The sequence below is a fragment of the Hemiscyllium ocellatum genome, chromosome 21 (assembly GCF_020745735.1).
Source record: "Hemiscyllium ocellatum isolate sHemOce1 chromosome 21, sHemOce1.pat.X.cur, whole genome shotgun sequence".
In the NCBI taxonomy this organism is placed as follows: Eukaryota; Metazoa; Chordata; class Chondrichthyes; order Orectolobiformes; family Hemiscylliidae; genus Hemiscyllium; species Hemiscyllium ocellatum.
The window spans coordinates 16,275,993-16,348,081 of NC_083421.1; positions in this window are offsets into that span (position 1 = coordinate 16,275,993).

Below are 72,089 nucleotides of genomic sequence, written 5' to 3' on the forward strand. Positions count from 1 at the left end.
TCCATCTGTATTGTTACCTTCTCAAAGAACTCGAAAAGGTTAGTGAGACACAACCTGCCCTTCACAAAACTGGGTCGACTATCCCTAATCAAATTATTCCTTTGCAGATGATTATAAATAATATCTCTTATAACCTTTTCCAACACCTTAACCCACAGCCGAAGTAAGGTTCACTGGTCAATAATTGCAGTAGCTTTTTTTTATCAGGACAACAGGTTTTACATTTAACCAATCAATTTAAATCAGATCCGCAGCTAGAAATAATCTTATTAAACTAAACTGTAATTGTTTTGACAACATAGGAAGAATCTTGCTTTGAGAAATTGATATGTCATCATGGGTCTAAAAGAAGGTGGAATTGGGATAGAACCCCAGAACAAACTACATCTACAAGAGGTAACAGCTGTCAGCTCTTAGAGAAAGCACCATGCATTTCTTAACATTATTACGCCACTCCTAGCACAGATTTCTGTCGAAAGAATTCACAGAGAAGGCATTCCTGACAGAAGAGTTGAAAAAGAAGGCACAGAACATTTTGGAAGGCACATAACCTAGCTGTCATTTCAAGAGAATAATTTATATGTTTTTTTTGTTTTTTGAGTAGTATTTATTTGAATGGCATAACATTAGAATTTTGTTATTTTTGGGAATGTTCAAGCCAGAAGTAGTTTATTCAGGTTTGTAATAGTTTACTTAATTTGTCCACTGTTAGCGTTAGATAAATAAATTATTTATTGACTTAAAGTAAGTGGAAGGGATTCATTTTTATGTAACGACTAGAAGCTGTTAAGAAGGTGTTCACGCCACTTTTTAACAGTCTTTTTACAGATTATAGGGCGAGGTGTTCCTCTTTGGTTACAGGTTTTAGGTCTCGCAGAGGGTGAACTTCTGCTTTGTAACAATATGCAATTTGAAAGCACCTGCGCCTAATTAGAACAATGAATGTTATATTTACAGGTGCTGAGTCAAACATTTTCATAGCAATTATACCTGCACTAAACTTAATATAAATGCTATATAGACCACAACGAATATAAAGGCAAATGACCTAAACAAGTCTTCATTAAAAATAATCATGATGAACTGGTCCTATGTACCAAGAAGTTAACCTAATGCATTTGACTTGTCTGCAATGATGACGCAGTGTGTAGATTAAAACTTAAGTGAATAGTCTGAGAGAGATTTGAGATTATGTTGCACCTGTACTCATCACCTGACTGAATAAGAAGCCAACTAAAAACTTGGCTGCGTTTTCTTTGGAATGTTTGAATTTATCATTGTGGCCAGTCATGAACTCAGTTGCAAACTCCTGACACAATAGCAAGGCAGTTATATTTCCAAGGAGAAATGTAACTGGGATAAATCTCCAGTGTTTGATACTTCAGATGAGGAAAAAAAATTCAGCAATGAGAAACAACTCATTGGCAGTCGCCAAATTAGTTTATTGCAACAATAATAAGAAGCAACTAATTAGCTCCCTGAAGAGTGAGTCATGCATAAGTACCCATTTGTTCAATACCTTACAGAACCCGTTTAGTGAATCCAACAGAAATGCATGAAATGCCTACAGGGCCAGTGTTGGCCATTTACTATCCCATCATTGCAACAATTGGAGTTCCAGGTAAAGTGCTGCAGAATGAAAAGAGCTGCATGAATCTCTGTCTGTTCTGCATTTTCAAGTCACAAGTCTTCATATTACAAGTAACATTTCCACTAATTGATTAGGTAGAATTTTCCTTCTCACTGGGCTGATGTATTTTGCCTAAATGGTATACATTTTAATTGGTGGTAATGTGTTTTTTGTAAATGTATTAATTATAATAATATGAATTTTTAAATGAAATTATTGTCACAATTTTGCACCATTTATAGCATAGGTTATATTATGTCAACCTTATAAATTTCACAGCTTGATTGGCATTTTCTCATTATACTTCCTGTCTATTATATCAGATTTGACAGTACTCCATTGTCCTAAGACAGGTAATAAATACATGATTTCCTCCATTAATCACTTAGAATTTTTGATGTCAGTCTGGTCTGTTAATTTAGTTTCACTACTTTGCGTTTTGGTGAATTCTTAACCTGTTGTCAGGATTTCCTTGATTATTGACAATTCAAAGAATGAACAAATTTTGATATTTGTCCGTATAGTCCAGTTGTGACTTTAATATTTACCCTGCAAATGAATTATTTTGATATTAACAGGGAGTAAATTAAGTTTTATTATTTCTCCATTTCACTGCTTTATAGACCTTCTTGGCTCTCCTCTTCCTGCTGCTTATGTTTCAGTGATGCTGTCAATGGAGAAAATAATGTCTTTGTTATTCCAGCATATGGCTGGAACAGGGTCAATCTTCCTTGTGATATCCACCGTGAGTGAGGCAATGTGAACGTTAGCAACACACAATTTTAATTCACAAGTTTTGTACATATCAAACAATGCAACAATGTTGATCATCTCACAGTTTTTTTTATGGTAGATGAACTTGCAATTTTTTATTCATGTTTTGTCTTGAGTGCACATTACATTAGTGTTTACACCTCTCTTTCTCAATTGCAGCAAACTTTGCAGCGGTTGTAATCCTGTTCCGAAGAAGATGTGGTCTTTCTAGATCTATCATTAATTACCTAGTGTCCATGGCTGTAACAGACTTTCTGGTTGTAGTCACAGCTGTAATATTAAACCGGATTGTGGGAATTTATTTCCCATACAGTTTCCTGTCCATCACACCAGTATGCAGCTTTCGTTCTGCCTTAATTTATGCAGCACTTGATAGTTCCACCTGGTTAACCGTTGCATTCACATTTGATCGATTTGTTTCCATTTGTTGCCAGAAGATGAAAACAAAATATTGTACTGAGAAGACTGCGACACGGGTTATAGTAATATTATCTGCATTGAGCTGTCTAAAAAATGCTTGGCATCACATTGCTTTAGAACCTCTCTACGTCATTAATAACATATCTTGGTTTTGTAAGGTAAAAGCTATGGTTTATACAGAAACTGCGTGGGCTGTGTTTGATTGGATCAGGTCAATGTTAAACCCCCTTCTGCCCTTCATTCTCATTTTGTTGCTCAATACTCTGGTTGTCAGATATATTTTGGTGGCTAATAGCTCCCGGAGAAGACTCTGTGCCCAGAACAACAGAAAGAACCAAAGTGACCTAGAGATGGAGAAGCGGAGGAAGTCCATTGTTTTACTCTTCACCATTTCAGGGAGTTTCATCCTTTTAAATTCATTACTTTATGCAAAAATACTCTATATACAAATTGCACGTGTTCCTTATCCTACAGATTCTGATTTCAGCAATCCCACATTTCTTCTCCAAGAAACTGGATATATGCTTCATTTTTTGAGTTCCTGCATCAACCCATTTATTTATGCTGGCACTCAGAATAAGTTCAGAGAAGAGTTAAAGAACGGGGTGATGTATCCATTGACCATTTTTATTAAATTGGTTAAAGTTTGAAAACAGCACAATTAAAATGCACTGTATATTTGTATCATGGCATATTCTTCTATGTGTCAAATAGGGTCCCAAATCTGATTCTCCTGCTCCTTGGATGCTGCCTGACCTGCTGCGCTTTTCCAGCAACATATTTTCAGCTCTGATCTCCAGCATCTGCAGTCCTCACTTTCTCCCAAATCTGATATGCACTGTTTACAAAATCATTTTCCAAAATACAAAGAAAGGGGTAGATAAAGAATATTATGTTCCAGATACTTCTACTTTGTTAAATATGCATGCTTCAAAGTTCATTAGAAACAAAAAAAGAATGCCAGAGTTGCTGAAAGAGTTGAGTTCACCCTCATCCTGATTCCTGCCTCTCCATCTTGACTCCTGCCTTTTCTCTCTCTGGTGGACTCCATTTTGCCTAGGCCAGTAAACTGCTTCTCCAAGCTGTGCCTCGCACAAACGGAACCCACCTATCTATTTACAATATGCTTGTGTTTCTTGATAATCACAGACTGAATGTTATTTGTTCCCCTCATCTTCCATGTGGTAGTGACTGCCTCTGTTTCTGTCTCTGCTTTTTTGTTGACTATGAAATTCATCATCTCCCATCCACAGTCAACAACTTTAGTGGACTATCGCTGGTAGTGAGTATGGGAGGAATTATTTGTCAACTGCCTGAAGATATCTGGCTCTTAACTTCAGAGATTGAGGGGTGCTGCACAGATTTGGCATCTGCTCATCTCTGAGTCCTGCAAAATAATGAAAAACTATTGAGAAGAACACGTCATTATTTCTGTAAGGTAGGCTCTATTTAGTGTGGGACACATGCAAACTTTTTTAATGAGACAGGCTCGATTGACTTTGTGATATTGGATTGTGGCATTGAGCAAATTTCAGCACTAGCCTGGTAGATTTATGGGACAAACACATTGTCTCTCACCTCTGATATTGCCTTTTATTCCTGAACAGTAAAACTTCCAGTAGGCTTCTAGTTGTCCAGCAATGCACAAAGAACCTAAGCAAACACACAGAAGACAGCCAAAGTGAATCTTTGCAATATCCTTTCTCTGCCATTTCGAGATCCTGCACTGCTCCATTGATGTTACTCACATTCGCTTATCGTTCCCAACTGGTTCTCCAAACAGTCAGTTTTCATAGAGTCGTACAATTTTACCATATAGAAGGATGCTATTTGATGCATCATGTTTGCATCACATCCGGAAAGAGCTCCCCAGATGGTCCAGTTTTCCATACCCGTCCCTGCGGCCCACTAAAATCAGTTCCTCGTCTCACCCTTGCTTCTGACTGAACACTCAGGAGGGAGGCAGAACTTAGGCAAGAGACAAAAAGTGTGGTGCTGGAAAAGCACAGCTGGTCAGGCAGCATCTGAGGAGCAGGAGAGTTGACATTTTGAGGCAATGGCCTGGTGGTATTATCGCTAGACTGTTAATCTAGAAAGCCAAGTAATGTTCTGGGAACCTGTGTTTGAATCCCACCATGGCACATGATACAATTTGAACTCAGTAAAATCTGGAATGAAGGTTTGAATGATGACTGTGAATCCATTATCAATTGTTGGAAACATCCATCTGTTTCTCTAATGTCCTTTAGGGAAGGCAGCTACCATCCTTACCTAGTCTGGCGTACACGTGACTGTGTATCCACAGCAATGTGGTTACCTCTTAACTGTCCTAAGGGCAAAATAAAGCCAGTGTTCCCCTCATCCCATGAATGAATAAGAAAAATAAATCAAGAATGTTTTTCCAGCACGCAGTGGCCAAGTGGGAAGGCGTTGGTCTCGTAAACCAAGGGTGCTGCTCAGATTTGGCATCCGCCTGCTCATCTCTGAATCCCCACAAGTGTCTAGCAGCGCATTGCTTGTGGTAGCTGTGATGAGGAGCTTGACTCTCCTGCCCCTCGGATGCTGTCTGACCTGCTGTGCTTTTCCAGCACCATACTTTTTGACTCTGATCTCCAGCATCTGCAGTCCTCACTGTCTCCCAGAACTCAGGCAAGTGCAATTTATTCATGCATCAGTCGTTTGGAGCAAGGAGAGAGCCACAGGATCTTCCACGAATCTGACCTCGATGTGAGAAAGCATTTTTCCCGCAATCCTTCCCTGTATTAACGTGATTGCATACAATGTGAGGACAGCCTTTCCCTCCTAATCCATACACCCGATCCGGTAAAACACTTTATCAGTGATGGGCACCCGCTCAGTCAGCCTCGGCATCTCACGACCTTATCGTGTCTCCTCGCCATTATATTCTGTAATCCTTGGGATCTTTCATGCATACTATTCATTCACTTTCCAAAGTGGCTGTCTGTACTCTCTTCGATCTGTGTCAAAGAAAACCTCTTAAGATTTGGAGATGCCGGTGTAGGACTGGTGTGGACAAAGTTAAAAATCACCCAACACCAGGAGTACACAACCACCTGATGAAGGAGCAGCGCCCCGAAAGCTAATGCTTCCAATCAAACCTGTTGGACTGTAACCTGGTGTTGTATGATTTTTAACTTACCTCTGAAGGACAGCTTGAATTCTATTATTCACTCTATTCCATTTAATTCTAACTAATTGCTAAAAAAAAACTTATAACATTGATTTCCATTCTGAAGTTAGTCAAGGTAAGGTACAGCTACTTCTACTCTTAGTACACTGTAATGAACGGCTGGGAACAATCCATATTGTCCAGAGCTAATGAGGGTCCTTCTTAAAATTAATTAAGTTTCACTCATAGCCATAAATGTTTCGGTTATATGCATCATATTTATGTTGGAGAGTAATTAAGAAATAACTGTTTGCCATGAAATAACTAACTGCTGTTCGGACAGCTATTTAGAGAGTTAATTATACTATTACCTTGTTCCTGATGCTAAGTGTAGTGGCATAATCACTCTTTTGTAAGTGAACTGAGGATATTTGCTTATTTGTCTCAGTAGTCATGTTCTTATCATATCTTTCGAGGATGGTTGCTCCTCAAGGCCGCTTTTCCTGGCTTTGGATCAGGTTTGCTAAAAGGAACTATGATTTTCTTTTACGGAATGGCTTGGACAGACTCTTAGTCTCGTTTCTCTCCTTTCAATCAGCTTGTGTTTTATGTTTTGCCGGGCTAGCCTTTTTTGTCGAAAATTTTGCGGGAGTACACATTGGCCATTTTGTTATAACCATTTACAAGTCATTCCACATTTACCCTGTCAAAATTATTCACAATTTTGAACAGCTCATACCTCTTCATAGTCACTGTTTCAAGGAGAAAAAGCCCTTTTTTTTGGCTCTTGCATCTAAACTGCTCGTTTTTGGTTTCATCATCGTGAATCCCTTTAGAGCTCTCCCCAAAATTTAAAAACCTTCCTTAATTAAGGTGGCCAGAACTGAGCACAATATTCCAAATGTGGTCTGGTCAATGATTCGCTGAACTGTAATATCATTTCCTTGCTTTTATGATCCGTGTCTCTAATTTGTAAAAGAAAGAATCATATACACCTTCTTAACCACTGTTTCGATTTGCCTAGTTACCTTCAGAGAACCGTGAGTCCCTAGGTTCGTTTGCCTCTGTACTCCCGTCAAGATTGTACTTTGAAGTCTGTATTGTCTCTCCTCGTTTCTTCACCCAACTTGCTTCCTCTCACATTTCGCTGTGCGCATGTCCAGCAATGAGATTACAAATGTCAATAGTTCTGATTTAGTAGCCACTTCTAAATTATACTAAGTTTTTTTTTCTCACATTGTTTTAGCTGTCACAGGAGGGTTTAAGATGATGTCTTCCAAGGCATTAACCTCGGATTCTTGACTGAGAATCTAATACTCCGACTCCAGCACTTCCCCAAAAGTGCTGGTGTCAGTTTCCTGTCTCTGACTAGTTTGGTCTTTGAAATCCACGAATCACCCTTTCCTAGATATTCTTGTTTTCTCTTTCACAATTGGAAAAAATCATGAACGCAATGATACGGCCAGAGGGGAAAACAGCTATCTGTACTCTCTGTGAATCTATCTGTAAATCCGTTGGGGGACTTCAAAAACATTCCGAGGATTCTTAACATCTTCCATTTTCGGACTGCCCGCGGCCTCAACAACTCGATTTGAGTCCAGCAAAGTATCTGTTATTTTATTCTAAGTAGGAAGATGAGGGAAGTCAAAATAATTAAACACGAAAAGGGGGAATTGTCTGGATTGAATTGAATTGAATTGCTGCTACCGTGGAGTAGCACTGATACATTGGTCGAGTGATCACCTAATTTGCTGTAATTTTACTTGAGTAATAGTAGCAGAGTGGCATATAGGTAAGGTAATAAATGAAAAATTCATTTGAGTCTCCTGGTGCACGTTGGAAACCTTCCAACTACACGGTTTATCTTCCATAATTCGAGCCCAGTGTTTGTCCAATTCATTTTCTCTTGTTTAAGAGTTCTCATATGAGTATTCCTGTTTGAAAAAAAAGTCCAATGGGCCTGTACTACTACAGAAACTGCATTTGTGACTGAAATATCGGGAGTAATGTTTATACCAAAGGAAATGTTGGGAAATAACATCTGTTTCATCCACACAAACATTTCATATTTCAGATTGTCCTGATCGACCACGCAATGGCCTTTCCTCCTTCACTCCCACTCTCTATGGGTACTGACTCTGATGGGAAAGTCAAGGTTAGAGTGGTGCTGGAAAAGCATAGCAGGTCAGGCAGCATCCGAGGAGCAGGAAAATCGACGTTTCGGGCAAACGCCCTTCATCTGATGGGAAAGCTCAACTCTGGGCAAGCCCTTTGCGCCTTGAACGCACAGCAGAAAGAAATTCTCCTTAATTGGATGATTCACCGTAGAAAATAGGCATCATTTCGGAACGGGGAGACAGCTCCACGCACCCCCACCCCTTTGAGAGTACCCAATACCAATCGACATACCAATATCACATTGCAACTCCTCCCAATGGCGTTGCTTTTGCGATGATTTTTGTTTCCTCAGCGCATCTGTTTTGATCAGAGAAATGTTTCTCCTCCAAACAATGTGTTGCGATGGAACAGAACCAGTTACTTTGATCTATGCTGTGACAATACTGTCCTGCATCTCTTGCAGAGGGGTTTTGTCTCGGTGCTGCCAGTCTTTCCTACTGACAGTGTTTTTTAAAGATTAGATTAGATTCCCTACAGTGTGGAAGCAGGCCCTTTGGGCCGGTCCAAGCCGACCTCCGAAGAGCAACCCACCCTAGGCCCGTTTCCCCTCTGACTAATGCTCCCAACACTACGGGCAATTTAGCATAGCCAATTCACCCGACCTGCACACCCTTTGGACTGTGGGAGGAAACCGGAGCACCCGGAGGAAACCCACGCAGACACGGGGAGAACGTGCAAACTCCACACAGTCACCCAAGGTTGGTATCGAACCAGGGACCCTGGTGCACATGGGGTTTTGGTTTCTCCCTCTGTTTTTTCTTTCACAATAAGTCAAAAAAAATCATGAATCGCAGTCAGATTCGCTCAAATCCAAAGGACTTTAGTAGTGCTTTGAGTTTTTTTGTTAGGTAGAGGCTGGAGCAAACAACTTGCTGCCGTGAAAAAGCTGCCAACATCATCAAAGCCCCTTCGTACCCGGTGAAGATTTTCCACAGCCTCTTCCATCAGGTAGAAGACAGGGGAGCATGAATATATGCACCGGTAGGTTCAGGAACGACTTCCTTCCGCCATTATTAGACTACTGAATGGACTCTCGCCTAATCTTACTCACGTGATCTCTCTTTTACGGCCTGTGCAATGCAACTCGTATGCTTCTGTCTCAATCTTTTGTCCTGTACAGCCTTTTATTACTGTTAACTGACAGTACTGCTTGAAAGTAAAGCTTTTTTTACTGTACTTCAGTACACGTGACAATAATATTCAATCAATGTGTTAAAATTCTCTCTGTCGTTATATTGAAAATCTAGATAGTGAGTTTCCCTCTTAAAACCAAAATGGGCTGTTTGTTTACTTCAGTGATCCTTCTCGACTGAAGAGAGTCAAAACTTCAGAACAGTAACTGTTTTGCTGAGTTGCATTTTTGACAAAGTGTGTGTTTGGGGGCGCTGCATAAATTGGAACAGTTGGTAATTTGTGACTAAATTGTTTTGTTAAGTTTGACAATAGAGTAAAGTTATAAAATATAAGGTAAGATCTAGGCTACTGCCACAATATATTTTGAGGAAACCGGCTGGTCTGGTCTCTAATAAATTGGAGGTTCGTCCGGGATCAAAACGTTTCATTACAAGTTGGGTTGACTGTGGGCGGCATGGTGGCACAGTGGTTAGCACCTGAGACCCGGGTTCAATTCCCGACTCAGGCGACTGTGTGGAGTTTGTGCATTCTCCCCGTGTCTGCGTGGGTTTCCTCCCACAGTCCAAAGATGTGCGGGTCAGGTGAATTGGCCATGCTAAATTGCCCGTAGTGTTAGGTAAGGGGTAAATGTAGGGGTATGGGTGGGTTGTGCTTCGGCGGGTCAGTGTGGACTTGTTGGGCCGAAGGGCCTGTTTCCACACTGTAAGTCTAATCTAATCTAATCTAATCTAATCTAATTATTGGATTCAAAGACAGTTAGTCATGATTGCTGATGTTCTCTTTTCAAATGTTGCATTCAGTTTCATTTTGTTGGTTTAAATAGGGTGTGCATTGTGTAATGATGGCTCTTTCAGTGCATAAGATTATCCTGGATATGGAAGAAGTCACGTGGTGCGGCATACAGCAATTGGTTCAGGGAAAACTGGTTTTGAATTGGCAGACCAGCGGAACCTGGTGTTGCCTGCGTATATGAGGCAAGGAGAGAAACTGCATTGACAGCTTAGCGTCCAGAATCAACAGAAACGCATTTGGAATTATTAGAAATGGCTAAAATTCACTTACAAATGAAAGACTTTGAATTATGATGAGGAGCATGTTGAAAACAAAAAAAAAACGAATACCGTCAGCAGAAGAAAGAAAAACAGTTGGACTTTGTGAGTTGAATTTAACAGTCGAAAGTCGACTTAAACTGGCGAAGATAAAGTTAAAAGATTGGAGAAGTGATGAGGACAATGATGAAAAGCAAATGCACCTTGCACAAAGGCCATTGGGAACCTGGATAACTACATGCCAGCAGAACGTTGCCACGCTTCTTGGGCAGGAGGGAGCGAGCTCTTTCTCATTTCATTTGAGAACGCGGTCAAACCAATGAAATGACTACGGACCCTGTAAGCTCACTCCTCTCCCGCTCCTCTCGCTCCCCCATTCTCACTCTCGCTCTCTGTCCTCTCTCAGTCTCCTTGACCCCACCCAGGTCTCTTCCCCTCTACCCATCTCTCTCTCTCACACCCTCTCTTCTGCTCGCTCTCTCCGTCTCCATCTCTCCACTATCTTGGATCAGTCTCCGCATTCTCTCTATTCCACTGTCTCTCCTCCTCACTCTCTCTCTGCCTCTCCTGCTCTCCCTCTCCAGCCCTCTCTCTCTACCTTACTGGATCTTTCCTCATTCTTTCTCTCTCTGTCCCACTTCACCCTTCCTTCCCCCCTCCCCTCTTACTTCACCGTTCTCTATCACCCTATCTCATACCCCAAGCACAGATTTCTCTCCTCTGCACGTCTCACTCCCCTCTCCATCTCTAGCATCCCCCTCTCTGTGTATCCTCTCTGTCCTCCTTTACCCTGTTGTCCCTCTCTCCTTCTCTCTCCCATCACTCACTCTCTGTCACCCCATCCCTAGACTCTCCACACCTGTCTCTCACTTTCCGAGGCTCCATCTCTATCTCTCTCTCTCTCTCTGTCCCTGTCTCCACATCTCTCTCCCCTCCCCTTTCTTTCTCCCCACCTCTCTACCCTTTCTCTCTCTCTCTCTCTCTCTCTCTCTCTCTCTCTCTCTCTGCCCCTCTCCCTAATCCCTTCTCTCTCAACCCACCTCTCTCTCATTCCATCTCTCTCCCTCTCTCTCACCCTCTCACCTCCTACAACCTCTCTGTCTCTTTGTCTCTCTCACCTCTCTCTCACACTACAACCGCTCTCCCCTTCTATCTCCCTCTCTCTACCCTTTCTCTCACAATCTCTCTCCCAACTCCTTTTTATATTTTCTCTCCCATAGCTTTATCTCCACTTCTCTCTCTCTCCCTGAACACTGTTTCCCACTGTCTTTCCCTCTCATTCACTATCTCTCTACCTCTGTCTCTTCCCATTGCTGTCTTCGCCTCTCTATCCCTCTCTCTCTCTCATTACCGCCACCTTTATCTCTTAGCTTCTTCTCCTCTATCCACCCTATGTTTTTCCATTTCTCTCTTCCTGATCTCGTTTTCTCTCTCTGTCTCTCTCTCTCTGTCTCTCCCCCCATCCCTCACTTACCCTCAGTCTGTCTCCCTCTCCCACCTCTCTCTCTACCCAACGTCTCCCCCTCACTCACTTTCTCTCTGACTCGCCATCTCTGTACCCCTTCTAGTTCTTTGTCAGTCTCCCTTTTGCATTCTCACCTTCATTCCATCTCTACCCTCCTCATTCCCTCCCCTTCTCTAAAAAAAACCCTTTCTCTCAGGGTCTTTCTACTTTCAACTATTCTCTCAACCCACCCCCACCTCAGACCCTCCTTGTCTCCATCATACACGTGTTTCCCTCTGCCTCCCTCAATCTCTCACCCCCATTTCTTGATCTCTCTCACCAACTCTCTCATCCTTGCTCACCCTCATCTCATGCTCTAGTGCTCTCTTCCTCCCTTTAAGTCCCTCTCTCCCCACACTTTCCCCAATCTCACCCTTCACCCCTTCCTCTCTCTCTCCCACTCTCACCATTCCTCTTTCTCTATCCCTCTCGTCCTTTATCTCCCCTCTTTTTCTCTTTCTACCCTCCCTCCCACACTCTTTCCCAGTCTCCCTCTCTCTCCCCATTCATTCTCCCTCTTTCTCTCTCTCTGCTCCCCTATATCCCACTTTCTCCACCTACCTTCTCTGCCACCTTGCTCTCTCACCAATTTTCTCTCTCCCCATCCCTCTCTCTCTTTTCTTCTGCACCTCACTTCCCCTTTCTCTTTCTCCTCTCCACTTCTGTCTCTTCTCATTGTTTCCCCTTTCCCTCTCTCCTTTTCTTTTTCACTCCCCCTGTTTCTCTCCCTCTCTCCCACATAATTCTGTTCTGTCTCTTTCCAAATCTGTCTTTTTCACCTCGTCCCCTTCTCTCTTTTTCTCTCTCTCTCTCTTCCACTCTATTTCTCCTTTTCTCATACATATCTCTCCGGCCTCTCTCTCTTTCCCACTCTCCCTTGCCTTCTTTCTCTTTCCCTCTCACTCTTTACATTTCTTTCTCCCCCACTCTTCCTTCAGCACTCTCCTCCTCTTTCTCTTGTCCACTCTTTCCTCTTCCCTTTTCCCTTCTCACTCTCTCTCTACTCCTCTCTTTCGCCCCCTGTGCCATTTCTTTCTCCCCCTTCCTCTCTCTCTTGCACCCCTCCCTTCCCCTGACTCTCGCCTCTCTCGCGCCAACCTCTCTACCCACATCTTTCTTTACCTTTCTCTCTTTCCCTTATCCCGTCTCTCACTCTCCATAGTTCTCTATCATCTCCATCTTTATCTCTCTCCCACCTCTCTCCCTTCTCTCTCTCCCTTTCCCCTTCCCCTCTCTCTGTTGTTCTCTCCTTCACCCACTCTCTCTCTCACCCTCTCCACTCTCTCTCCCTCTCCTAAGTCTCTTGCACTCTCACCAATTTTCTCATTCCCTTAATCAGGGCTTTTGCCTGAAATGTCGATTGTCCTGCTTTTTGGATGCTGCCTGACTTGCTGTGCTTTTCCAGCACCACTCTCATCTCAACTCTTTGTGTGTATGACTGATCCAAGGCAGAGCAGACTGACACCAATGGGTCTGTATCACTGACCCCAGGGAGAGCAGTCTGAAACCACTCTGTGAGTATATCACTCACCCTGAGGAGAGTAAACTGACCCCACAGTATCTCTATCACTGACACTGGAGAGAGCAGACTGATTTCACAGTGTCTCTATCACTGATCTTGTACAGGGCAGACTGACACCACTGTGTCTGAATCACTGACCCTAGGGAGAGCAGACTTAACCCACTATGTTGATAATGCTGACCCCAGGGAGAGCAGCCTGATCACACCATGTCTGTATCACTGACTGTGGGGAGAGCACACTGTGTTTGTATTACTGTCCCTGGGATTTGATTGGTGAATTGATTCACTGTCATGTATACAGAAGTACAATGAAAAGCTTTGCTTACAAGTGGTACAGGCAGATCATAGGAAGCAAGAATATACAGATCAGAGATTGTTAGACAGAGGTATACAGGTTGCATTGTACAGGGTGTGAACTCGGTCAGAGTAACATTAGCAATGTCAATAATATTTATGTCTAGAGAATCTATACATTGGTCCAATAACAGCAGGGAACTGTTGTTGATCCCACTGTGTGTTCTTGAACCTGCTGATGCGTGTGTTCAAGTTTCTGCATTGTTTGCCTGATGAAAGAGATGGTAGAAGTTCATTACAGAAGTGCAATGGGTCCTTACTGACGTTGGCAGCAAGCCTTATAGATGGAGTGCACGGATGGAAGGCTTCTTCCTGTCATGGTCTGGGCTATTCACACAACAATCTGCACTTTCTTGGTCCTGGGAAGGGCGGTTGCCACACCAGACCGTTGTGCAGCCAGACAGTACGTTTTTAATGGTGCTTCTGTGGAAGTTGGTGAGGGTCCTTCTGGACATGTCACGTTTCCGTGGCTGCCTGAGGAAGAAGAAGGTGAGTGTTTCACTGACGCCAAGGAGAGCAGGTAGATGCCACTGTGTGTGTATCACTGACCCCAGGGAGTGCAGTCTGACCCCACTGTGTGTGTATCACTGACCCTGGGGAGAGCAGAGTGACCCCACTGTGTGTATATCACTGACCCCGGGAGAGCAGAGTGACCCCACTGTGTGTACATCACTGATCCCAAAGAGAGCAGGCAGATCCTACTGTGTGTGTATCACTGACTCTGGGGAGAGCAGTCTGACTCCACTGTGTCTGTATCACTGACCCCTGGGAGAGCAGGCAGATCCCACTGTGTGTGTATCACTGACCCGGGGGGAGCAGACTGACTCCAATGTGTGTGTATCACTGACTCTGGGGAGAGCAGTCTGACTCCACTGTGTCTGTATCACTGACCCCTGGGAGAGCAGAGTGACCCCACTGTGTGTGTCTCACTGACCCCAGGGAGCACAGACTGACCCCACTGTGTGTGTATCACTGATCCCGGGGAAGAGCAGACTGACCCACTGTGTGTGTATCACTGACCCTGGGGAGAGCAGACTGACCCCACTGTGTGCATTTCACTAACCCCAGGGAGAGCAGAGTGACCCCACTGTGTGTGTCTCACTGACCCCAGGAAGCACAGACTGACCCCACTGTGTGTGTATCACTGATCCCGGGGAAGAGCAGACTGACCCCACTGTGTGCATTTCACTAACCCCAGGGAGAGTAGACTGACCCCACTGTGTGTGTATTGCTGATCCCAGGGAGTGCAGACTGACCCCACTGTGTCTGTATCACTGACCCCAGAACAGAGCAGAGTGGTGCCACTGTGTCTATATAACTGACTCTGAATACAGCAAACTGACTGGACTATGGGTATATTACTGACTGCAGGGAAAACAGACTGACTCCACTGTGAGTGCATTATTGACCCTTGGGAGAGCAGACTGACCCCACTGTATCTCTGTATCGTTTGCCCTGGAAAGAGCAAACTGACCCACTGTCCCTGATGACTGTCTGCAGGACGTGTGACCCTCTGCAGCTCCTCACAGACTCGGTGGTACGTTTGGAGCGGCATCTGGATGCTCTGAGATCCATGGAGTTTGCAGAGACTGCCGTAGATACTAATTACAAGGAGATGGTCACACCGCAAGTTCAGCCACGCAGATGTGACTGCCAGGAGAGGCCAGTAGGTAGTGCAGGAATCTCGTTTGGCTATTCCCCTCTCTAACAGGTATGCCATTTTGGATACTTTGTGGGGGATACCCTCTCAGGGGAGTCTAACAATAACAGCCAGACCTGTGACACCACTACGTGCTCTGCTGTAGAGCAGGGTTGGGTAAAATCCAGGGCTTATGCCCGAAACGTTGAATCTCCTATTCCTTGGATGCTGCCTGACCTGTTGCGCTTTTCCAGCAACACATTTTCAGCTCTGATCTCCAGCATCTGCAGTCCTCACTTTCTCCTCCTAAAATCCAGTTGAGCAATAGTGGGAGGAGACTCACTAGTTAAGGGTCCAAACAAGCAATTCTGTGGATATGTTCGCGGCTTTAGCATGGGATGTTGCCTCTCTGGAGCCAAGGTCAAGGAAATCTTTATGTGGTTGAATTAAGTACTTAAAAGAAAAGGTGAGCAAAGGTTGTTGTACATGTTGGTACCAATAACGTAGGTAGGAAAAGGGATGAGGTCCTAAAGGGTTGATTATGTGGATTCATGTAAATCATGAAAATGCAAGACCGCTTTGGTGACATACAGACTACCTCCAGTGCCACATTCTGCTGAGATTAGGAATAGGAGAAGTTGGTGCATAAATGAGTGAGTGGCATGAGAGGTGGCGCAGGAGTCAGTGATTCACATTCTTGGATCATTAGAATCTCTCCCGGGCAGAGGTGAAGTGTACAAGATGAATGGGCTGCACCTGAACTGGAGGAGGAACTAATACCCTCATGTGGGGGGGGGTGGTGTGGAACTGATTTGTGGAGGGGACCCAAAGCAGTAGGAAGGAGAAAGAGAAGTTTGAGGACAATACAGAAGTTAATTATAGCAAGTTAAGTAGTAATGGCATTGTAAGTAATCCTGGTACTAGACAGGGCATGGCAGGGAGAAAGAGAAATCTGGGGGACATTGCATTAATTTCAATGCAAGAGTCCTGACATGTAAGGCAAATGAACTCTGGGCATAGATGGGTCCATGTGACTGGAATAGCTTGAAGGACAACACTGGCAGCTGCAGGTTGCAGGTTACAGGTTACAGATGCTGTAGGAAGGATAAAAAGGGACACCCAAGAGGAGTGGCATTTGTGTTTTTGATAACAGATAACTTCACAGCAGGATTGAGAAATGGCATTCTTGAAGTCTATTGGTACACCTGAGAAATAAGAAGGGAAGGATTACTTTGATTGCATTGTGACATAGCAACACCCCCCACCCCCACAATAGTCAATGGGTGATTGAAGAGCAAATGTGGAAAGAGACCATAGAAAGCTGCAAGAATGAAAGGGTTCCAATAGTAAGCAATTTTACATTTCGAATGGGACATCTCTAGTGTTAAAGGCTTAAATGAAGAGAAATTTATTAAGCGTGTTCAGGAAAAATTTCTCATTCAGTATTTGGATCACCCTTGCAAAGAAGGACGAAACTTGACCTCCTGTATGTCAAAAAGTCTGATCAAGTGATGAAAGTGTCATGGAGGGAGTACTTTGGGACCAGTGACCATAATTCCATTCATTTCAATGAATAAAAAATTGATCATTCTGTTCTACAAGTACTAAATTGGACTAATGTCAATTTTGATGGTGTTAGACTAATGTTGATTGGGGAATGTCATTTGAAGAGAAACGATCGTCTGCTAAGTGGGTATCTTTCAAAAGTGAGTTAATGAGGTTTTGAGGGTCAGATGCTTCTGTTAGAATCAAGAGTAAGGCTGGTAGTAGTGTGGAACTCTCAATGATTAGAGTTATTGAGGCCCCAGTCAAGAAAAAGGAGGAGTCATATGACATGTACAGGCAGTTGCAATTAAGTGAACTCCTTGAGGAGTATTTACATTGTCAGAGTACATTTCAGGGAGAAATAAGAAGAGTAAAAAGCTAGGGGAAAAGAGTTATTAGGGAAAGAATAAACCTATTAATAATCAACAGGGTCATTTATCTGCAGAACCGCAAGACATGGGTGTGGTCCTAGGTGAATGTTTCTCATCAGTGTTTACTGTTGAGAAAGGTATGGATGCCAGGGAATAGGGGATATGAACAACGATATCATGAAGACAGCCCACATTGGAGAAGTGGGGGTGATGGAAGTAGTAAAATGTTTTAAGGTAGATAAATCCATGATCTGGTGAAATGTATCCTAGGATTTTTGTGGAAGGCGAGACAGCGGGACTCCTGGCAGCGATATTTGTATTATCATTAGGCAAGATTGGAAGATAGCTAATGTTGTGCCATTATTTAAGAAAGGCTGCAGGGAAATGCGTGGAAATGACAGACTGGTGAGCTTAACATCTGTGATGGGTAAGTGGTTAGAAGGGATTCTGAGGGACAGGATCTACAGACATTTGGAGAGGCAAGGATTAATCTAGCGTACTCAGCATGGCATAGCGTATAGTAAATCATGTCTCACAAATTTGTTTGTGTTTTTTTCCCCAAGTGGCAACCAAAAAAGTAGGTGAAGGCAATATGGTAGACATTGTCTACATAAACTTTTAGCAAAATTCTGACAATGATGGGTTGCTGTGTAAGTGTTAACTCTCTCAGCATCGAGGGAAATTTAGCCAATTGGACACAAAATTGGCTTAACCATAGAAACAAAGGGTGAGGTAGAGGGCTGTTCTTCAGGCTGGAGGTCTGTGATCAGCAATGTGCCACACGAATTGGTGCTGGGTCCACTGTTATTCATCATTTATATAAATGATTTGGATAAGAATTTAGGAGGTATAGTTTTTATGTTTGCGAATGACACCAAGATTAGTGATATAGATGACATTGAAGAAGGTTTTCCAGACATGCAGTGAGAACTTGATTAACTGGGTCAGGAAAGGAAACCAAGAAATGACTTATATAATCAATGGTAAACCTTTTGGGTGTCTAACAGAACAACAAGATCAAGGGATAAAGGTTCATAGCTCCTTGAAAGTGGAGGCTCAGGTAGACTTTCAGCATGTGCACTTTCATCGGTCAGATATATTTGTAAAAACCCTTTGGATTTTCCCTACCCTATTTGCCAAAGCTATCTCATGACCCCTTTTTTCCCTTCTGGTTTCCCTCTTAAGTGTGCTCCTACTGCCTTTATACTCATCTAAGGATTCACTCAATCTCTCCTGTCTATACCTGACATATGCTTCCTTCTTTTTCTTGACCAAACTCTCAATTTCTTTAGTCATCCAGCATTCCCTATATCTACCAACCTTTCCTTTCACCTAACAGGAAAATAAATTCTCTGCACTCTTGTTATCTCATTTCTGAAGGCTTCCAATTTTCCAGCCATCCCTTTACCTATGAATATCTGTGCCCAATCAGCTTTTGAAAGCTCTTGCCTAAAATGGCCTTCCTCCAACTTAGAACTTCAACTTTTAGATCTGCTCTGTCCTTTTCCATCACTGTTTTAAAACTAATAGAATTATGATTGCCGGCCCTAAAGTGCTCCCCTACTGACACCTCAGTCACCTGCCCTACCTTATGTCTCAAGAGTAGGTCAAGTTTTGCACCTTCTCTAGTAGGAACATCCACATACTGATTATTTTATTTTATTTATCAATACAAAATACAGTTAACAGAAAGCAGCTGTTTACAAAAAGAGACCACAATTTACAGTGGAAAGGGCAACAAAGCCAAACCCCAAACCCCACTGTTCAACCAGTTTTCAGGGAGATGAGGACATACCTCAAGTTCCATTTTCACTTAAAGGTAACAGTAACAAACACAGAAAATACAGTGCAATCAAATGAGGAACAGTGCATAGAACACAGACCAAATGTAACTAAAGATAAGACACCTGACACCAATTCACACCACATACTGATCAGACCATCCTTGGCTAGGCTTTCTGCAAGACAGTCATCGGCCTTCTAGTCTCCAGCAGCCCTGCATACTAACCGACCCTCCCCAGGCCTACTTTCTTCCATGCTGGTCATCGGCCACCCAGCTCCCAGTCATCCCATATACTGACTGGATTATCCCATATCTCTTTCCTACCAGCTGGTTGTTGGCTTTCCAGTCTCTGGCTGCCCTGCATACTAACCGACCCTGCCCAGGCCTATTTTCCTCCAGGCTAGCTGTCGACCTCCAGCTCCCAGTCGCCCTGCGTACTGACCGGACTACTCCGGGCAGCTTTCCTACAAGCTGGCTGTTGGCTTTCCGGCTTCCAGCTGCCCTGCGTACTGGCCAACCCTCCCCAACCCACTTTCATCCGGGACGGACATCAGCCACCAGCTCCCAGCCACCCCGCATACTAACCAAATCACCCCTGACTTGTTTTTGTACAGTTAGGCTGTCGGTCTTCCAGCACTTGGCCGCCCCCATGTACTGACTGACTCTTTCCCCTGGCCAGCATTCCTACAGACTGGCCATCGGCTGTCAGGCTCCCAGCCTTCCTGCTTATGACCGGCCTGCCCTACACTGGCTTTCCTACGAGGATGCTGTCAGTTGCCTAGCCCCACCCGCCCCACATACTGACAGGCTCCTCCCAGCCCACCTTCATCTAGACTGGTCATCGACACTCCGTTCCCCCCAGCCAAGGTCATGTCCTAGCTGCCCTCACCTGACCAGCTTTGCTACAAGCACACTGTCAGCTGCAAAGACCCCAGCCACCCTGCATACTAACAGAACACCACCACCCCCCCCTCACAGCCTACATTCCCCCCCCAGCCAGTCATTGACCTTCTAGCTCCCAGCCATCCCACGTACTGACTAGCCCACTCTGGCCCGCACTCAAATACAATTAATTACAAACTCCACATACATTAACAGAATTCACAAAATCCTCACTATACAGTTTCCATTACCAAGGCAGAGTCCATGCCCAAAGGCAGAATCCACGCCCGAAGTATGAGTCCACAACTGAAGGCAGCAAATGCACACTCCACAGCACACACACAGGTGTTCAGTCTCCACAGAGGCTTGGTCCATCCAAAGAACCAGGCCAACTCACAGGAACACAGTACATTGTAAAGGTGTAGTTAACTTACAGGGGTTTGGTCCACTCCCAAAAGAAGACTCCACTTCCGAAGGTAGAATCCACTCCAGGATGCAGCAATTGCTCACCTCCCAGCACACACACAAGTGTTCAGTCTTTGCAGAGGCCTGGTTTACCAACAAAGGGTCAGGCCTACCCACAGGAACAGCTCAGCTGGAAAGATGTATTTTCTCACAGGGGCTCAGTGCAAATGCCAAAAAAGTGAAAAAACATGCAAACAAAAAAAAGAAAAACAGAGTGCAAGCCCTGCCAGAAAATCATGGTCCTTATCTCAAAGTAAAAATGAAAAGATTAACACATAGGCTGTACCCCAGTCAGTGAAGCAAGTTCCCTAGTGAGAACTGAATTACACCTGTAACACATTGACTTTTTATCTATTGATAAAGCCACACCAGCTTCAGCCAGTAGGTATTTTAGCATGGTAACATATTCATCCCACATACCAATGGTTTATCTGCATTGCATTTATGTTTAAACCAAAGTCAAATGTCTCTGCCACTCATCCCAACCAGGTGAAAAGTACTAATATGGCGAGGATAACCGATGGCACCTCAGAATTAGAAGAAGATTGTGGTCGTAATATTCCTTCTGTAAATCTTGACCGGATTTAGATATACAACAATCTCCCCTTGAAGTGGGAAAGAGAGAAGAAATCAGAAGCTAACATTGATAACAAGGTGGTTTAACATACCTCCCAGCATCTGGACAACTGGTTATCTGAAGAATTTGCAGAAGTGTCCTGAACATCAAATTTTGCTTCCTAAGAATTTTGAAACGTTAACTCTAGCCTGTTTTCTGCACATACTGAAATACTATGCTGAATTTCTCTAGCAAGTTCTTTTTTCATTTTCACCAGAATTATTAATTGTAATTACTTATTGAGAAATATAAGTGTACCTTTCTGGTTGGCATCTGTGCACTAAAGTTAAGATAACATGAACAAAAAATTCAATACTCAGTGAGTTCGTTATGGCCATCTGGTATAAGATGTTTCCTGGGCATGTGTTTGAACAAAGTCAAAGTTAAAGAAGTCCATAAGTCGTCTGGTCAGTTTTGAGATCCAGGTAGTTGAAAGTTCCTATAACAGCAGAACATGATGACAAGTCTCCTTTGTGTATGGACTAGAACTGGTTGCCACAAGAGCTCAAAGGTGCTTTGGCAACAATAATTAAAATCGAGGATTGACTTGTGTTTGATCATCCAAATATAGGTTCATGACTTATCTGTGCACTTTGTCATTAAGTGCTCATTTAACCCGACCTATTGTTGTCCTGGAAACACTACTGGTGAATGACACTGAAGGACTGTTGTGGAGTATATTGTATGCCTTTTCCTCCCAGTGTTTTATTGAATTGTTCTGAGAATGGATTTTTTTTTAATCAGTCCCCTAAACTGAGGAGACATTAAATCTTTTGATGTATGTTTTTCTCTTTTTAATTCCCTCCCCCCAACTACTAACGCCTAACAGTGGTTGTGCTTCTATTTTTCCCAGCACCCATGTTGTGCCTGTGTAGATGTAGAACACAGTGAAGAACAATAAATGCATAAATCTTTATTGAGAATGGAATATTATTGATTGCTTGGCTGGATGTGGTAATCAGAACATGGTTACTTTATTCACATGGTATCAAGGAGGTCTGTATTGATGATTATCAGGAGCGTTATTTGCGCACCCAGTATCTACTTCAACACAAGTAGCAACATCCAAGTCTACAACACTTCCACCAAAATTTACTCAGTCAATCCTATAAGTGGGATGGAGTATTCCCTTTATATTCCTAGTACAACCAATTTTCAATCAAATTCTCAGATTCTCATGAAAAACACTTTGTTGAATTGCACTTCTGCTCCTCTTTGCTCTTTTATTATTCAATACTTAATTTATGATCCAAAAATCCACCCTTTTCCTACCGTGTTTAGGTGGTAGTGTGGAGTTAAAAAAAAACAGGAGATTTAGAGTCTCCAAAGAAAAAGGTTAGGCACTCAAGACACAGCTGTGTCAAATGCACTTTGCCTTAATGCAAACAGGGTCTCATTTTATACTTTTCTTTGACATCGCAGCATATATTACCTCCTGGATGTAGGTTTGCTCACTGAGCTGGAAGGTTCATTTTCAGGCGTATCATCACCATAGTAGGTAACATCTTCAGTGAGCCTAGGATAAGGAGCCAGGTTTGATTCTAGTCTCTGGTCACTGCATGTGTGGAGTTGCACATTCTCTCCATGTGTGTGTGGGTTTCCTCCAGGTGCTCCGGTTTCCTCCCACAATCCAAAGATGCGCAGGTTAGGTGAATTGGCAAAGCTAAACTGCCCAGAGCATTCAGGGTTGTGTAGGCTGGGTGCATTAGTTAGGGAAAATGTAAAGTGATAGATTTAGGGGAATGGATCGATGTGGGATTCTCTCCGGAGGGTCGGTGTGGACTTGTTGGGCCAAATGGCTGTTTCCACACTGTAGGGATTCTAATTCTGTATACTCTTGGTAAATAATGTTGGGTGGTCTAACCGTGAGTGGATCCTTGTACATGTCTCTATTTTAGCAATTTGCTTATGGTTGTGTTCAGATAAGGCTATTTTAGTGTGTAAGTGGTTCAGCTTTGAATGGATATTCTGCTACAAGGCAACCCTTATCTTGATGTTATGGCTGGTGTAGTCTATTTAATTAAACCAAACTGTAAAAATACAGACTTTTACAATTTTCCCAGTACAGAGAATATATTGTATTTCAATGTGTATTTAAATCTTACCAGTTATTATCATTTTTAAAAGATGATACTCCTTGTATTGGTGGTAGTTAGCTTTTGAACCTTTGCATCTGATGATTTTCTTTTATATATATATATAAAACTACTTTGGAATCTATAGAAAATTACACCATAGTGCAGACCTTCTGGCCCTCAATGCTGCGCCGATCTGCAAAACCAAAGTCGATGATTATCTGAAAGAACCTTGACTAAAACCTACTCATAACATTATAACAATCTCAAGAAAACTCAAGAGAAATAATTCATTTGTGTGAAATGTCCTTACCTAGGATAGCAGTCACAGGAGCATATATAATCTTACTTAAAACAGACACGTTATTTTCTATTTGCTGAGATTGCATTTGGTAAGTTTCCCACACTCTCTAACTTCTGTAAGGCATGTCCTGCAACATCTGTCAGGGCTTTCGTCAGCCATTTTATGCTGCTCTTTCATGGGAAGCCCAAACAATCAAATACATTTGTTGGATTGACTAAAGGCAGCATATCTGCATTTCTAAGGACATTCTGGCTATTGATGGAGTGCACTGTAGGTTCAAAAGGTCAATTCCTGGAATGGCGGGACTAACATATGTTGAAAGATTGGAGTGACTGGGCTTGTATGCACTTGAGTTGAGAAGGATGAGTGGGGATTTTATTGAGACGTATAAGATTATTAAAGGATTGGGCGCTCTGGAGGCAGGAAGCATGTTTCTGCTGATGGGTGAGTCCAGAACCAGAGGACACAATTTAAAAATAAGGAATAGGCCATTTAGAACAGAGTTGAGAAGAAACTTGTTCACCCAGAGAGTGGTGGATATATGGAACCCTCTGCCCCAGAAGGCAATGGAAGCCAAATCTCTGGATACTTTCAAGATAGATATGGATAGAGCTGTAAGGATAGTGGAATCAAGGGTTATGGGGATGGGGCAGGAACAGGATACTGATTGTGAATGATCAGCCGTGATCATAATTAATGGTGGTGCTGGCTTGAAGGGCTTGTTGTCTAATGGGTTAACAGTTTTGTTTTAAAGTATCTTTAATAGCATTCACTTTTGTCTTCTCTGTCATCAATGATCAAGAGAAAATTGAAAGCATAAGCATATTTATTCATTGACTGCAACTAAGATAAATGATTCCTTAATTAAAGACATTCATTCACCAACTGTCTAATTGTGTCTTGGGGGAGATAAGGGGAGGATCTGAGCGTTGAATATCCAAATCACATTGCATATAAGAAACAGTCACCCGAATGTCGAGCAGATCACACTTGAATTCTCTGGTAGACAAATTAGCTTCTCTCTGAGGATGCATGCTCCACCAACAGGATTGTTGTATGCTATTTACTACACTGGCCTTGCTTTGATCGCAGTCCCAGGTGAAGTATTTAAATTTTATTCATCACCGAATTAGCATCACATGGAAGAATAGAAAGTATGTTGTGACATAAGAGCAGATGGTTTGTAATGATTTAACTGCATGGGTCAATGAGATTATTTTTCAGACATTATAAATGTAAACAGTTGTAAAGTCCTTTAAGAGAAACTACAGGGCAGATTCACCAGAATGTAGTGAAGCCTTACCCTTTATTAATAGGGGAATGACTGTTGAAATCTCTGTTTGAATCTCCTGTGCAATTAATTTTGAAACTTAATAGAAAAGAATATAGTGATTTCTAATTAGTGAGTATTTCAAAGCAGTCAAAGTTCAAAATGAGCTGGGAATTTGTGTTGCAGACATTTCATCCCCTGTCTAGGTGACATCTCAGTGTTTGCGAGCCTCCTGTGAAGTGCTTCTGTGTTGTTTCCTCCAGCATTTATAGTGATCTGTATCTGCCGCTTCCGGTTGTCAGTTCCAGCCTTCTGCTGCAGTGGCCGGTATATTGGGTCCAGGTCAATGTGCTTATTGATTGAATCTGTGCATGAGTGCCATGCCTGTAGGAATTCCCTAGCTGTTCTCTGTTTGGCTTGTCCTATAATAGTTGTGTTGACCCAGTCGAACTCATGTTGCTTGTCATCTGTGTGTGTGGCTACTAAGGATAGCTGGTCGTGTCGCTTCATGGCTAGTTGGTGTTCATGGATGCGGATCGTTAGCTGTCTTCCTGTTTGTCCTATGTAGTGTTTTGTGCAGTCCTTGCATGGAATTTTGTACACTACATTGGTTTTGCTCATGCTGGATTTCGGGTCCTTTGTCCTGGTGAGTTGTTGTCTGAGAGCGGCTGTTGGTTTGTGTGCTGTTATGAGTCCTAGGGTTGCAGTTCAAACTTTTGCATTACCGCTTCTGCTACTCATAGGTTAGAACAAACAGTCTTAATGCAAATTCAACCCAAACTCTGGGTCAGATATGTAGATGAAACCTTTGTAATCATTAAAAACACAGAATAGAGAACATACACCAGATCATCAACGCCACACTCTCACAGGAATCCGATTCACTAGAGAGGAAGAAAAGGACAACCAACTCCCATTCCTAGACATGATGGTACAGAGAACACCTAACGGAGAATTCACCACAAAGGTATACAGGAAAGCCAACACACACAGACCAAGTCCTAATCTATGAAAGCAACCACCCAACACACACAAAAGAAGTTGCATCAAGACACTGTTCAAAAGGGCCACAACACACTGCAGTACACCCAAACTGCAAAAAGAAGAAGAAGAACACCTATACAATGTATTCGCTAAAAATGGATACCCCCGCAATTTCATCAACAGATACCTAAGGGAAAGACAATGGAATGAGGACATACCACAACCCAAAGGACTAGGCACATGACCATACATCAAAAACATTTCTGAACTGACAGCCAGACTACTGCAACCACTCGGACTCATAACAGCACATAAACCAACAGCCGCTCTCAGACAACACCTCACCAGGACAAAGGACCTGATACCCAGCATGAGCAAAACCAATGTAGTGTACAAAATTCCATGCAAAGACTGCACAAAACACTACATAGGACAAACAGGAAGACTGCTAATGATCCACATCCATGAACACCAACTAGCCACGAAACGACATGACCAGCTATCCTTAGTAGCCACACAATCAGACGACAAGCAACATGAGTTTGACTGGGACAACACTACTATTATAGGACAAGCCAAACAGAGAACAGCCAGGGAATTCCTAGAGGCATGGCACTCATGCACAGATTCAATCAATAAGCACATCGACCTGGACCCAATATACTGGCCACTGCAGTGGACAGCTGGAACTGACAACCGAAAGCGGAAGATACAAATCACTATAAATGCCGGAGGAAAGATCACAGAAGCGTTTCACAGGAGGCTGCCAAGCACTGACGATGTCACCTAGACTGGTGACGAAATGTCTGCAACACAAATTCCCAGCTTGGCGAACATCACCACAACAACGAGCACCCGAGCTACAAATCTTCTTACAAACTTTGTTCAAAATGACATTCAGACCCGTAGATCATTCAGTTCACATTAATATTCAGGAGTAATTATGAGAATAGACTATTCCTGTTATTTTCAAGAAAAGACACAATTTTTCTTTTAGTTATGAAAGGTTCTGATTAACCTATAGTGGCAGTAATGTGAGACGATCAGGGCATCATAATTCAGCATGTCAGAGGGAATCCAATGCAGAGTTCACAGAGTGGTATTTGAACACCTTCAGTTAAATTAGAAATATGAGAATTTAGGTTTGTATTCTCTTGATTTGAAAACAAATGCTTCAGGCTGACCCATGATTTGATAAACTTATCAGAGAGTTATAAAATCCCAAAGCATGGAGACAGGCCCTTTGGTCCATGACAAGCAAAATGTCCATCCTTACTCAACCCATTTCCCTGCACTTGACCTCCATCCACTCTCAGCTATTGCACTCTCAGCTGCCTTCTCCCCTGCCTCACCCTTCTCCCATTTATCTTTCCCCACTGCCAACCCCCCCCCCCCCCCCCTCACCCACCCCACCCGCACCTCACCTCACCATGCTCCAGCCTCATTTCTGATGAAGGGCCTTGGCCTGAAACGTCAATGTTCCCGCTTCTTGCATGTTGCCTGACCGGCTGTGCTTTTCCAGCAACATACTCTCAACTCTTATCTCCAGCATCTGCAGACCTCACTGTCTCCATATACTTCTAAACCTTTCCTATTCATATATTTGTCCAAATGCCTTTTAAATGTTGTTATATACCCACATCGGACACTTCCACTGGCAGCTCATTCCAGATGCATACCACCCTCTGTGTAAATTTTTTCCCTTTGCTTCCTTTTATTTCCCCTCTACCCTTAAACTGATGCCCTCTAGTCATTGGTTCCCTAACCCTGGGAAAAAGACTGGGTACATTCACCCTATCCATACCTCTCGAGATCTCATAAACTTCTATGAGCTCCCTCCTCAGTCTCCTACATTCTAAAGGGAAAAGTCCTAGCTTGTTCAACCTCTCTCTACAACTTAGTTCCTCAAATCCTGGCAAAATCCTTGTAAATTTATTCTGCACTCTTTCCAGTTTAATAACATCTGCCTGTAGCAAGTTGACCAAAACTAATGAAGAGCTTACGCTCAAAACATTTCCTCTCTTGTTCTTCAGATGGTGCCTGACTGGCTGTGCTTTTCCAGTACCACTCAGTTTGACTCAGATCTCCAGCATCTGTAGTCCTCATTTTCACCCTGTATACCTGTGACTCAACATTCAGAGAACCTTGCACATGAACACCAAGATCCTTCTGCTCAAATTCACTCCTTAAGAGAAAGCATATGATGTGGCGAAGGGCATTGGGAAGATAGAGGATTGGGAAGCCGACAAATACCAGCAAGACTACAATGAAGAAAGAAATAAGGAGGGAGAAGATTAAGTGTGAGAGTAGGTAAGCTGGTCATATTAGGAAGGATTGAAAGAGTTTCTTTTCATATCTGAAGGACAAAAGAAAGAGAAAAGTGGACATTGGGCCGCTTGGAAAATTATGCTGGACAAATAGTCATGGAGGAACTGACCAAGTACATTGCATCAGTCTTGACAGTGGAACACATGAGTAATATCCCAAAAATTCAAGAGATTTGGGGACCAGAGATGAGTCTGCTGGCCATCACAAGGAGGGGGTACTAAGAAAACTGAAAAGTCTGAAATCGACTGGACCAGATGGGTGACACCCTAGAGTTCCAAGGGACATAGCTAAAAAGATCGGGTATCACTGGACTCAAGGAGGGGCCCAAAACAGTGGAAAATCTCTCATGTAATCCCCTGTTTAAGAAAGTAGCAATGCAACAGACAGGAAATTATAGGCTGATTAGCCTGAACTAAGTCATTGGTAAGCTTTTGGAGTCCATTGTGAAGGATTAGATTTCTGAATACTTGGAAGCACATGGCAAAATAGGGCAAAGTCATCATGGTTTCATCAAGGGAAACCTCATGCGTGGCAAAACTGTTAAAATTCTTTGAGGAAGTAACGAGCAGGTTAGACCAAGGAGAGCCAATAGATGTCATCTGGACTATGAGAAGGCCTTTAACAAGGTGCCTCACAGGAGGCTGCTGAGTAAGACAAGGGCCCATGATGTTAGATGGTATGTATTTGCATGGATAAAAGATTGCCTTCTGTCAGACAGGCAGAGAGTGGGAATAAAACAGTCTTTCACAGGATAGAATCCAGTGACTAGTAATGTTCCACAAGGGTCAGTGTTGGGACCACAACATTTAATTTTATACATTTGTGATCTGGATGAAGGAACTGAGGGCATTCTGGCTAAGTTTGCAGACAATACAAAGGTAAGTGGAGGAGAAGGTCATATGGAAGAGGCAGAGAGGCTGCAGAAAGATTTAGAGAGGTTGGGAGAGTGGGCAAAATAGTGGTAGATGAAGTCAAGTGCTTTGGTAGGAACAATAACGGCGCGGACTATTTTCGAAATGGGGAGAGAATTCAGAAGTCTGAAGTGCAAAAGTCTTGGGAATCTTAGTCCAGGTTGTTCTTAAACCAAAATTGCAGGTTGAACATGGTCAAATACAATGTTATCATTCATCATGAGAGGACTAGAATATAAATGCAAGGATGTATCTCTGAAGCTTTGTAAGGCTCTAGTCAGACCACGTTTAGAGCATGCTGAGCAATAGGTTCACTAGAATGATCCTAGGAATGAAAGGCTCAACACATGACCAACATTTCAGTACTCTGTGGTGATAGGCAAAGGAGGATAGAAGAATAAGGGGTTATCTGATTGATCCTTACAGCATACTGAATGGCAGGGGCAGAGTGGACATTCGAAGGATATTTTGATTGGTAGCAGAGATGAGGACACAGCCTGAGGGTAAAGGGAAGGCCTTTTAGAATGGAGATAAGGAGAAATGTTTTTCTCTAGAGAGTGGTGAATCTGTGGAATTCATTGCCACAGAAGGCTGTGGAAGCCAGGTTATTGAATATCTTTAAAACGTAGATAATTTCGTGATTGCCAAGGGGATCAAAGGGTACTAGGAGAATGCGGTTGAAAAACATATCAGCCATGAGTGAATGGTGGAGCAGACTCAATGAGGTGAATGGCCTAATGCCTGCTCGTATGTCTTTCAGTATTATGATCTTGTGGCCATACCATTCACCATTAAACTTGTACCTTAATTTGCCTTTCCAAAATGCAATACCTCACACTTATCTATATTAAACTTCACTTGCATTTTCAGCCTATACCCTTCCAGAGCAGACTATCATGTAGAACCTTATCAAAATATATTACGTCCAGCACTCTGCCATGGTCATGATTCCTGGTCAATTCATCAAAGAACTATAGCAAATTTGTGAGGTATGAACTCCAACTCACAAAGCCACAGTGACTTTCCAAATGCATGTCTTTCTTATGTCTCAAATTTTCTCAAGTAATTCACCTATAACAGATGTTAAGCCTACTGGTCGAAAGTAGCCATGTTTGTCTTTGCAGCTCTTCTTGAATAAGGAAATCCAGTCTCCATGGATCTCAACCATGGCTAACGGTGATGCAGATATATCAACCAGGGACCGTGTAATTTCTTCTCTCGCCTTCTTCAGTGTTATTGGATGTATCTGGTTAGGATCTTAGAGATTTATCCACATTCAAATATGTCCAACACCTTCTCTACTGTGATATGGACTGTAGCCAAGGTATCACCACTAACTTCCCCAAGTTCCATGATATTTATGATTTGGGTGTTGAATTTCATACAGGCAGAGAAGAAAAGATTTTTCTCTTAATTTTAGAGTCTATGAATAGCATTGTGATGGGAGTGCAGGCTGGCACGCAGGCACTGTAAATGCTGAGAGCCTGGTGTTTCAGAAATAGCAGGAGAATGGTTTCACCCTGGAAGCCCGAAAAAAACTATTAGAACTAACAGCATCTCTGGAGAGAAATCAGAGATAACATTGCCGGTGCTATGTCCATTCTTCAGAACATTTCCAACAAATTCTGTTTTCATTTCTGATTTACAGCATCTGCAGTTGTTTAGTTCTTTGTTTATTTAGAACATTTGAACTGTTGTCCCCCAAGACAAAACTTTCTATTTCATCCTACTTTCACATTTTAGATAAATATAATGCTATAAATGGAATCCCTACAGTGTGGAAACAGGCCCTTCGGCCCAACAAGTCCACACTGACCCTCTGAAGAGTAAATCAACCAGACCCATTCCCCTACCCTATTACTTTGCACCTATCCCTGTCTAATACACCCAACCTACACATCCCTGAACACTGTGGACAATTTAGCATGGCCAATTCACCTAACCTGCACATCTTTGGATTCTGGGAGGAAACTGAAGCACCCGGAGGAAACCCACACAAAAACAGGAAGGACGTGCAAACTCCACACAGCCAATCACCCAAGGAAAATGAAGCCAGGTCCCTGGCATTGTGAGGCAGCAGTGCTAATCACTGAGCCACTGTGTTCCCCTGCCCACCCTCCCCCCCACCCCCCACCCCCCGATAGATCAGAGAGGTGGGTAAGCAGATAAGTGAGAAGGAAAATAGACAGGTAGGAACAGACCACGAGAATGGTGCCACGTTGGAAAGTTGGAACTGGGTAAGATGAGAGATGGGGAAATGAGGAAACTGGTGATGTTGACATTGGTGCCATGGGTTGGAGGGTCCCAAAGCTGAAGATGAGGTGTTCTTCTTTCAGGCATTGGGTGGTTAGGGACTGGCGGTGGAGGAGGCCCAGGACTTGAGTGTCCTTGGTGGAATGGGAGGGGGCGTTGAAGTATTCAGCCATGGGGTGTTGAGGTTAGTTGGTGCTGGTGTCCCTGAGATGTTCTCTGAAGCACTCTGTGAATAGGCGTCCTGTCTCCCAATGTAGAGGAGACCACATCGGGAACAAAGGACACTGTAAATGACACGTGTGTAACTGAAAGTAAACCTCTGATGGATGTGGAAGACTCCTTTGGGGCCTTGGACGGAGGTGAAGGTGGGGGAGGTGTGGGCAGAGGTTTTGCAATTCCTGCGGTGGCAGGGGAAGATGCTGGGAAGGTAGGGTGGATTGGTGGGGGGCATGGAGCTGACAAGGGAATCCCGAGGAGCAGGACAGTTGGGCTTATGCCCAAAACATTGACTGTCCTCCCCCTCGGATGCTGCCTCACCAGCTGTTCTTTTCCAGCACCCCACTTCTTAACTCAGACTCTTCAGAATCCAAAGTACTCCATTTCTCCTTGGTTTCCTGTACAAACCTGCCTCGTCCAAATTGAAGATTTGACCTATCATGTAGTTTTCATCATCATTTTTGTTCAAGCGATAAATTCACCAATTAACTTTACATTATGGATTGCATAGCAGTTCTTATAACCAGTAAACCACTTACTGCTAGCACTAAAGGAAGGCACATTTGCAGGAGTTTGAGCATTTTTTCCTTCGATCTACTTGAATGGATGAGGCCTTCTTTTTTATGGTGAGAAAGGTTGTCCCAGATCGCTCTATTGTTTGCTGTTCTATTCAAACATTTAGAAGCCACTCCATCCCCTCAAGTTCCTTTGGCTTGATTTCACAGATTTGCTGGGTCCCAAACATTTTCCACAAATGCAGCTCACTTTAATCTTGATTTGGAGATGCCAAAGTTGGACTGGGGTGTACATAGTTAAAAATCACACAACATCAGGTTATAGTCCAACAGGTTTAATTGGAAGCACACTAGCTTCTGGAGCAACGTTCCTTCATCAGGTGATAGTCCTGCATAGTCAGCTTTAATCTTTTCAGTGTTGCCTCTAATGGTGCGTAACATAGACTCTTTCATTTTTGTTAAGCAAGTTATATCACATATTCTCTCCTTACAGTTAAAATACTTTATAATATCTAGTGTCTCTTCCAGTGTTATAGCCTTTCTTTTGCGTTCACTGCCTGCAACTTTATCACTAGGACGCTTGTGAATTTTCACATCATTATGCACCTAAGTCTAGTGTTCCTACCACAGGAAGCTGCTCTCTGCGTAGTACTAGTAGAAAGTGAGGACTGCAGATACTGGACAGTCAGAGTTGAAAAGGGTGGCACTAGAAAAGTACTGTAAATCAGCCGTTTCAGGCATAAGTCCTTCAACAGAATATAGAGGGGGAAGGGGCTGAGAGATAAAAATGAGCTGGGTGTTTGGCTGCAGACAAGTTACGTAGCAAGATGCAGGCGGAGGGATAAATGTGATATGTCGGTAGGGAGAGTGGAACAGATAGGTGGAATAGAGAATGGACAGGTGGGCCAGGTCAATAAGGCAATGCTGAGTTGGAGTCTGGATCTGTGTGAGATGGGGGGAGGGGAGATTTGGAAACTAATGAAGTCGGTGCAAATGCTGTGGGGTCGAAGAGTCACAAGGTGGAAGATAAAGCACTCTTCCTCCAGCTCGCAGGTGGCTTTCAGATGCCAGTGGAGGAGGCCCAGGATGTGCATGTCCTTGGGGGAGTTGGGGGAGGTGGCATTGAGGTGGCTGGCCACAGGGTTGTGGGGTTGTTTGGTGTATGTGTCCCTGAGACATTCCATCAAACTCTTTGTGAATTGGCATCCTGTCTCCCCAATGTAGAGGACACTACATTGAGAGTAATTGACACATTAGATGAAGTAGGTGGATGTGCAGGAAAATATCTGGGATGTGAACAGATCCTTTAGGGCCTTGGATGGTGGTTCTCTGCCATTTCTGACACCTACAGTAAGACCCCATCACCAAGGATATATTACCCTCCCCATGCCTACCTGCGTTTGGCAGAGACTATTCCCTCTGCAACTCCCTTGTTAGGTCTACGCATCCCGCCAACCCAACCTCCACACATGGCACCTTCTTTTGCCGCTGCAGGAGATATAAAAGCAGTACCCACACCTCCTCCTCACCTCCATCCTGGGCCTCCTGCACCGCCAACTGAAAGCCACCTGTCAACTGGAGGGAGGACTCCTCACCTTTAGCCTTTCGACCCTTCAACCCTACAGCATCTGCACTGACCACTAGTTTCTGAATCATCACTCCCCCACATTATCCCAGATCCAGCTCATCACCTCAACACCACCCATTGACCTGGCCCACCTATCCATCTTCCTTCCCACCTGTCCCACCAACTTCCCCACTGACACTTCGACTTTACTTCATGAATAAACTGTCTGTTGTTTGTCCCCTTCTCATTAAATGTCACGTAGTTTTGTAATTGAAGCTAATGCCCAATCTAGGGTGTAAACCCATAGATCTTTTTCAGACCAAAAAAAAGGCTGAGAAGATTTGATGTGACCTGAAATCCTGAAACCAGTATGTAGTTTGATTACCTAGACAAGTGTCAATTCATCACGCCATTATCACTTGTTCAGCCGCCATTACTACAGTGATAAAAACATTAAATCTGCATCTTATTCTGTGTAACCCTTCTGCAAAGAAAAACATTTTATTTTTACTTGCACTGCTTTGACCACTGAAAATCTTTACAGATCTACCAAATACAAACCTCCCTCAAACTAAAAAGAGAGAGGAGAAAAGAATTATTTTGCTGTAATTGAACTGCCTTGGCCTAAACATGGCCTGGTTAAAGCACAGCAGGTTAGGCAGCATCCAAGGAACAGGAAATTTGACGTTTCAGGCATAAGCCCTTCATCAGGCTTATGCCCGAAACGTCGAAATTCCTGTTCCTTGGATGCTGCCTAATCTGCTGTGCTTTAACCAGCAACACATTTTCAGCTGTGATCTCCAGCATCTGCAGACCTCATTTTTTACCCTAAACATGGCCCTCCAATATTTGCCACACTTCTGCAAAAGCCATCTTCCGCTTCCAAAAATAAAGTGCACAGGATATTAATGCAAGTTACTTGTTATTACAAATTAGAACATATTTAGATATATCAAAACGGTGTATTTATTAAATTGCTTTTTTAAAACTTAGAGCACAGTGCAGGCCCTTCAGCCCATGATATTGCCCCAAGCATTTATCTTAGTCTAAGATCAGCCTAAACTACACACTCTTCAATTTACTGTCATCCATATGCTTGTCCAGCAGTTTAAATGTCCCTAATGTCTCTCACTTTGCTACCACTGCTGGCAGTGCATTCCAAGCACCCGCTGCTCTCAGCATAAAGAATCAACCTCTGACATCTCCCCTGTACCTTCCTTCAATTATCTTAAAATTATGACCCCTCATGATAGCCATTTCTGCCCTGGCAACAAGTCTCTGGCTATCTACTCAATCTATGCCTCTCATTACCTTGTATACCTCTATCAAATCACCTCTCTTCTTTCTTCTTCACAGAGTGAACAGCCCAAGGTCACTCAACCTCTCTTTATTAGACAAGCCCTCCAATTCAGGCAGCATCCTGGCAAGTCTCCTCTGCATCCTTTTTATAATGAGGAGACCTGAACTGGACACAATATTCCATATGTGGTCTAAACAGGGTTTTATAGAACTGCACCAAAATCTCGCTGCTCTTAAATTCAATTGTTAATGAACACTGCACTCCTTCTTAAAAACTCTATCAACTTGAGTGGAAACTTTGAAGGCTCTATGTACATGGACACCAAGAGCACTCTGTTGTTCTACAATGCCAAGAATCCTGTCTTTAACCCTGCATTCAGCATTCAAATTCAAATTTCCAAAATGAATCACTTTGCATTTATCCAGATTGAATTCCATCTACCACTTCTCAACCCCACTCTGCATCCTGTCAATAGCTTGTTGCAGCCTGCAACACCCTTTAACACTATCTACAACATTACCAACTTTTGTATCATCGGCAAACTCACTAACCCACCTTTCCACTTCTTCATCCAAGTTATTTATAAAAACTACAAAGTGCAGAGGCCCAAGAACAAATGTCTGTGGGACACCACTGGTCACTGACCTCCAGGCAGGATGCTTTCCATCCATTAACACTCGCTGTCTTCTTTCTGCCAGCTAATTTTTTATCCAAACAGACAAACTTCTCTGTATCCTACACCTCCTAAATTTTTAAATGAGCCTACCATGGGGAACCTTCTGAAGTATCTGACTGAAATCCATATACACACCACATCCACTACTCGATCTTTTTCAAATTTTCTCATCACCCCCTTAAAAAACTCAATAAGGCTTGTGAGCCATGACCTAGCCCTCTCAAAGTCATGCTGACCATCTTCAATCAAACTATGTCTTTGCCAAATAGTCATAAATCCTACCCCTCAGAATCCTTTACAGTACCTTGCTTATCACAAACGTAAGACTGACTGGCCTGTAATTCTCAGGGATTTCCCTATTCCCTTTCTTGAATAGAAGAACAACATTTGTCTCCCTCCAATTGGCAGGTACCAGTCCCATGGAGAGTAAAGGTGCAAATATCATCGTCAGAGGAGCAGTAATCTCATTCCTCACTTCCGTCAGTAACCTTTGATATATCTGGTCTAGCCCTGGGGATTTACCTATCTTAATACTTCCCAGAATTTCCAGCACATCCACTTTCTTGATATCAATCTATTCAATTCAAGCCTATTAACCCAGTCCATGGTGTTCTCAGAATCAACAAGGTCCCTCTCTCTCATAAATATTGAAGCAAAAAAACTCATTTAGGACCTCCCGTACCTCTTCAGACTCCAAGTGCAACAAACTTGTGCCATCTCTGATCAGCTCTTCCCTCTCTCTGATCATTGTCTTATTCTTCACTGAAGTGTAGAATGCCTTTGGAGTTTCCCTAATCCTTTCTGCCAAGGCTTTTTGGTGCCCTCTCCTAACTCTCCTAAGTCAATTTTTAAGTTCTTTCCTAGTACCCTGTAATCCTGTGAAACTGTGCCAGATCCTGCTTCCTCAACCTTAAGTAAGTTTTCTTCTTCCTCTTGACAAGAAGCTCCTCTGTTTTTGCCATTGAAGGCTCCTTCACCTTATTATTCCTTGCCTGTCTCAGTGGGACTAAGTTATCCAACACTTGCAAAAAGTGCTCCTTAAACAGCCTCCATATTTCTGTTATGCATTTCCTGTTAAACAGTGTTCCCAATTTATACTCTACAGCTCCTGTCTAATAGCAGTATAATTTCCTCTCCCACAATTAAATACCTTCCCATACCATCTGTTCCTATCTCTCTCCATGCCTGTGATAATGGTGAGACAGTTATGGTCACTGTCACTGAAATGCTCTCCCATGGAGAGGTCTTGTTTTCCCCCATGCCAGTGACAAAAGCATGATTTACATTTATTCATTTCCTGTGCTTCAACTTGCTTGCATTGCTTGGGATAAATGTGCCAGTTCCCATTTTCCTGATTTTCAAAATTATCATTTGCATGCAAGTGATTGAAATTTTAGTATTTCGGTGATTGTTTTTAAAGTCTTTTCTCTTTATGCAGCAAACTTAATGGCAATCATAATCTTGCCCCGAGGGAATTGCGGCCTCTCAGGATGTATCATTCGTTACCTCATGTCTATGGCAGTGATAGATCTCCTGGTCATTATCACAGCTGTGATGTTAAACCGCATGAATGGTATTTATTTCCCCGGCAACTTTTTATTCATCACCCCACTGTGCAGTCTTAGCATTTCATTAACATATGCAGCCAGAGTCAGTTCAGTCTGGCTAACAGTTACTTTCACCTTTGATCGATTTGTATCTATTTGCTGCTGTAATCTGAGAGTAAAGTACTGCACAAGCAAAGTGGCAACTGCTGTCATAGCCATGGTTTGCACAATTGGTTGTATGACAAATATTCCCTGGTACTTTATCCATGAACCTATTTATATAATTGACAATGTACCGTGGTATTGCAAGCTTAAAGATATCCGTTATACTTCATCCTTATGGACGGCATATGATTGGTTTGATCGTATTTTGACTCCGTGTGCCCCATTCATACTAATTCTCTTACTCAACGCCTTGACGGTCAGACATATTCTCGCATCCAACACAGCCCGTAAGAGGCTCAATATCCAAAGCAATAAAGAGAATCAGAGTGACCCAGAGATGGAGAACCGGAGAAAATCCATTATTTTACTTTTCTCCATCTCATTCAGTTTCATCTTGCTGTGGACAACTTATGTTGTACAGTTCTTATACGTACGCATCACAAATGATTACAACATAAAAAGCTTCAGAGATCCCAAATTTATTCTCCAAGAAGCTGGAAATATGTTACAGCTCCTCAATTCTTGCACTAACACGTTTATCTACGCAACAGTTCAAAAGAAGTTCAGACAGGAATTAAAAAATGCAATCAAATATCCAATTAGTCTAATGTTTAAATTAAACATCACCAACAAATGTCAAAAGTAATGCAATTTCGTGAATGCAAAATGTTAATTACTGCCAAGCCAGAAAATAATGCATTTTTCTATAACTATCAATATATGGTAAGAGGAAGCATTTTCGAGATTTATTACAGGTAATGCAAAGGCAAAATCTATTCCTGTGAGGATAAGGAATACGTTCTGGTTCCAGAGATTTTCTAACTCAGTAGCATGTCGCACACCTCCTATGTCAGATGCAAGACTGAAATTTTCTGAAAGGAGATGTTGCTGCATTTGAAACTCAAATATGCCAATTGAGTGACAGTTTCTTGACACATCCAATATTTAAAGTATGACAATGAGATGTGATTAGCAACGAGATGGTTAAATGACTGCATGTAACACTTTGGATTTGACACTTTTTGTGATGTGAAGAGAGCTACATGACAACACTAAGTTTGTTACTGATTATTTTATTTATATTCCTGAGACCTAGGGAATTGTGCTGTGATTGACATTTGCTGATCTATAAATGACCATCAGTATGAATAGACAAAAAGACTTTCTCCAGCACACTCCTCAACACTGGTGTGCTGGAAGGCTGCATAGTCTGTCCCACCATTGTAGGGGGGATCTCAAACAATGTCAAGACAAAATAAAGAAAAAGGATAGAGTGTTTAGAGGCATAGTGTGAAGACGACAATCTCTCCATTCGTATCAGCAAAGTGAATGAACTGGATATTAGCTTCATGAAGTTGAGTGGAGCACAGCCCTTGTCTACATCAATATTGTTGAGGTGTTGATGCTTGGGAGTGCCAAGTTCCTGGGAATGGTGATCACCAACAATGTGTCCTTGTCCACCCTTGTTGACTCAATATTCAAGAAAGCACAACAACGTCTCTACTTCCTCAGGATGCTAAGGAAATTTGGCATGTCCTCAAAGATTATTACCATTTTGCAGGGCAGAATAGAAAGCATCCTACCTAGATGCATCGCAACGTTATCTGGCAACTATTCTTCCCAAGTCTGCAAGAAACTACTGTGTTGTGAACACAGCCTACTCCATCATGCAAACCAACCTTCCATGCATTGATTTATCTGTACTTCCTGCTGTCTCGAAAAAGCAAACGACATAATCAAGGACCGTATCCACATCAGTTATACCCTCTTCCATCCTCTTACGCTCAGCTGAGGATATTACAGTTTGCATAAACTTATAATTACATTAAAGAACAGCTTCTTTCTGACTGTGATTAGACATCTGAATGGAGCTCTCAAATCGTAAATATAATGTTGATACCGTACGCTGTTACCTGATATTCTTAATGTTTTACTTCTTTAATTTGCTAATTGATTCCGATAAACAACAATGCTGGACTATTTATTTCTTCAATTTTCAATTTTTCTCATTATTTCCTAAGAATTTGATCTTGAGTAACAGTACCTAGGTACTTTTAACCTAAGATGGAGCTGTAATATAGCATCTGTAAACTTTTCACTACACTCATTTGAATACATATGACAATGAAGCTAATTCAATTCAATTCAATTTTTTGCTGCAGCAACCTCGTATTTTTCACTCTGTTCTATTACCCTAATGTAGTTTGTAACACATGATCTGCCTATACTACATGCAAAACTTTTCACTGTACCTAGGTACAGGTGAGGATGATAATAAATCAAATCAAAATAATTTTATTATGAACTGTAAATTTTTCATTGAATTTGGAATGAATCTGATCACTTTTGGGGGATTCATTTAACCATATTTTTAAAGTTCCATTGTCTATGTAACATCATAGCTTACGGTTCATGACTGAAATTATGTACACTGAAAAAAAAACATGCCCAATAAAGCCAAATTGGACAGGATTGACCCAAGAATAGTTGGCAGACTGATGTGTTTCTGATTATATGTTGTGGGAGGATGGTGAACATTTTGATTTTGTGGGCTGAACATGCAAAAGGCTATGTTCAAATCAGAGAGCTTGAGATTTTTTTTGCTTTGCTGTAGATGGAAATGTGCTGATATAATTAGTTTTGGGTTAGTTTAACCAAGCACATTTTTTACTCCATCCTCGCAACTGAAATGAGCAAAGGCCATCTGGAAGCAAAGCATCTAAAGTAGGGAGAAAGGTGTAAAGATGCCATTTCACCACGCAACAGCTAAAACAGTGGTAAATCCCACCAGAAAGATACAGGTCTGGCTAGAAAAAATGTCAAACAGCATCAGGCTTTGATAATGAGATGGTGGAAGTATGTTGGCTGTACCTTCTGCCAATTTGCTGATTGCATGTGTTCCTCTGCAAACTGGAAAGAGGTACAGAACGGAAGTACACAACTCGCTCACAGATGCAAAACCCCAAACCTTTCAACTATGTCAAGTTCCGTAGTAGCCAATTTTTAATTTAAGTGCCTGATCCTAGGTGTGATTTGGAAACACCTATTTAAGAATTCTTATTGGGAATATGTATTTTGTAAAATCTAATCCACATACATAGACATTTTAATACATTCTGGATTAGTGGTGCTGGAAGAGCACAGCATTTCAGGCAGCATCCAAACTGCAACGAAATCAACGTTTCGGGCAAAAACCCTTCATCAGGAATAAAGACAGTGAGCCTGAAGTGTGGAGAGAAAAGCTTGAGGACGGTAGCGGTGGAGAGAAAGTAGCATAGAGTACAATGGGTGAGTGGGGGAGGGGATGAAGGTGATAGGTCAGGGAGGAGAGGGTGGAGTGCATAGGTGGAAAAGAAGATTGGCAGGTAGGACAAGTCTGGACAAGTCATGGGGCTAGTGCTGAGATGGAAGTTTGGAACTAGGGTGAGGTGGGGGAAGGGGAAATGAGGAAACTGTTGAAGTCCACATTGATGCCCTGAGGTTGAAGTATTCCGAGGTGGAAGATGAGGTGTTCTTCCTCCAGGTGTTCTGGTCGTGAAGGAGCGGCGGTGAAGGAGGCCCAGGACCTCCTTGTCCACGGCAGAGTGGGACGGGGGGGTTGAAATGTTGGGCCATGGGGCAGTGTGGTTGCGGGTGTGGTGCGGGTGTCCCGGAGATGTTCCCTAAAGCGCTCTACTAGGAGGTGCCCAGTTTCCCCAATGTAGAGGAGACCGCATCGGGAACAACGGATACAATAAATGATATTAGTGGATGTGCAGGTAAAACTTTGGATGTGGAAGGCTCCTTTACGGCCTTGGATAGAGTTGAGGGAGGAGGTGTGGGCACAGGTTTTACAGTTCCTGCGGTGGCAGGGGAAAGTGCCAGAATGGGAGGGTGGGTTGTAGGGGGGTGTGGACCTGACCAGGTAGTCACGGAGAGAACGGTCTTTGCAGAAGGTGGAAAGGGGTGGGGAGGGAAATATATCCCTGGTGGTGGGGTTTTTTTGGAGGTGGCGGAAATGTCAGCAGATGATTTGGTTTATGCGAAGGTTTGTAGGATGGCGCACCAGGGGCGTTCTGTCCTTGTTACAGTTTGAAGGGTGGGGTCTGAGGGCGGAGGTGCGGGATGTGGCGAGATGCGTTGGAGGGCATCTTTAACCACGTGGGTAGGGAAATTGCAGTCTCTAAAGAAGGAGGCCATCTGGTATGTTCTATGATGGAACTGGTCCTCCTGGGGGGAGATACGACGAGGCGGAGGAATTGGGAATGCGGGATGGCATTTTTGAAAGAAAGTAGGGTGGGAAGTGGTGTAATCCAGGTAGCTGTGGGAGTCGGTGGGTTTGTAAAAAATGTCAGTGTCAAGTCGGTCGTCATTGATGGAGACGGAGAGGTCCAGGAAAGGGAGGGAGGTGTCAGAGATGGTCCAGATAAATTTAAGGTCAGGGTGGAATGTGTTGGTGAAGTTGATGAATTGCTCAACCTCCTCGCGGGAGCACGAGATGGCGCCAATGCAATCTTCAATGGAGCAGAGGAAGAGGTGCGGAGTGGTGCCGGTGTAATTACGGAAGATCAACTTTTCTACATAGCCAACAAAGAGACAGGCACAGCTGGGGCCCATACGTGTGCCCATGGCTACCCCACCAGAGAGCAGTTGACATTTCATCCTAAATTCCTGAATCAGACATGCAATGCTATCATTGTGCAATAAGAACACAAAAGAGGAAAGATTTACAACGGAGCTGAGGGTAAACTTTTTCACAGAGTGTAACGTGTGTATGGAATGAGCTTCCAGAGGAGGTAGTAGAGGTGGGTAGAATTACAAAATTTTAAAGGCATCTGGGTGGGTTCATGAATAGGAAGCATTTATAGGTACATATGCTAAATGCTGGAAAAAGGGACTAAACCTTTTTAGATTATCTGGTCAGTGCAGATGACTTGAATAAAGGGTCTGTTTCTGTACTGTGAAGGTACTTAAAAGTATTTTACAATAATATATTGCATTCATAGTGAAGCAGGTTTTCATTTTAACTAAAAGTAATATATCCAGTGCTTGCACCATGTATCTCATAAGGAGCGCAGGAGTTCGCCTTTACTTTTCCCATGGCAATGCTTCAACCACTCAGTCTGAAGTTGCCATCCAGGTAATAGGTGAACGTGAGGATTGCAGATGTATATTGATATGAAATTGTGAAAACATGGCATGTTTTATTACATAAACCACATTATTAGCATGTAACAAATTCTGTTCGGGACACTAATGTGCGAACTTTACCAGACATTTGTCCTCTAAGATGATGTAATAGTTCATAAATATATTTTAAAAATCTCCTTCACTGCCACACTTTATCAAAATGTGTTTGAGAGGGAATGTGTGTGTGTGTGTGAGAGAGAGAGAGAGAGAGAGAGAGGTGTTACGGTCAATGTGTGGATCTGTGTACATTATGGATATGTTACAGAGATAGTGATGAGTACTTTTTTTCAGCATAATTTGTTAATACAGTATGTTTGTTTCAAATGAGCCCAAGTCTCTGTGAATAATTCCTACAGTTTGCCTTTTCTGGCATGTTCATTCTACTTAGCAAACTGACATTCTATTTTCAGAAGTGTCTGATGACATAGAACTTTGAACTTGTATCAAACCCAAGTAGTGCCAGCTCTCTGGACAGCACAGGAGCCAATCAGTAAGGAAGCTGCAGACAGAATGTACATAGATCCCTCAAAGTTGCCACCCAAGTTGATAGTTCCGTTAAGACGATATGCGATGTTTCAGCTTTTTTAACACGGGGATTGAGTTTAAGAGCCAAGAGATTTTGCTGTAGCTCTATAAAACCCTGGTTAGAGTACACTTGGAATATTGTGTCCAGTTCTGGTTGCCTTATTATAAGAAGGATGTAAATGCTTTAGAGAGAGTGCAGAGGAGATGTACCAGGATGCTTGTGGGCGGCACGGTGGCACAGTGGTTAGCACTGCTGCCTCACAGTGCCAGAGACCCGGGCTCAATTCCCACCTCAGGCGACTGACTGTGTGGAGTTTGCACGTTCACCCCGCATCTGTGTGGGTTTCCTCCGGGTGCTCCGGTTTCCTCCCACAGTCCAAAGATGTGTGGGTCCCGTAGTGTTAGGTAAGGGGTAAATGTAGGGGTATGGGTGGGTTGTGCTTTGGCGGGTCGGTGAGGACTTGTTGGGCTGAAGGGCCTGTTTCCACACTGTAAGTAATCTAATGCTGCCTGGATTGTAGGGTCTGTCTTATGAAGAGAGGTTAAGTGAGCCAGGGCTTTTCACATTAGGGAGAAGAAGGAAGAGAGGTGACTTGATAGAGGTGTACAAGGGAATGAGAGACATAGATAGAGTAGATAGCCAGAGACTTTTCGCCAGGGCAGAAATGGCTGTCATGAGCAATCATAATTTTAAGGTAATTGGAGGAAGGTATAGGGGAGATGTCAGAGGCATCTATATGCAGAGGGTGGTTAGTGTGTGGAATGCACTGCCAGCAGTGGTAGTGTAGTCAGAGACATTAGGGACATTTAAGCAACTGTTGGACAACACATGGATGGCAGAAAATTGAGGTGTGTCAAGGTTAGGTTGATCTTAAATTAAGATAAATAGTCAGCACAACATAGTGGGCCATAGGGCCTGTACCGTGCTGTACTGCTCTGTGTTGTATAAGCAATTTACAAAATTTACAGGTGCAGTTGTCAACCTCACCAAAGAACATTTCACATAGAGTTTAATACCAAGAACATTTAATGTTATTTATTGCACGCATTTCAAGCAGCAAATGAATTTAGATTTAAACTTTGTGAAATATATATTTTCGAATTTACTTAGTGAATGTCTTTTACCATGTTGCCAAAAGAAAAATATTTTGCTTTAGTATCACTGAGATGTCAACAAACCGATGAAATTATTCTGCACTGATGGGTATTGAAATGGTGGATTGATATACAGAAAAGGAGATAAAATGGATGAAGTAACATTTAAGTGATCTGGGGACTTCATATAAAAAAAACCTAAAAGTACTAAGTCAAATGCAAGTGTGTGTGTGGATTGAATCAACTCCCCCTTTATGTAGCGATGGTAGTAATTTTACAAAATACGTGAGAGGAATGTGGTGGTGAATGCGTAATTTGTTGAGCAGACGTTGACTTTATCATCATCATAGACTTCGCTCCAGATCATTTCTGCGGGATCTATGGAATGGCAGAGGGTTAATGATGCTTAGACCCCCTTATCAATGCATATGTGGTCACCATGGATGCCAGGTGTGTCCCTGATTCCCATGTATAGGAGGAGGAGCATTCCATACATGCAAACTAGTAATAAAGGTCATTCCTTGATTAACTCAACATTGAACCAGCTGCCATTCACACACATGGCTGTACGCATTGTTGAACAGTCTAGCTTAAATTATTCAGTAAGATGCAGAACAGTATGATTTGTGTTCCTTGATTTGTTTTCGGGAGCCAATGTGCAGGAGTTGTGTTCGTCTGCACTTCCTGAGGAGTGACTGCAGCCGTGGATGGACTCACTAAATTGTCAAAAAGAAAAACAACCAGTTCAAATTTGTATTTAAATTCTCAGACTATAACCTGCCAGTTGTGAGTATTCCCATGGCATTTAGTTAAAAGTGCTTGAACATATATCTATAAAGGTGCATAGCTGTATGTTGCCAGCAGTGTTAATTTACCTTAATGTTTTCCTAGTCCAATTTATGTTTGTGTCTGCCATTGTGTTTCATCATGTACAGGTTTGTATTCATGTGTGTGAGCATGTTGGTGACTGTCTATGTTCGTGATCGATGTGAGTGAATGCATATGACCTTTTCTAGTCTAATATTATGGAGACCGTCATATTTCTCATTTATTTTGTGGGATTTGTGTAAGGTTAGCTTCAACTTAATTTGAATAGCTCATGTTTAAAATGGAAGAGTGAAGAGACACAAAGGTTGCTGTTCTGCATTGTTCTGTCTGATCTAAGTTACACTGTGGACTATCATGTGTTGACGTACCCATGACTGGTAGCTGGTTGCATATCAATCTACGAATGTCTGATAGCGACTTGGCTCCATGGAATGCTGCTCCTACCATTTTTTGGAAATCGAGGTACTTCCAGTGTCCATTGTCAACAAATGTGCAGAATGTCTGTTCAGCTGCAACTCCTAGTTGACCGTATGTAGTGGCTGGAACCGTGGATGAATTGCAATACGGAGCATCCGTGATGCTAAGGATGTAGTGGATAGCATGTGTAGTGAGTTGGTTACACAACATGTAGGAGATACACAGGCACAAAAGCCTTATATGATGACTAGAAAATTGAGCAACTATGAACAGTTACTGCAAGAGTCCATTATTGCCCATAATCTCATAAACATATATAATGGGCTGGATATTACTGGGGCGATTTGCCTTTCACAGGAAAGCAGCAACAGCCAAATTTATGGGACCACATTTGACTCCACTGCACAACAAGAATGGAAGATGTCTGGGAGAGCTTCCATGTTAGGGGCTGAATTGTGAGAGGAAAGGATGTGAGGATCTGCAGCAGCAAAAGAGACACTGAAATGGTGAAGTTCCTCTCTGGTGCCAGTTCAAGGATGCATCAGAGAGGGCGACAGGATATTCTGAAGAGGAAGGCTGAACATCAACAGTCATGGCACATTTTGATACTGGTGACATTGTTGACTAGGAGAATCAGGTAGACTGGGAGAATCAGGATGATATTGTACCATAGCAAAGATAAGTGGGAAAACTGAGGACTGGGAAGCTTTTAAAGAGCAACAGAGGATTACTAAGAAGGAAATACGCAGAGGAAAAATGAGGTACGAAGGTAAACTGCCAATAATATAAAGGAGGATAGTAAAAGCTTTTTTAAGTATGTGCAAGGCAAAAGAATGATTAGGACTAAAATTGGGCCCTTGAAGACAGAAACAGGGGAATATATTACAGGGAACAAAGAAATGACAGAAGAATTAAATGGGTACTTCAGATCTGTGTTCACTGGGGAAGACACAAGTAATCTCCCTGAGGTAACAGTGGCTGAAGGACCCGAACTTAAGGGAATCTATATTTGCCAGGATTTGGTGTTGGAGAGACTGTTAGGTCTGAAGGTTGATAACGCTCTGGGGCCTGATGGTCTACATCCCAGGGTACTGAAGGAGGTGGCTCGGGAAATCGTGGATGCGTTGGTGATTATTTTCCAGAGTTCGATAGATTCAGGGTCAGTTCCTGAGGATTGGAGGGTAGCTAATGTTATACCACTTTTTAAGAAAGGTGGGAGAGAGAAAGCAGGAAATTATAGACCAGTTAGTCTGACATCAGTGGTGGGAAAGATGCTGGAGTCTATTATAAAGGATGAAATTGCAGCACATCTGGATAGTAGTAACAGGATAGGACAGAATCAGCATGGATTTATGAAGGGGAAATCATGCTTGACTAATCTTCTTGAATTTTTTGAGGATGTAACTCTGAAGATGGATGAGGGAGATCCAATAGATGTAGTGTACCTGGACTTTCAGAAAGCTTATGATAAAGTCCCACACAGGAGGTTAGTGAGTAAAATCAAGGCGCATGGCATTGGGGGCAAAGTACTAGATTGGATTGAAAATTGATTGGCTGATAGGAAACAAAGGGTAGTGATGAACGGCTCCATTTCGGAATGGCAGGCAGTGACCAGTGAGGTACTGCAGGGATCCGTGCTGGGACCGCAGCTTTTTACAATGTATGTTAATGATATAGAAGATGGTATCAGCAATAACATTAGCAAATTTGCTGATGATACAAAGCTGGGTGGCAGGGTGAAATGTGATGAGGATGTTAGGAGATTACAGGGTGACCTGGACAAGTTAGGTGAGTGGGCAGATGCATGGCAGATGCAGTTTAATGTGGTTAAATGCATGGTTATCCACATTGGTAGCAAGAACAGGAAGGCAGATTACTACCTGAATGGAATCAATTTAGGTAAAGGGGCAGTACAGAGAGATCTGGGTGTTCTTGTACACCAGTCAATGAAGGCAAGCATGCAGGAACAGCAGGTAGTGAAGAAGGCTAATAGCATGCTGGCCTTCATAACAAGAGGAATTGAATATAGAAGCAAAGAGGTGCTTCTGCAGCTATACAGGGCCCTGGTGAGACCACACCTGGAGTACTGTGTGCAGTTCTGGTCTTCAAATTTGAGGAAAGACATTCTTGCTATTGAAGCAGTGCAGCGTAGGTTCATGAGGTCAATTCCTGGAATGGCAGGATTACCTTACACTGAAAGACTGAAGCGACCGGACTTCATATACCCTTGAGTTTAGAAGATTGAGAGGGGATTTGATTAAGACATATAAGGTTATGAAAGGATCGGACACTCTGGTAGCAGGAAACATGTTTCTGCTGATGGGTGAGTGCTGAACCATAGAACATAGAAAAATACAGCGCAGTACAGGCCCTTCGGCCCTCGATGTTGCGCCGATCCAAGCCCACGTAACCTAGACTAGCCCACTTTCCTCCATATGCCTATCCAATGCCCGTTTAAATGCCCATAAAGAGGGAGAGTCCACCACTGTTACTGGCAGGGCATTCCATGAACTTACAACTCGCTGAGTAAAGAATCTACCCCTAACGTCTGTCCTATATCTACCACCCCTTAATTTAAAGCTATGCCCCCTCGTAATATCTTACTCCATACATGGAAAAAGGTTCTCATGGTCAACCCTATCTAAACCCATAATCATCTTGTACACCTCTATCAAGTCACCCCTAAACCTTCTTTTCTCCAATGAAAACAGCCCCAAGTGCCTCAGCCTTTCCTCATACGATCTGCCTACCATACCAGGCAACATCCTGGTAAACCTCCTCTGCACCCGTTCCAGTGCCTCCACATCCTTCCTATAGTATGGCGACCAAAACTGCACACAAGACTCCAGATGCGGCCGCACCAGAGTCTTATGCAACTGCAACACGACCTCAGGACTCCGGAACTCAATTCCTCTACCAATAAAAGCCAGTACACCTTCTTCACAGCACTATTTACCTGGGTGGCAACTTTCAGAGATCTATGTACATGGACACCAAGATCCCTCTGCTCATCCACATACCAAGTATCCGACCATTAGCCCAGTAATCCACCTTCTTTTTACTCTTACCAAAGTGAATCACTTCACACTTAGCTACATTGAACTCCATTTGCCACCTTTCTGTCCAGCTCTGCAGCTTATCTATATCCCGCTGTAACCTGCCATATCCTTCCTCACTGTCAACAACTCCACCGACTTTCGTATCATCCGCAAACTTGCTCACCCAACCTTCTAGCCCCTCCTCCAGGTCATTTATAAAAACGACAAACAGCAATGGTCCCAAAACAGATCCTTGCAGAATACCGCTGGTAACTGCACTCCAAGATGAACCTTTACCATCAACTACTACCCTCTGTCTTCTTCCAGCCAGCCAATTCCTAATCCAAACCTCCAACTCCCCCTCAATGCCATACCTCCGTATTTTTTGCAGTAGCCTACCCTGGGGGACATTATCAAATGCCTTACTAAAATCCATATACACCACATCAACCGCTTTACCCTCGTCCACCTCCTTAGTCACCTTCTCAAAGAATTCAATAAGGTTTGTGAGGCATGACCAGCCCTTCACAAAACCATGCTGACTATCCTTGATCACATTATTCCTATTCAGATGTTCATAAATCCTATCCCTTACAATTCTCTCTAAGACTTTGCCCACAACAGAGGTAAGACTCACCGGCCTATAGTTACTAGGGTTATCACTACTCCCCTTCTTGAACAAGGGAACCACATTTGCTATCCTCCAGTCTTCTGGCACTATTCCCGTAGACAATGAGGACATAAAAATCAAGGCCAATGGCTCTGCAATCTCCTCCCTTGCTTCCCAGAGAATCCTAGGATAAATGCCATCAGGCCCAGGGGACTTATCTACATTTACCCTTTCCAGAATTTCCAACACCTCTTCCCTACATATCTCAAAGCCATCCATTCTAATTAATTGTGACTCAATATTCACATCGGCAACAATGTCCTGTTCCTGAGTGAATGCTGACGAAAAGTATTCATTCAGTGTCTCCCCAATTTCTTCAGCCTCCACACGCAACTTCCCACTACTATCTTTGAGTTTGTAATCTTTGGTTACTTTCAGTGCTCCACATTACGAAATAAAGATGTACCACACGAATGTAGGGCTAAAGGGATGGTCTCAGATTATAGAGTCAAAGGACCATACAGCATATCGACAGATTCTTCGTTCCAACTCATCCATGCTGACCAGTTTTCCTAAATGAAACTTGCCTCATTTGCCTGCATTTGGCAAATATGCCTTTAAACATTTCCTATTCATGTAACTGTTCAAATGCCTTTTAAACTTTGTGAAATTACCTGCATCACCAACTTCTTCTGCTAGTTCCTTGCACACATGAAACATCCTTGGTGTGAAAATGTCCCTTTTAATCTTCACATCTTCACCACAACATTAAACCTATGCCATCTAGGTATTTCCATCTAGGGAGATGACTTTGGTTATCACATAATCTGTGCCCCCCATGATTTTATAAACCATCACACAAATATTCCTCAACCTTTTATGTATGAATGAAAAAGACTCCCAGCCAATCCAGCCTCTGCTCACAACTCAATCACTCCAGTCCTGGAAACATCCTTTATAAATGTTTTCTGCAGCCTTCCCAATATAATATACTACCTCTAGCAGAGCAACCAGCACTGTACACAATATTCCAAAAGTAACCACAAGTCAAATTTTCACACAGACACAACATGACAAGCCAACTCCTACGTTTTCTGCACTGACCAAACATGCCATAGGTTTTCTTCATCCCCTTGTCCACGTGTGATTTCACTTTCAAGGAACCGTGCACCTGAACCCCCAGGTTTTTGTGATCGAAACACTTCCCACTTTGTAAATCCTTCCCTAGTTTATCTTACCTAAATGTGACACCTCACATTCAGTTAAATTAAACCACAGATTTTGACCAGACTTTTACTTGCAACTCTTTCTTTTCAGTAAAAGGCACGACATTAGCCTCCCTCCAGTTTTCCCACACTTTGTCCATGGCTGTAGATGATATAAATATTCCTGCTAGGGGCCTCACAATTTCCTTCTTCGCTTCCCACAATATCCTGCAATACATTTGTTCAGGTCCACAAAGATTTATCTAATGTCGTGTTTTTGTTTTAATCCCTCAAGTATCCCCTCTTCTGACATGTAAACTGTATGCATGGCATCAATAATGATTTCCCCAAGTTGCACAGTTTCCATGTCTTTCTTGACAGTTCATATTGATGTAAAATATTCATTACAGATCTCCTCCATCTCCTGTGGTTCCACATGTTAACAGCCTCATTTGTCTTTAAGGTGCCTTATTCTTTCCCTGGGTGCCCTTTTGTCCTTAATGTAGATTAGATTAGACTTACAGTGTGGAAACAGGCCCTTCGGCCCAACAAGTCCACACCGACCCGCCGAAGCGCAACCCACCCAGACCCCTACATTTACCCCTTACCTAACACTATGGGCAATTTAGCTTGGCCAATTCACCTGACCCGCACATCTTTGTGACTGTGGGAGGAAACCGGAGCACCCGGAGGAAACCCACGCAGACACGGGGAGAACGTGCAAACTCCACACAGTCAGTCGCCTGAGTCGGGAATTGAACCCGGGTCTACAGGCGCTGTGAGGCAGCAGTGCTAACCACTGTGCCACCGTGCCGCCCACTTCGAGAGTCTCTTTGGATTTTCCTCAAACTTATTCGCCAAAGTAATCACATATCCTTTTTTGCACTCCTGATTTCCCTTAGAACAGAGAACACAGATGGGTCCTTTGGCCCATGATTTTGCGCGGAACATGATGCCAAAATAAACTAATCATTTCTGCCCGCCCTTGGTCTATATTCCCCATTCCTTGCATTTTCATATGCTGATCTAAAAGTCCCTTACTACTCCTACGGTTTCAGTCTCCACTAAGATTCCTGGCACTGTATTCCAGACTCCTACCACTCTCTGTGTGAGAACATGCCTAAAACCATGCCCCCTAGTATTAGACATTCCATCTCAGTGAAACAAAATGTTCTGACCATGAATGTTATCTACGCATTTCATAATTTCATATACTTCTTTCAAGACTCCCCTCAGCCTTCACTTCCCAAGGGGAAAACAAATCTAAATTTTTCTAGCCTCCCCATATAGCTTGCCCCCTGACATCCAAGCAGCATATCGGTAAGAATCTTCTTCACCCTCCCTAAAGCCACCACATTCTCTCTGTAATGTGACGATCAGAATTGAATGCAATACTCTAAATGCAGCTTAATTAGAATCTTATAAAGATGCAACATGACATCCTGACTCTTGTCATCAATTCCCTGACCAATAAAGGCAACCATGCCATACCCCATCCTTACCATCCTATCTAATTATGTGGACACTTTCAGGGAGCTATGGACTTGAACTTCAAGATCTCCCTGTATATCAATGCTGTTCAGAGGTATGTCATTAATTATATAATTTTCCTTCACATTTGATCTCCTAAAGTGCAGCACCTCACACTTACCTAGATTGAACTCTATCTGCCATTTCTCTGCTCATATCATCAACTGTTCTGTATCTCACTGTATGCTGTTACAACCTCCTACACTATCCAAACCTCCACCAATCCTTGTGTCAGCTGCAAACTTACTAACTCGCCCATCTACATTTTTATTCCAGTCATTTATAGAGTCATAGAGTCAGAAAGATATATAGCATGGAAACAGACCCTTCATTCGAATTCGTCCATGCCGACCAGATATCCCAACCCAATCTAGTCCCTCCTGCCAGCACCCGGCCCATATCTCTCCAAACTCTTCCTATTCATATATCCATCCAGATGCCTTTGAAATGTTGCAATTGTACCAGCCTCCACCACTTCCACTGGTAGCTCATTCCATATATGTACTATCCTCTGCGTGACAAAGATGCCCTTAGGTCTCTCTTATCTTTCCCCTCTCACCCTAAACTTATGTCCTCTAGTTCTGCACTCACCCACCCCACAGAAAAGACTTTGTCTATTTATCCTATCCATGCCCCTCATGATTTTATACACCTCTACAAGTTGCTGATCTTTGAGAGACTCTATTCTCTCCCTAGTTACTCTTTTGTCCTTAATATATTTGTTAAAAATCCTTTGGATTCTCCTTAACTCTATTTGCCAAAGCTACCTCAGGCTCCATTTTTGCCCTCTGATTTCCCTCTTAAGTATACTGTGCAAAAACGTTGCCCCTCATGTCCTTTTTAAATTTTCTTCACTCACCTTAAAAGTATGCCCTCTGGTTTTGAAATCCCCAAAAACAGGGAAAAGAGGCCTGCCATTTCCCTTATCCATACCCCCCCATGATTTTATAAACCTGTATTAGGTCACCTCAGAGGGCCCAGGATGATCTCAGTGGAACACTACTAGTCATGGATGTCCATCCAGTAAAAAATATCCTTCCACCACTATCCTCATCTTCTTTGAGCAAGCCAATTCTGAATCTAAGCATCCAAGTCACCGTGAAATATATGCATCTTAAGGTTTTGAATGAGATTACCAAGAAAGGCCCTGTCAAAAACATTTTTAAAATCCATGTCGACAATATCTGTTGCTCTTCCTGCTTCAACAAATCTTTGTCACATCCCTGAAAAAAAATCAATCAATTCAATAAGACATGACCTGCTCCAAACAGAGTCATACCGACTATCCCAAATTAGGTTATGCTTTTCCAAATGCACATAAATCCTATCCCTAAGAATTCTTTCTCATACCTTCGAACCACCAATGTGAGACTCAGTGGTCAATAGTTTCCTGGATTATCCCTATTTTCCTCTTTAAACAGATGAAAAATATTAAGTACTCGCCAGTCCTCCAGGACCTCTCTGGTGGACAGTGACAATAAAAAGATCTTGTTGAAAGCCACAGTAATCTCCTTCCCTGCCTCTCTCAGTAACCTGGGTTGAATACTACTGGGCACTGGGTAATTATCCACCTTAACGCTCTTCAAGAGAATTAAAATCACTTTTTTCTTAATCTCAAAAGACTCTCGCAAAAAGCATGCATTACATAATCAAACGTCCATCTGTATCCTTCTACTAGGTACATACCGAAGCAAAGTACTCCTTTAGGATCTCACCCTTATCCTCTGCCTGCAAAGCACAATTTACTGCCTCTATCATTCAGTGGTCCTACCTGCTCCCTAGTTATGTTCTTGTTTTTAACCTACGTCCAGAATACCTTGTGATTCCCTTTGCCCCTCCCTACTAATGTCATTTGACTTCTTCTTGTTCTCCTTATTCCCTGCTTGAGTTATTTCCTTTTTTTTGTATTCCTGAAGGATCTTGCCTGACTTTAGCTTCCTAAATCTTACACATGCATTTTTTGTGTCCTTTTGGCTAAACATACAACAACCCTCATTATTTAAGTGTCCCTTACCTTGCCATCTGTGTCCTTCCTCCTTGCTGGAATATGCCACTCCAGTATTAAACTTACTTTCCTGAGGTTAACTTTATACAAAGTAGTTAATTAAATGAGACTAAGTTCATTTAAGTTAAGACATGCAAGCGCAGGTTGTCAAATCAAAGATGGGGCTGTAATATTGGGAGGTCATATCCCCTGCTGGAGGCCTGGATGAACACTGGCTCTTGAAGTTCGAACAGCGACGGGAAACTCTGTGGTACATCTGCGATGCTGAGAGTTAGGTGGATAGCGCATAGAGAAAGGGGATCACACTCCACTCATAACAGCTCAGAAGAAGGAAGGGAACAGGTGAGCATTCAATCTAAGAGAAGCAGTCAGGGAATACAGAAATAATCTGCAGCCCCACTCACAGGTCAGTCTTCCAGTTTGGAAGCTGATGAAGTTGCTGACTGCTCATGGGAGTGCGGTCAGAGCCATTTTTATGGTATCACAAGCGGCCTGACTGTACAGGAGGGGAGAGAGAAGGAAGGAGGAGCAATACTCACGGGGGATTCATTAATGAAGGGAACATGTTGATGGTTATTGAATTAATCTGAACCTCCAGGATAGTCGAATGGCTTCCCATTATTTCAAAAATGTGCCACGTCCTCAATTCCCCTGAATGTCTTGTCACCCTGCTCAACCCAGTCCATGGAATGGTCTGCATCCCTACCCCCACCCCTGTCTCTACAATCTGATCCAGCCCCTTCTATCTTTCCAACTTCCTCCAACCTCTAAGATCCTGCATCCCGTGAACATTCTCTCGCAACTGCAACTCTCCGTAATTCTGTAGCATCCTCCACCCCTTGAACCCAGCCCATTCTATACCCTCTATCCATCCCTTAACTCCCTCTATCATAGAAACACACTCTGCATTTGCAACAAGGCAGATGGAATGACAGCATTAACTGAAGTGAAATATACATGATTGAACTGCAATAACGGTGATGCGACGTCAGAATGACCACGGCTGGGAAGTGAATATTGAACAGTTGTCAGGATTTTGGCAGGATAGGCAAAAAAGCCAAATAAGGCCAAGTTGTGTTGTGAGAAAAGATGCTGTCAGTGCATTAGTGAGACAGCCAATTAAATTTGGGATTCAAAACTTGGAACTTATTTGGATAAGGGCTCATGCCCGAAACATCAATTCTCCTGCTCCTTGGATGCTGCCTGACCTGCTGCGCTTTTCCAGCAACACGTTTTCAGCTCTGATCTCCAGCATCTACAGTCCTCACTTTCTCACCAAACAGTGATGGCAATGTAAATATATTTACAATCAGGAAAGTGAATGCACTTATAGCAAGGGCAGTACAGTAACTGTTGTAACAGTAGCCTATATCTGGACTGGATAACTAATGAGTGACAATGCTGTAATGGATGGGATCCTGGATTGTGTGCGACATGGTTCTTCATCGTAGCCTGTCAAGGAGCCTTCAAGAGAATGACCAATTGCAAGTCAAATGTTGTCTAATGAGAAATATCTAATAATCTCAGTGTAAAGCAGCTTAATGGGAGATAGTCAAAATATTATGAAATATTTTATTGAGTTTGAAACAAATTTACTTAAGGAGTAGAATTAGCCTATTTGGCCCATCAAATGTGTTCCATCATTGAGTGAGATCATGGCTGATACAATAATCCTCAACTCTGTGCTGTACGTCTCTATGACTACTTTCCTGCCTTTTCACATATCGTTAGTTTCCCAATCAATTAAAATCGGAACACCTCTGCTGTAAATATAATTAATAACTCTGCCTCGATTGCCCGCTGCAGTAAGGAATTCCAAAGATTCACTACCATCTGAGTGAAGAAATTCCTCCTTATCTCCATCTTGAATGGGTGAGCCTTTGTTGGGATTTTATGCCTTCTGGTTACAGATTATCACACAAGGGAAACTAAAGCAAGTGGTAAAGATGATTATGGAAGGTAAGGCAATGTATGTTGTTGATATAGAATTTTCATTAGGCATTTGATAAGATTCCTCATGGTAGGTTGGTCCGGAGGATTAAATCATAATCCATGCTATCCATGGGCAATTGGCAGTTTGGACACAAAATTGTTTTGGTCAGAGGACAGAAAATGTGACTGGAGGTCTGTGGCCAGTGGTGTTTTGCAATATGAAAGCTGCAATTTTCAGTTTATAAGTGATTTATATATGAAAAATGTCAGTGGTCCGGTTATTAATTTTGCAGACGACATTTGGAAAAACATGTACTGATACAGGATATTTGGTGGAGTTGTGGATAGTGAGTAAGGATACCAAAGGATGCAGCAATATGTACATCAGCTGGAATGCTTGATGGAGAAATGGCAAATTGAGTTTAATTGGGACAAGTGGAAGGTGTTGCATTTTGGGAAATCAAATGCAAGCAAAAAGAACTCTGGAAATGACAAACAATTATGAGTAGGGATATACAGAGGGATCTTGCATGAAAATCCAGTCTTCCCTGAAAATGGCAACACAAGTGGATAAGGTGATATGGAAACTGTACAACATGCTTCCCTTCATCGTTCACAGCATTGAGTAGAGACGTTTGCTTGTCATTTTGTAACAGAATAAAACTTCAGGTTTGGATTGCTGTTCACAATATAAGAAGGATGTGGAGTGGTTGCAAATGAGGTTTACTAGAATGTTATCTGGATGAGAATATGTTCGCCCTTAGATTGCTTTGTAGAATATCAGAGGATGAGGGATGAGGTGGTACAGGTGCGTAACATTAGGATATGCCTGGATAGTCAGAATCGCTTTTCCAATGTGAATGTGTCAGATCTTAAGGCACCTCAGTTTAAGGCGAAAACAAGACAGTTAACGAACATATGCAAGGCAGGTTTTATTACAAAGTGGATGGAAGCTTCTCTGGACGTGGCACAGGTAGTTCTGCTGTTAAGCAATAGTTGTGTTTTTGTGTGACTCAACGCTATGTAACGACCATGCAATAAAATTAGCACTTAAAGTGTAGGTGATGCAATTGTATTATAGCCAACACACGTTTTTAAAGCTAACACTTTAGAAACAACGTCTTCTCTTCGTCAATTGTGTTACAGCCAATTTGATTGATGAAACATGCATTATAGCAGAACTAACTAGACAAGTGGAAATGTTAGGAAATGTTTTAAGTTGTATTTACACAGACACATGAACAGATGCATGAACTGCCAGAGAATAGAGGGTTATCGCCCATGGCACGATGATTGCATTAGTTCGGAAAGGCATCATGGTCAGCACAGCCATGGTGGGTGGAACAGCTTTCTACTGTGCTGTACTGTTCTAATTGCTAACATCCCAACATCCACCCTGTGTAAACCCTAAAGAATCTTGGATATTTCCCTCTCATTTTTCTAAATTGCAAAAGAATTCATATTCAATCTACTCAGCCTGTTGTCATTAGAAAATCGCTCCATTCTCAAGATCAGCTGAGTGAACATTCTCTGGCCTGCCTCCAGTGCAAAATATCTTTCTTTAGGGCACTCATACCATTCAAAATTTTCTAGGTGTGATTTGATTCGTACCTTGAATACTTTTAGGAAGTCTTCCCTATTTTAGACTCAATTCCTTTGTAATAAATGCCAGCATTCGATTGCATTCTCCATTAACTGCTGAACATGTCAGCTACCATTTTAGATTGACACACAAGGACTCCCAAAATCCTTTGCAGTGAGTCTGAAGCCAAATGGTCTTAGTCTGACAGTAAGTCGGGAATGTGCTGGAATGTATTATAAACGATCTGACAATAAACAATAACTGAAGTCTTAGAATAAATTAAAGATGGATGATATTATAAAAAGGGGAAATATTTGTCTCGAATCGATTGGATTTTTTTGGGTGTGGTTATAAATGGAAGAAAAGATAAGAGTGGGGGAGGGGAGCAGTGATAGAGGGATATGGTTTAATTAAATTTTCAGAAGCATCTGGAGAAGTTTGAACAAAAGCTAGAGGAACGAGGGAGTGAATAGAGCCCCTAAAAGATCAACAAGGCCATCTACATGTGGAAATACTATTGATCGATGAGAACCTAAACAAATATTTCATGTTTTATTTAATGTGGAGAGAGACATGGAACCTCGTGAACTTGGGGAAATAAATACTTATGTCTTGAAAAGACTACAATATAGTACAGGCGGTGTTAAATGCATAACGATAGATCCTCAGGATGGATCCTAGGACATGTGGGAGGTTAGCAGAGATATTTGTATCATTAATAAACATGGTGAGGTGCCAGGAGACTGGAGATCGGCTAATGATGTTCCATCACTAAAGACCTGCTGATGGTCCCGTTCCTACGTGTACTGTTCTATGTTAAGTTCTGTACACTCATATCACCTATGGGAACCTCCCTTTGCCTGTAACATTCACAGTCTCTTCTGCACCAGTAGAACATAGAACACAGAACATTACAGCATAGAAACTGGCCTTTCAGTCCGCAATGTCGTGTTGAACATGATGCCGAATTAAACTAATCTCTTCTGCCTGTCCTGCCTGAGGGGAAAGATATAAAAGAGACCTAAGGAGCAACTTTTCCATGCAGAGGTTGTGTATGTATGGAATAGGCTGCCAGAGGAAGTGGTGGAGGCTGGTACAATTGCAATATTTAAAAGGCATCTGAATAGGAAGGATTTGGAGGGATATGGGCTAGGTGCTGGCAGGTGGGTCTTGATTGGGTTGGGATATCTGGTTGGCATGGATGGGTTGGACTGAAGGGTCTGTTTCTGTGCTGTACATCTCTATGACTCTCTGACTCTAAATTATATTACCAGTGGGATAGAGAACGATGACATTGCAAATTGCGCACGAGTTGCCACTTGGCTGTCAATTCAGAGTGAGGAAAACACAGGCTAAACTACAAAGACATTTTTACTGGCCTGGACTGCACAAGGATGTAGTTGAATTTTGCCAGACAGGTCACAACATGTCAGCTAATCAGAAAACCACAGGTGATAATGAAACCTGCACATTTAATACCTATTCCAGCATTTGAGGAATCTTTTACAAAAGTCTTAATTGATTGTGTAGGTTCCCTCCCCCAAACAAATACTCAGTATTTGTTAACAATAATGGATGTATCAATGAGATTTCCAGAGGTCATTCCATTATGCAATATCACAGCTAAAAGGATTATTGAGGAATTACTCAATTTTTGTTTATGAGATCTGGACTACAGTTCAATCAAGGGTCAAACTTCATAGAGTCATAGAGATGTACAGCATGGAAACATCCAAACTATTCAAGGAAGTTAAGGACAATTTAAGAATAAAACAATTTAAATCTACTGAGTACCATCCTGAATGACAGGGTTCATTAGAAAGATGGCATCAAACAGTAAAGACCATGTTCAGGGCTCATAGTCAGGATTATCCAGATATGTGGGATAAAGGAATTCCAATTGTGCTTTTTGATATCAGAATTTAGTCGATCAAATGAAACAACCAAATTCAGTCCATTTGAATTAATTTTTGGGCATGTAAATATTTTCTAAATTAGTCCGAGCCCTACACCCTTGTATCCTCCTCCAGCATCTGCCTGCTTTACATTCTCTGAAGTACCCTCCAATCCCTACTCCCCCTTCCTATCTCTGTAACATCCGTGAAATAATGCTTTTTTGGAAGTTAGTTTGAGAAAGACAATGTCAACTCAATGATCCAATATTAAACCAGATACAGAAATTGAGAAGCCTTCTTTTCAGACTTGGAATTCCGTCAGAAAGGGGAAATATCAATAGCTGTTTTCCTTCATATATTCTTGCTTTGTGGATATTTTAGCTTGTTTTGCAGATGCAGGATATTCAGAACTCTGTTAAAATTGATTAAGGTGCGATATCCAGAATCAGCTGGGTGTCACTATCCTGGATAATCAAATGCCTCAGCTGTGTCTGGCTAACATTCCAAACTTTAAACAGGCAGAACAATAGGAATATCCAAATTCCCCTGAATGGAAGTGTGTGTGTGTGTGTGTGTGTGCGTCTGCATATGCGCGTGTGTATGTCTGCACATTTCACTCTAATACAAGATTGGATGTAAATGTGGCATGGCCATATAGGCACTTTTCTAAGTAGTCTGGCCTTGAAACTACAAGTGGATATCAATATCTCCAGTGAATGGGGAAATGGAGATAGGAGAGGTCTTGAATGAGTACTTTTCTTCAGTATTTACGAACGAGAGGGACCGTATTGTTGAAGAGGAGAGTGTGAAATGGACTAGTAAGCTAGAAGAGATACTTGTTAGGAAGGAAGATGTGTTGGACATTTTGAACAACTTGAGGGTAGACAAGTTCCCCGGGCCTGACGGGATATATCCTAGGATTATGTGGGAAGCAAGAGAGGAAATTGCAGTACCGTTGGCAATGATCTTTTCGTCTTCACTGTCAACGGGGGTGGTACCAGGGGACTGGAGAGTAGTGAATGTTGTGCCCCTGTTCAAAAAAGGGAATAGGGATAACCCCGGGAATTACAGGCCAGTTAGTCTTACTTCTGTGGTAGGAAAAGTAATGGAAAGGGTACTGAGGGATAGGATTTATGAGTATCTGGAAAGACACTGCTTGATTAGGGACAGCCAGCACGGATTTGTGAAGGGTAGGTCTTGCCTTATTGAATTCTTTGAGGGGGTGACCAAGCATGTGGATGAGGGTAGAGCAGTGGATGTACTGTACATGGATTTTAGTAAGGCATTTGATAAGGTTCCCATGGTAGGCTTATACGGAAAGTCAGGAGGCATGGAATAGAGGGAAATTTGGCCAATTGGATAGAAAACTGGCTAACCGGTCGAAGTCAGAGAGTGGTGGTAGATGGTAAATATTCAGCCTGGAGCCCAGTTACAAGTGGAGTTCCGCAGGGATCAGTTCTGGGTCCTCTGCTGTTTGTAATTTTTATTAATGACTTGGATGAGGGAGTCGAAGGGTGGTTCAGTAAATTTGCAGATGATACGAAGATTGGTGGAGTTGTGGACAGTGAGGAGGGCTGTTGTCGGCTGCAAAGGGACTTAGATATGATGCAGAGCTGGGCTGAGGAGTGGCAGATGGAGTTCAACCCTGCCAAGTGTGAGGTTGTCCATTTTGGAAGAACAAATAAGAATGCGGAATACAGGGTTAACAGTAGGGTTCTTAGTCAGGTGGAGGAACAGAGGGATCTTGGGGTCTATGTACATAGATCTTTGAAAGTTGCCACTCAGGTGGATAGAGCTTGTAAGAAGGCCTATGGTGTATTAGCGTTCATTAGCAGACGGATTGAATTCAAGAGTCGTGAAGTGATGTTGCAGCTGTACAGAACTTTGGTTAGGCCACATTTGGAGTACTGTGTGCAGTTCTGGTCGCCTCACTTTAGGAAAGATGTGGAAGCTTTGGAGAGGGTGCAGAGAAGATTTACCAGGATGTTGCCTGGAATGGAGAATAGGTCGTACAAGGATAGGTGAAGAGTTCTCGGCCTTTTCTCGTTGGACCGGCGAAGGATGAGGGGTGACTTGATAGAGGTTTATAAGATGATCAGAGGAATAGATAGAGTAGACAGTCAGAAACTTTTTCCCCGGGTACAACAGAATGTTACAAGGGGACATAAATTTAAGGTGAAGGGTGGAAGGTATAGGGGAGATGTCAGGGGTGGGTTCTTTACCCAGAGAGTGGTGGGGACATGGAATGCGCTGCCCGTGGGAGTGGTAGAGTCAGAATCATTGGCGACCTTTAAGCAGCAATTGGATAGGTACATGGATGGGTGCTTAATCTAGGATAGATGTTCAGCACAACATCGTGGCCGAAGGGCCTGTTCTGTGCTGTATTGTTCTATGTTCTATGTTCTAAGATTGGCAGGTAGGACAAGTCCGGACAAGTCATGGGGACAGTGCACAGCTGGAGGTTTGGAACTAGGGTGAGGTGGGGGAAGGGGAAATGAGGAAACTGTTGAAGTCCACATTGATGCCCTGGGGTTGAAGTGTTTTGAGGCGGAAGATGAATCTTTCTTCCTCCAGGCGTCTGGTGGTGAGGGAGCGGCGGTGAAGGAGGCCCAGGACCTCCATGTCCTCGGCAGAGTGGGAGGGGGAGTTGAAATATTGGGCCACGGGGCAGTGTGGTTGATTGGTGCGGGTGTCCTGGAGATGTTCCCTAAAGCGCTCTGCTAGGAGGCGCCCAGTCTCCCCAATGTAGAGGCGACTGCATCGGGAGCAATGGATACAACAAATGGATGTGCAGGTAAAACTTTGATGGATGTGGAAGGCTCCTTTGGGGTCTTGGATAGAGGTGTGGGAGGAGGTGTAGGCGCAGGTTTTACTGTTCCTGCGGTGGCAGGGGAAGGTGTCAGGATGGGAGGGTGGATTGTAGGGGGGCGTGGACCTGACCAAGCAGTCACAGAGGGAACGGTCTTTTCGGAAGGCGGAAAGGGGTGTGGAGGGAAATGTATCCCTGGTTGTGGGGTCTTTTTGGAGGTGGCGGAAATGTTGGCGGATGATTTGGTTTATGTGAAGGTTGGTAGGGTGGAAGGAGAGCACCAGGGGCATTCTGTCCTTGTTACGGTTGGAGGGGTGGGGTTTGAGGGCGGGGGTGTAGGATGTGGACGAGATGCGTTGGAGGGTATCTTTTACCACGTGGGAAGGGAAATTGCAGTCTCTAAAGAAGGAGGCCACTGGTGTGTTCTGTGGTGGAACTGGTCCTCCTTGGAGCAGATACGGCGGAGGCGGAGGAATTGGGAATACAGGATAGCATTTTTGCAAGTGGTAGGGTGGGAAGAGGTGTAATCCAGGTAGCTGTGGGAGTCGATGGGTTTGTAAAAAATGTCAGTGTCAAGTCGGTCGTCATTAATGGAGATGGAGAGGTCCAGGAAGAGGAGGGAGGTGTCAGAGATGGTCCAGGTAAAGTTAAGGTCAGAGTGGAATGTGTTGGTGAAGTTGATGAATTGCTCAACCTCCTCGCGGGAGCACGAGGTGGCGCCAATGCAGTCATCAATGTAGTGGAGGAAGAGGTGGGGAGTGGTGCCGATGTAATTACGGAATATCAACTGTTCTACGTAGCCAACAAAGAGACAGGCATAGCTGGGGCCCATACATGTGCCCATAGCTACCCCTTTGGTCTGGAGTAAGTGGGAGGATTTGAAGGAGAAATTGTTAAGGGTGAGGACAAGTTCGGCCAAACGAATGAGAGTGTCGGTGGAAGAGTACTGTTGGGGACGTCTGGAGAGGAAAAAATGGAGGGCTTGGAGGTCCTAGTCATGGCGGATGGAGGTGTAGAGGGATTGGATATCCATGGTGAAGATGAGGCATTGGGGGCTGGAGAAACAAAAGTCTTGGAGGAGGTGGAGAGCGTAGGTGGTGTCCCGAACGTATGTGGCGAGTTCCTGGACTGGGGGGGGATAGGACAGCGTCGAGGTAGGTAGAGATGAGTTCAGTGAGGCAGGAGCGTGCTGAGACAATGAGTCGGCCAGGGTGGTCAGGCTTGTGGATCTTGGGAAGGAGGTAGAATTGGGCAGTGCGGGGTTCCCGGACTATGAGGTTGGAAGCTGTGGGTGAGCGATCTCCTGAGGTGATGAGGTTCTGTATGGTCTGGGAGATGATGGTTTGGTGATGGGGGGTGGGGTCATGGTCAAGGGGGCAGTAGGAAGAGGTATCCTCGGGTTGGCATTTGGCTTCAGCGGTGTAGAGGTCAGTGCACCAGACTACCACTGCGCCCCCTTTATCCGCTGACTTGATGGTGAGGTTGGGATTGGAGCAGAGGGATTGGAGGGCAGCGCACTGTGAGGGTGAGAGGTTGGAGTGGGGAGGGGGGGTAGACAGGTTGAGGTGGTTAATGTCCCGGTGGCAGTTGGAAATGAAGAGATCGAGAGCAGGTAATAGGCCAGCGCGGAGTGTCCAGGTGGATGCAGTGTGTTGGAGGTGTTCACCTAGTAAAGCGCTTTAGGGAACATCTCCAGGACACCTGCACCAATCAACCACACTGCCCCGTAGCCCAACATTTCAACTCCCCCTCCCACTGCTGAGGACATGGAGGTCCTGGGCCTCCTTCACCGACACTCCTTCACCACCAGATGCCTGGAGGAAGAATGCTTCATCTTCCACCTCGGAACACTTCAACCCCAGGGCATCAATGTGGACTTCAACAGTTTCCTCATTTCCTCTTCCCCCACCTCACCCTAGTTCCAAACTTTCAGCTCAGCACTGTCCCCACGACTTGTCCGGACGTGTCCTACCTGCCTATTTCCTTTTCCACCTATCCACTCCACTCTCTCCTTCCTGACATATCACCTTCATCCCCTCCCCCACTCACCTATTGTACTCTATGCTACTTTCTCCCCACCCCACCCTCCTCTAGCTTATCTCTCCGCGCTTCAGGCTCTCTGGCCTTTATTCCTGATGAAGGGCTTTTGCCCGAAATGTCAATTTCACTGCTCCTTGGATGCTGCCTGAACTGCTGTGCTCTTCCAGCACCACTAATCCAGAATCTGGTTTCCAGCATTTGCAGTCATTGATTTTACCTAACAAGTTTCAACATTATAGGGACAGACAGCTGGAGGAGTAAGAGTTTTGAGGGCACAATTACATAGATGAGAACATAAAGTGAAGGTCATACCAGATCAGCTGAAATGATTAGTTACACCACATTCTTAATCCGCCTCATAGAATCAGCCCAGATGCCATGAATGCAAATGAAATATCTGTTCAGCACAAAGCACTGTGTAAACCGGGCTAGCATACTGCTCAATACGACCCAGCAATCTGTCCAGAGTGGAACACTGTACAGACCACACCATTGCATTGATCTATAAACCTTGACTAGCTATCTGCTTAGCATGGGGAACTGTGCAGACCATACCAGTGCATTAGCTGATAAACCCAGCCTGGATGTCTGACTAGCATGAGGAGCTGTGAGATTGTACTGAGAGGTGCAGAGGAAGTGAGGAACATTAGAGTGAATGTGCACAGATCCCTTAGAATACATTATCAGAATGATGAATTTGTGAAGAAAATATGTGGAATCTTTTCCTTTATCAAGCAAGGAGCAAAATATAAGAGAAGGAATCTTATGTTGGATCTGTATAAATAATTAGCTTTAAGTTCAGTTCTGGTCATCTCCTCACATCATCTTTATCTCACTGGATAGGGAAACTGAGGATTTTTACAAGGATGCTGCACACACTCAGTAAATTCACTAATGAGAAAAGGTACAAGCAGAAGAGGTGGGGGAATGATTACCTGTAATTAGTGGCGGGACACCCTTCATTGATACCTGAGCAGTGATATGGGCAGGCCAGCAGAGGGTAGCACTGCATCAACTTAAATGCCACAGAAGCTGCCAGACCTACCCAGCATCAAGATGAACACAGTAAACAGCTGAGATACCTGGGACATAGATTTAAAATGATTCGTTTAAAGTACAAAGAAAAGTTTGCTGAATTGTTTATTTTTTACCCAGAGGATTGTAGAGATTAAGAACTCACTGTCTGAAGTATTTGAAAACTCTCAACCCATTTAGCAATGTGATATTCAACTGAAACATGATAACAGTATACAATTATTCACAATTTCCATAAATGATTTGGAGTTGGGGATCATGTGTAATGTATCAAAGTTTGCGGATAACACTAAGATGAGTGGTATAGCAAAGTGTGCAGAGGATTCTGAAACTTTGCAGACAGACATAGTTTTAAGTGAGTGGGCAAAGGTCTGGCAGATGGAGTACAATGTTAATAAATGAGAAGTCATCCATGTTGGTACGAATAATTGTAAAAAAGACTATTACTTGAATGTAAAAAGTTGCAGCATGCTACTGTGCAGAGGGACCTGGGTGTCCTTGTGCTTGAATCACAGAAGGTTGGTTTGCAGGTGCAGTAGGTAATTAAGAAGGCAAATGGAATTTTGTCCTTCCATGCTAAAGGGATTGTGTTTAAAAGCGGGGAGGTTATATTGCAGATGAGGCCACCCAAGTACCGTGTGCAGTTTTGGTCTCCTTACTTGAGAAAGAAGGTACTAGCACTGGAGAGGATGCAGAGGAGGTTCACTAGATTGATTCAAGAGTTGAGGGGGTTGGCTTATGAGGAGAGACTGAGTTGTTGTTGTGTTGACATAGTCTTACCAGACCATATGGCTGCTCTCTCATTAGAGAGCGGTGACTAGTGAAGATTTAACTGAGGGCCTCAGGCAAGGGAAGAAATGGAGAAGGAGAGTCCTTCATGGTAACCTCAAACCTGTGATGGGAATTGAATCCACGCTGGTTTTGTCACACTGCTCTGTGAACCAACAGTCCAGCAACTGAGCTAAACCGATTTTTTCAGGACTGAATTGACTGGGATTATATTCATTGGAATTTAGAAGAATGAGGGCTGATATTATAGAAGCATATAAAATTATGAAGGGAATAAATCAGATGGAAATAGAGAAGATGCTTTCACTGGCAGGTGAAACTAGGACAAGATAGAATAGCCCCAAAATTAGGGGGAGGGCAGATTTAGGACTGAATTTCTTCACTCAGAAGGTTATGAATCTGTGGACTACCCTGTACAGTGAAGTAGTTGAGGCTTCCTCATTGAATGCTGTTAAAGCTAACATAAATAATCTTTTGAACAGTAAAGGAAGTAAAGGTTATGGTAAGTGGAGCTGAGTCCACAAAAGGATCGGTCATGATATTATTGAATGGCGGAGCAGACTCAAGGGGCCAGATGGTTGATTCCTACTCCTATTCCTTATGTTCTTGTGTTCGAATCCCCATGGAATCAGACCAAGTGCTGTCCAATTGGATGAGGCTGGGTGAGTTTTTTTTCTTCTTCAGTATCGAAATGATGGAAAGAATTGCTAATTGAGAATATTCAAATTTGTTTGTATTTTTGAACTCTAATATTTGTGTACCTAGTTCATTATAACTTATTAATTACACTATTAAGCAGTATTTTTATTTCAGCTGCTTATGCTTAATTTTAATTTAACATTACCCTTGAAGTGTCATTACCCTGTAATTTGTTTCCATTTCAGTAAATTGTCCATTTTAGTTTTTGTTGAACTAACACAAAACTGACTTTGCTGTTGAGGATAAGATTAAGTCAGAAAATATTGTCAGCAAATAGCAGTAGGATGATGATGAACAAAATGACTCAGTTTGCAGTAAGGATGCTCACGACATAGGTTAGATGAAGAGTGGTCTGAATTTCAAACCGTCTTCCAAGGGATGCTGCATTACCTATTGCTCAACTAGCTCACTGGATGAGTCAATTTACTGTGACTGATATATATCTCTCACACCTAATCCTCTGAGAGAAGGATGAAAAATCTACTTAAAACAGATTATCTGGTCACTGTTTCTGGGATGTTGCTCTGCACAAATTAGCTACCATATGCCCCAAAACATTGACCATCATTCCTAAATGTTTCATTGGCTGGAATGTACTTTGTGAGGTAAAGCTGGAAAACATAATCTGTTCTTTCCTGCTACGACACAGGGTAAATCTCTCCCCCAAACCCCTACTATTTTAAACCAGCAACACAAAGATTTACCCTGTGCGGTAATTTGTGAAAATTTGAGAGGCCAAGAACTACCCCAAAGGTATTTAAAGTTAAAATTAACAACTTTATGTATTAAAGTGTAACAGAGAATAATTAACTAACAACTATTCCTCTAACCTATCTTTTACCTTCCCCTTCTACTAGTCTGACAAAACCCCCCGATTAAGACTGACCAAGAATTCAAATTTCAAAACCAGTCAGTTGTCGAATCTTCTCTTTATACCTTCCTCTGTCTTGTTTTCTTCTTCTTAGGGATCTCTGATTCACAGGACACTGATCACTAAAGGTACCTTTAAGAGAGCCACTGTCCAGGCAGTCTGCATATGTTGGTGGCTTGGCAGTTCTCCCTCAACTATTCAATTTTTCCTGGTCTTATACCCCTAAAGCATTGGATATTCAAAGCCTTGTTGAAAAGGACCTGGATGTCCTTGGCCATAAGTCACTAAAGGAATTAATACAGGTTAACAAGTCAATAGAATTGTAGATGGCACCTTACTTACAAAATGATTGCTGTACCATAGTAACGTCTATTCATTAATGGCAGTGTTTTGGGTATTGTGTATAGCTTTAGTGTCATTTAAAAATAATCAGCTTCGTGTCACTGAGACAGTGCAAAGCAGTTTCACCAGACTAAACCCCAGCATGATGGTACCATGAGGTGAGAGGAAGCAATAGCTATGGGTTTAATCTGTAGTGCTGTGAAAGAATAAGAAGTTGAAACTTGAGAATGATAGATGGACACTTATCATGTCCAAAACAGCCACTGATAGAGTGAGAAATTCCATCCTTTCGGTAAGGTGCTTGTATCCCGATAGTAACAGTGCCTTTGCAGAGCCCCCATGTCGATTGACAGAGAGCTACAGGCTCTGAATGAAATCCGAACACTTTAATGTGCAGATGCTGCATGACCGTGCACTAACTGTTATATTTTTTACAATTCTGTCAGTAGATGAACTACCTTCATCTGAACCTAGCTCCTGACCTTCAATATGAGTCTGCCTTGAATGTTATCCAGATTTCGCTGTGTGTCCAGATTTTGTCCAGACTGGTTCAGTAGCTCACGGGTGACAAACTGTTCTGAACATTGTGTGACCTTCAGTGAATAGCCCACTTTTAATCACTGTGAAACACCTTCAATCCTACTTACCTAAGCCTGTGTGTACACCTCTTTTGTTCAAATTAATAGGTCATGGTGTTGCAGCAGGGGATGTTTTTTGTCAAACAGAGGATATTAAATATCCTCTTTTCCAGGGAGTTAGGGAGGTACATCAATGGAAGTATTTAAGAGGAAGTGGGTGGAGTTTTGACTTGTCAGAGAGTTGAGGGCTATGAAGTATTGGACACTAAAGAGGAGTTGGTGTCTGGAGCAGATCAGCCATGATCTTATTGAAGGGCAAGGCAGGCTTCAAGGTGAACGACCTACTCTTGTTTCTTATGTTCTCATAATCATTGTTGGAAATTTAGTGGTTGTCATTTTTCAAGAAGTTCTGTGAAGAAATGTTGCAGTCGGGGTCACCAGTAGATTTTGTGAGCCATGTCTGGGTGAAGTATGGGGGCTGTATTCATAGTGAATTTGGGTCGACAATGTGACCAACAAATGAAGCACAAGTTGCAGAGAGGGGAAGCTCTGTAATGAGATATCAGAACAATCTTTCACAACCAGCTTCGGTCTTCCAATTACATTTTCCAAATCATCCCAAACTGAATGGTTTCACCTGTTGCTATGCAGCAGATATTCGGAGCAAGTGGCCTCCAGCTACTCCTGTGTAGCATATTTGAGGGGCTGAATGGAATGTTGAGACATAGGATTGCACAGCAGGAGTGGGCCGTTAGACACTTCGTCTCTGCTCCACCAGGAACTAAAATTGTGGCTGATCTGCATGTACCCGAAGCGCATTTTCTGTCTGTATTTCACTTACATTGACTCTTCTTTCTGTCCAATATCTAACACAGCTTTGAATAAATGAAAATACGCAGGCAATACAAACTTCTGGTGAAGAGAATTTCCTTTGAAATGCCCTTTGAGGATTTCTCCTTATCTCTGTTCTGACAGAGGTTAGAGGGTCACCGTTTCTTTTTATCATCCCACTCCTCCATTGGTGCCAAAACAATAAAATATAGGTCATTCCGAGTAGAAGTTGGGAAGTTATGTTGCAGTTGTCCAGGACGTTGGTAAGGCTGCACTTAGAGCATTGTGTTCAGTTTGTTCATATTGCTCAAAATACGGAAAGAAATTTACAAGGATGTTGCCAGGGCTCAAGGGTCTGAGTTGTCAGGAGGGGTTGGACAAGCTAAATTGCCCGTAGTGTTAGGTAAGGGGTAAATGTAGGGGTAGGGGTATGGGTGGGTTGCGCTTCGGCGGGTCGGTGTGGACTTGTTGGGCCGAAGGGCCTGTTTCCACACTGTAAGTAATCTAATCTAATCTAAAATCTAATCTAAGCTAGGACTTTTTTCTTTAGAGAGTAGGAGACTGAGGGGGGACATAACAGAGGTGTATAAAATCATGAGAAGCATGGATAGGGTGAATGCACTCAGTCTTTCTCCCAGGTTTGGGGGATCGAGACCTTACGAGCATCAGCCTAAGGTTAGAGGGAAAAGAAGAAAAGGGAACCCGAGGGGCAACTTTTTTATACACAGGTCATTACACATCTGGTATGAACTGATAGTGGAAGTGGCTGAAGTGAATATATTAACAATTAAAAGGCATTTGGTCAAATACATGGATAGTCAGTATTTAGGTGGATTAAGGCCAAGTGCAGGAAAATGCAAGGAGGTGAATGGACATGTTGGTCGGCAGGGACCAGTTTGGGCCAAAGGGGTAGTCTCTGTGCTGTAGGACTCTATGATTCTGTGACATCGTGACAATATTTACATAACCAAGTTAGGGATGTGGCCAGGTACATAGGTCTCAGGCTGTGTCAGGTTCCGTGTTAAGAACAAGTCCTGTAGGTTTCTTTAATCTGCAAAACGTAACTTGGTCTGTATAAAAACAAAGTTACTCCAACATTCGTAGATAGATGAAGGAGAAACAACAATTCACACGATACAAGTATGTGTACCTACATTTGCCAAGACACAGAGACACATAAAGATACCTGCAGATTCACACACAGACATCTGAAGACAAACAAAAAAGCATGACAGCTCTGCACATTGTCAACGTGAAACAGCTCAATCCAAATAATTGTTAAACTCATGACAACAGGAATATTGAGAATTTTCCCAAACGTATCTGCTTCTTATGTTACTCTGGGACTGCAGTCGGGTTTCTTGCTGAAACTGTTGAATTTGGCTGAATTCTGTTTGCTTCAGGCAGTGGGAAGATTTCAATGAACCTTGTCAGAAATCTTGCACAAATCGTAGATGACTGAGGTGTTTTCAGCTCACACACATTACTGTGAGAAGAAAGGACGGTGAGGATTGGGCGGCAATTCGCAGTTCCTTCTCAGGATGGTCACATTTTCTCCCTCTGAGTTGAATCATACAGTAATGGCATCCAACCCCCCAAACTCAACCACATGAAATCTCCTTGAACACTCTCTGCCGAATCTCTCCATCCCAGTCGCCTTATTCGTATAGTGCATCATTAGTGCTGTTGTACACTGTGCTGTTTCCTCAGTTAAAACATATCTGACTCTTAAATTTAAGATATGTCTGTATGTGTCAGCTTAACATTTAAGAAATGTTTAATATCTTCACAATATCTGTGATAAAATGAATACTTGGAGTCATTGAGATGTATAGCACCTTTGGTCAAACTCGTACGTACCAACCAGATATCTGGTGTAAATCTATTTTCTTTTGCCATCACTTGGCCCATGTCCCTATAAACCCTTCTTATTCATATAACCATTCAGATGCCTTTTAAATGTTGTAATTGTACCAGCCTCCACCACTTCTTCTGGTAGCTTATTCCACATACACGTCACTCTCTGCATGAAAAAGTTGCTTCATAGGTCCGTTTGAAACCTTCCCTCTTTTGCCTTAATCCTATGCCCTCTAGTTTTGTATTTCCTCACCTTGTCTTTCAAGAACAATAGTTCCTATGATTTTGTTAACCTCTGTAAAATAACTCCTCAGCCTCCAGGTAAATAGCCCCAGTCAATTCAGCCTATCCCTTTAATTCAAGTCCTTCAACCCAGGCAACATCCCTGTATATTGTACCTAAGCACTTTCAAGTTTCACAACATCCTTCCTTTAGCAGGGAGACCAGAACTATGAGCAGTATTTCAAAAGTGGCCTAACCAATGTCCTGTTTAGCCACAGTATGATCTCCCATTTCCTATATTCAATGCACTGACCAATGAAGAGAAGCATACCAAATGCTTTCTTCACTGTCCAGTCTACCTGCACTTCCAATTTCAAAGAACAATGAACCTGACTCCAAGGTCTCTTTGTTCATCAATAATCTCCAGGACATTCCCATTAAGTGTATAAGTCCTGCCCTGATTTGCCTTTCCAAAATGCAGCATCTTGCATTTATCTAAATTAAACTCCATCTGCCACTCATGGTTAAGCATAAAGATCTCTCCTTGTCAAGTCTGCACTGTTAATCCTTTGCAATATATGGCCTTCATTTCAGGATGGAGTAAAGAAAAACATTTTTGAAAAGTTTCTAAACAATTGTGTCTTTTATTGTAAACCAAAATAGGGGATCGAACCTACACACAGATGTTCTCACAGAGGCAAAAGAAAACTGCAGATGCTGGAATCCTAAGTAGACAAACAGGAAGAATACAGGAAGCCAAGCAGCATTAAGAGGAGGAGAAGTCAACATTTCAGGTTATACTAAAAATGTTGACTTCTCCACCTCTGGATGCTGCCTGGTTTGCTATGTTCTTCCAGCCTCCCACAGGTGCTTTCTTAGCATTGCCTGCACAGATGCAGTAAAGCATTCATATCTGATGCCAATTGCAAGAAACAACATAATTCCTTCTACCTTTCTAATCACTTGCTGCATCTGCAGACTAACTTCATGTGATTCATGTACCAGGACATACAAATCCCCCTGTACCACTGAGTTCTGCAGTCTCTCTCAATTCATATTGTTTGCTGTTGTTTATTCT